Genomic DNA, 72089 nt, shown 5'->3' with positions numbered 1-72089 from the left:
AGAGCAAGGAAAAGGACGAGGAAGGAAGCGGGGAAAACAGAGGCAGTGAAGAGACGAAGGGAGGATACAGGAAGGAAGAAAACCAAGAAGAGGAAAAGAGAAAGATAGAGGGAAACTGGGAGAGCAGGCAGGGCGCAAAGGGAGGAAAGGAGACCGTAAAAGAGACAGTAGGAGAAAAGGAAGCAGATAAGATGGCGAGAGAAGAGGAGGAAAGATGAAAGCGATGGCTGGCAGAAGACGAGAAAAGGAGAAGTATAAGAAGGAAGAAAAGCCTGGTCTAGAAAGGGGTGGAAGGAGAAAATCTGGAGGAAAGATTAAGGCACATAACAACAATCTTAGATAAAGAGCTAGAAGTGAAAGTAGTAATAAAAGGAGCAACGGAAAGGGAAGGAGAGGGGGGGAAGGGTGATGGTGATAACAGAATTGGAGGAGGAAGACAACAAGAAGGAAATGGTGTGGATCTGGAACGGGATCTGGGACAGGTGGAGGGTGGAAGTGGATGAGGATCTAAACAAGGAGGAAAGAAGACTGAAATGGCTGATCAAGGAGAAGGCGAGAAAGGAAAACGAAGAATGAAGAAACGTATTATTTAATAGCAGAAGGATCTGGGTGGATGGAAGAGAGATGAAGTGGTGCGAGGAGAAGAAGAGGTGGGAAAGACTGACACTAAAGGAAAGGCTAGAAAGGGTTGTGAGTTAGGGAAGTACAGAGAGAAAGTGAGAGCGTGCGAGTACATCCAGGGATCACAGTTAAGTTTCCGTTGGTTTCTTCAGTGTATAGCTTGGATAGGTTATAGGCAAAAGTTGGGAGATAGTCAGTTGAAATTGCTCAAGACAAGAGACTGTTTAGCGTAAGATGGAGCTTTGGCGTTGTGTACACTGAGTCCCATCGAAGTTGTCGCAGTGAAGTTGGCAACACATTCACTAACACATTCACGCCGTGTCGGTGAGCCGATGGGCGAGATGCCGACGACGCGGCGTGAATGTGTTAGTGAATGTGTTGCCAACTTCACTGCGACAACTTCGATGGGACTCAGTGTACAAGCCTAGCAGAGGAATATATATATATATATATATAGTTTATTTAGTTTTATTTGGATTTCAATCCTTTTTTGAGCTTAATTACGTTATTTTTATTGTATATCATGTTATGTTTACGATTAGTTTTCAGTTTATATGCATAGAGGTTTATTTGTTATATAAAAGTCTAGAATTTTTTTTTTTTTGTTTGGTTAAGAACAATATAGAACAAAAGCCCAGACAAAGTATAGCTGGGTATTATACGTCTGTTGGTACTTAAATAGAATAGGATGCAATATTTTTTCTATGTTTTGTTTTAGTTTTAATCTTCAGATTCTCTCAATGTTACAATATCAGAGACTTCAGTTTTAATGTTAGGAGAGGTAGATAGCGGAAAAGGCAAAAATGCACAGGTTTGGTTTTGTGGAGAGTTAGTAATAGGTATATTGTTGTAAACACAAGATAAGTGCAGAAGATAAAAAACAAAGATTATATATTCTTTATATATTTTTTATAGACATATATTAAAAAGAGGCTGTAAGAAGGATTGTAGAGAGAAGGGGAAAAAAGTGTAACAAGTTCGGGTACGCTCCTGAGAAAAGCGCCACATAAACCCGCAAGGGGAATGGTTAAATAAATTCAATTATTACTACATCTACATTAGATACGTAATATACATTTAATACCGATATAATTATTACTATATCTACATTAGATATGCAATATAAATTTAATAACAGTATCATTATTACTATATCTACATTAGATATGTATTATACATTTAATAACAATGTCATTGTTTGTGTCACGTCCGGAAAATTTTGAAAATTTGTCCTCCTCACGTTCCCTTATCAAACCCTTTCGGGAGTTGTAGGAGTCTCCTCATGTAAGGGGCGTGAGGGGGGCGAATTACTACTTTATTTTTTCAATTTCCTCCTCAACTCTGTGCTTTCCCATCAAGCCTTCGTGTTGTAAGGGTCTCTTCATGTGGAATATGCACAGGGAAGGGTTTGTGTTTATAATTATTCTACTTTGTCTTTTCTATCCTTTAATTCATTCTACCATTTCTCGATTCTTTCCTTTAGTTTATTACCCCTCCTTGAAACTATCGTCGTGCTCACCTGCGTAGTAACAGATTCCGTCTTAGAAAAACTCGGTTTCGACCGGGGAGAGGTATCGTAAACAGCGTTCGCTGCGCAGTTAGCCAGTGCTTCGCATTGTAGAGGTTCCCTCAGGTTAACTGCGCAAAAGCGTAAAGATCAATTCATCTTTTAGATTTTCAATCAATACCCTCCCCTTTCTTCGCGTAGGCGCCAGTCGGTCCCTAACCCGATCATATGTGTGAATTGAATGCTGGAATGGTTGCACGAGATAGCAGAGAAATTTGAATATTTGATTGAATGTAAAGAGCGAGGAATGAGAACCCTCATAAGCGAGCGATAGTGTCGTCGAGGTACTCAAAGGCTCGATTTATTTACGTTTTGCAAAGTTTATTTATTTGTCTTCCTTTTTACAATGGTTACACAGTGAAATCGGACAGAGATTCGATGTTCGCTTGAGTTCTAAAACTAGAGTGGACTGACTGTGTTTTTCCTGTTCCCTTTTTATGTTAAGGTTTTGGAGGAAAAACTAAGGGTGGGGGTTTCTGGAATTTGGGATGGTGGTTCAGCCGTGAAGAAAGGAAATGGAAATCAAGATTAAATTAGCGAGGGACTGATGCAGGAAACATAAATAACGGAAAGGTAAAAAGGGCCTTGTAGGGAAGATCGGTTATCAGAGTGGGACGAGAAAATGGAAATGGGCCCGGATCCATAAATAAGAGAAAGGAAAATGGCAAGGATAGACGGACTGGACAGATTGGGATCGCAGTGTCGATAAGGCTGGGTCGACACCTCCCTTCCTATAGAAGACGTTTGTCTATGATCGAGACAAACGGTCTCTGAATCTTTGATCTAATGATACGGGTTCCCTTACTTGGGGCACAGCTGTATACGTTACATGGTGTGTCGGCGCATGATTATTAAAACTACATTGCGTATAACAGTTGCCTATAAGAGTCCTTAATACGTTAAATACGGCTTTGAAAAATCCTATCTTTACTAAAAAGACGAACAGTAAGCCTGTAAGTGCTGTATATCCTGCGTAAGAGAGGTATTCGAAGAATTTTTCTTTCCAGGTTTTTAGGCGCTGATGATGAAAGACCTTGTCGGATATGTCTTGCAGCTCTTCTAGTGTTCGACCGACTAATTGTAAATTTTCCGGATCTACGTGCGCTTCTCGTATCAGATTCAATGGAATATCGCTTTCTGATATATTAAGATCTGGCGTTTTTATGCGTGCAACCACTACCTGATGGTAATCGGTCTTGTTGTTATATATAATATTGTTAGGGTTTAATGTGGCCGAAAACGAGATTCCGCTACAATCGGGTGCTAGAGTTAGTATAAAATTTCGGCTAATTTCTGCATGCCTTGGTTTTTTATCAGAACAAAGTATATGCAGCGTCTCAGGCTTGGGGGCTACGCCAAGCCACTGATTTCCCGTTTGTAATTGTATCCATATCGTATTTTGGAGCTGCATATACCGAGTTTCACAATTTTCGGATTCGTGTTTCGTTAGGATATTGGTTAAACAGTTGTCTTGAAAGTTCGTCGAATAATCTGGCGCATATCTCTTAATAATTAATTGGTCATTGAGTTTCTTTGCTTTTGCTAGGTCACTCGTGGTTATTGGTACCAACGTAAGGCGCATCGGGTCTAGAAGAACGAGACGTTGCTGGGTATTTATAATGGAGTGGAATACCCATCCTTGAACTGGAAGGGATATTATCTTTACTAGATTAAGAATTTGTTCTTCTAGTAACGGAACCTTTATTTCTAGAAGTGCGCGTTTCCCGTTGAGCCCTACGTTTACTTCACATATGTCGATAAGAGCCATGTAAAATGTTTCTTTGAGAGGCACGGGGAAGTTGTCGACGTGCTCATGTTCCCTGAGTATTTTGAAAAGTTGTTCGGGTGTCAATATATAAGGCTTTATAATGCCATGTTTGGCGTCAAACATTAAATCTTCTATATTTCTAACTTGTTCGCGTATTTCACTAATGCTAGTTTCTAAGTCTAAAATTACTTCGTCGATTTGAATGTTCATCTCGTTTTCCTTCGAAAGGTCCCGAAGTCTATTGAACTGCGCGTTTATAGCTTCTACCTGAGTGTGTGTTTTATTGAACAGTTGAGGATTACACTAGTTTGGTTTCGTATATAATGTACGATCGTTTTTTGATCCGCATAAAGTTTATCGATTTCGTCGTTGTAATATTGGGCATCCGTCGCATCGAGTGTACCGAACAGAGCTTTGCTTACTTCGCCCACGAAATCGAAGATTCCACGCCGAGCACGCGAGGAGCTGCTATCTATTCCCGCAGTGTACAGAGCGTTGCGGAGCTCTCCCCGAATGTGGCTGAAGTCTCCTATTCGTTTAATTAATCTATTGCGCGAAGAGCATGTAAATTTGGTCCCTGTTATTTCTCGAATGCATAGCCCGCCTAGCACAGTTTGATAGAGGTTTTCGATAATCTTTAGATCGTCCTCGATGTGCGCAAAATCGTATCCGACGACTATTTTCCACTGTTCGTGATATAGTCTAACCCGACTTAAGTGTTCTAAAAATATAGTTTCCTGATTGCTAAGTGCGGCGATTGAATATTTTTCGTTTCCGCTTTGGGCCGTTGAGATTTTACTCGTGATCCATATCGTAGCCATGATCGTCATTAAGATTGGAGCAGACACGAAGCTCTGATTAGGTTTCATTATCTGTAATAGTCAACGAAGCTTGTTTGAAGAGTTTGACATTTGTTCTGTGATGGATAGTTGGTTTTCCATGTTCGTTTATTTTGACCGAATGACCGCCCGTTATTTCTAATACTTCAAATGGTCCTCGCCACCGTTCTCCCAAAGGTTTGGCGTTGTAATTCCGTATTAGGACTAGGTTACCCTTGGAAATCGGTTCGAGGTGTTCATAGGATGTGGAGGGTTGTTGTAGTTTAAGGTTGTCGAGGGTTTCAATAATTTTGTTTTCATGTTGGAGTTTTATGTCCTCCACTTGCTGTCTGAGAGTCAGGTGTTCGTCTTGTTCGTCAAAGATACTATTGGGTTCATAACCTACTTGTAACTCGAATGGGGTGTATCCCGTAGTCCGGTTAATTGTGCAATTATAACTGAGCATAGCTTTAGGAAGGATGAGATCCCAGGGGTTTTTCGCGGTTTGGTAACATCGAATGTATCCTTTTAGTATGACATGAGACCTTTCGTTTTTTCCGTTAGATTGTGGATGGTATACTGAGGTAAAAACGTGTCGCGATTTCATGGCATCGCAGAACTCGGTAAATTCCTGGGATGCGAATTCTTTAGCGTTATCCGTCAGTATCTCTTTGGGTTTGCCGAAAATTCGCAGCCATGAAGCCCAGGTGGCTTGTATAATGGCTGCAGTGGATTTATCTATTAATGGTTCGCACATGATATATCGCGTTAAGTAGTCCTGTATTACTAGTATATATTTGTTTCCCCGAGGGGTTTCGTCCAATGGTCCCACAATGTCTATGGAAATCTTGTCCGATGGTTTAGCTGGGATGTCAGTCATTTGAGGTATATATGTCTGTCGTTTGGTGTCTTTATGCCTTTGGCAGATTTCGCAATTTTCTACGTAGTTTTTCACGTCTCTCGTAATGTTAGGCCATTCGTGTTGCTTACGAATTTTTTGTAATGTTTTATCGTAAGCGTAATGTCCGCCGAAAAGGGAGTCATGTGCTAGCCTAATAATTTCTTCTTTATCTGAAGGAATCGGTTTAGAAACGTAGATTTCTATGTCACGATTTAAGTTTGAGAAGAGATAGGCGAGTTCGGAACTGTGATTTCGGTCCTGTATTATGTTAATTTTTGTGCCGTCTTTTAGAATTTTCGTCATAGTTTCTAGTTTGTATTTGTCAGTCTCGTGCGGTGATAAATACGTCTTGTCCTTTTCTGTTATCTCTGGTGGTGTTTCTGTATACACAATTGTCGGAGATTCTTTTGAGTGGCCCTGACAAATCTTTACCTGTGATTTTATCGGGGGGACTCCAGATCTTTCGGACGTGTTTGGATATCCTACTAAGCTCTTAATGAATTCTTCATCTTGTGAAGATATTTCAGGGTTGTTTGAATAATATGTGATGTATTTTTCGAGGTCGTTTAACGGGTCGTGTTCTATAATCCTAACCCTACCTCGCGAAAGCGCGTCTGCGTTGGTATTTAGTTTCCCTTGTTTATAGACAATATCGTAATCGTATTCTAGCAGCTTCAGTCGCCACCGCATTAGACGTGAATTCGGGTCTTTTATGTTCGTTAGCCAAACGAGTGGTTTATGATCCGTCACGATTGTGAATTTCCGTCCGTATAAGTATTGGTGAAAGTGTTTGGTTGCCCAAACGATTGCTAGAAGTTCCTTTTCTATCGTCGAATACCGAGTTTCCGCGTTGTTTAGCGTTCGTGAAGCGTACGCGGTAGGTTTATCCTTCCCTATTGGCCCTTGCGATAATACCGCGCCTAAAGCATAATTACTGGCGTCCGTGGTCAATACGAAGGGTTCGTCCCAGTTCGGGTATTGAAGAATGGGTTGAGTTGTTAACGCGTTACACAAGGTTTCGAAGGCTATTTGTTGCTCGTTAGTCCACCGAAATTCTGTATCCTTCGTTAACAATTGGTTCAGGGGTTTCGCGATCTTGGCAAAATCTTTTACGAATTTTCTGTAATATCCGCATAATCCTAAAAATTGTTTAATTTCTTTTGCGGTCTTAGGAACGGGGTAGTTTTTTACCTTATCGATGCGTTTAGGGTTGGGTTGTACACCATTAGCCGAGATAACGTGACCTAGATATTCTAATTCCGGTTTTAGGTACTCACACTTGTCGGGTTGAAGTCTTAAACCGCACTGCCTTAATCGTTCAAATAGAATATTTAAATTCTTGTTGTGCTCCTCTAACGTCCTACCGAAAACTATAATATCGTCGATGTATACAAAACAGTTATTACCGATTAGTCCGTGTAAGCCGCGATTCATCAATCTTTGAAACGTTGGCGGGGCATTTCTTAAGCCGAAGGGCATTCTAACGAATTCGAAATGTCCGTTGTTTGTTGAAAAGGCGGTTTTGTGAGTGTCATTTTCCTTAACCCCGATTTGGTGGAATCCCGATGCTAGGTCGAAGGCGGAATAGTATTTCGCATTGCCGAGTTTGTCTAATATTTCATCAATATTAGGAATTGGGTAAGAGTCTTTTATAGTTTTTTCGTTTAGTTTTCTGTAGTCTATTACTAGTCGCCATTTTTGTTTACCGGATGCGTCTGTCTTTTTGGGAACAATCCATAGTGGACTGTTGTATGGGCTGTCACTGTCTCTAATAATTCCGTTTTGTAGCATGTCTGTTACCTGTCGCTTAATTTCGTCCTGGTGTATCGGAGGATATCTGTATTGTTTGGTGTGTATCGGGATTTCGTCGGTAGTTTTGATTTCGTGTTCAAGGATGGAAGACTTAGGGAGTGGGTCACTGGGTAACATAAAAATATCATGAAAGTTTGAGATAATTTCCCATATTTGCTCCCTACCTTCGGTTAAGTGATTCAGACGGGTATTTTCTTTCAGTAAATCTATTCTTTCATGAGTTCTATTGCTGCTTTCTATATGAAAAACCAACTTTTCCTCGAAATCTTCTACAGATTCAATTTGATTTTTAAGGAAGTCTGAGAGGATAGGTTGACCAATTGCATCGATCTTCGTGATTGCTCCGACTCCCGATATAAAATTGACAAGTACCGTTTTGTTCTTGCAGTTATCTTTCGACGTGTTACAGCGCTTAACGATGTTGCCGATTTTGAAGGTACGGCATGAGAGGGAAAAATCATGATCAAATAGGAAATCCGCGCCTAATATTCCGTCTTGTAGGATTGGAGAATTATCATCTATGACTTGAAATTTGTTACATTTATCGTTAAATGGGACGAATATAGAATACAGGGTGTTCGTGGTATTATCTGTGATCCCTCTGAGGGTTATGGGTTCTCCCTTGTGGAGGTTTTTGTTTAAAATTTGTTTCTCTTTGATTATTGAAATTTCGCTACCTGTATCGATGAGGAACGTTGTCGGCTGGAATCCAGGCAGTTCTAGTCGAACAAACGGGGAGTGGTCCACACGATGTTCCTCTGCTGTGGCCGGTCTGGTGTTTCCGATGGTGACGGTGTGCCTGGAGGTAATGTGTTCGGCGGGACCCACCGAAAATTTCGCTGCTGACCGGTTTGGTTCCCTCGCTGTTCCCTCCAAGTTTTCGTTCTGCATTCGGCTTCTGTGTGACCTCGTCGTTTGCAGTAATTGCATACTTTTGTTTGCCACTCCGGTCTCCCAGGTTTATGCGCTGACTGATGTTGCTCCCGCTGCCCCTGGTGTTCTCTTGGTTGGATCCTGGCTTGATTCCATATTCGGGACTGCTGCTGCATGTACTGCAGTTCTGTATCGTACATACGCGCAGCTTCGAACGCTTGGTTCAGCGTCTCCAATTGTTGGCTGAATAGGTACTGCGAAATTTCTGGTCTTACGTTGCGACGGAAACACTGGATACCCTCCTCGTTACAGATAATTTCTTTAATATCGATGTACGTCTGGAGCCTCCTTTCGGAGTTTACGGCTGTCAATAGCTCATCTTGGATTTGCGAAAACCGGTGGATAAAATCGTTTATAGGTTCGTTTGGCCGTTGTTTGCAAGCATCCCGCTTAGTTTTCAGTGATGAGGTATCGACCGTTCTCCCGTAGATGAATCGGATTTTCTCGATCAATTTCGGGATTGTGGTTATGGTGTCCGGTCGAATGGTTAGAGCCGCACGTCCTTTCAACTTTTGCGATATGATGGCCAACAAGAGTAGGGAGTGTTGGTTTGGATTCAGCATAGATGATACTTTAATGAGCGTGTTAATAAAAATTTCCGTATTTGTTCTGTCGAAATCAGGGATTAACGGTAAGCATTGCTCATATTTTCCTATCGGAATTGGAGGCTGTGTTTCCTCACTTATCGGAGACGGACGAGCGTTAGCCGTCGCCTGTCCGGTTAATCCAGACTCTTCTAATGTTTTTAGTCGGTCACATACTTGTATCAATTTTTCGGCTAACATATTCATGTCGATTTGGACCCGCGTTGGGCTTTGTGGTCTTGACATGTCGTTTAGAGGAGCAGTCACGTAGCCTTGCAAAAGATCGGATAGCGTATCAGTGGATAAACTTACGTTCGTTTTGCTCGCTCTCCAATGGATCCAGTTGTTGTCCAGTTTGATCGACCTTTGGAGTTCTCGGGTTCGAAGTAGGATACCTCCGGAAATTTCCACTCGTGGAATAACTAGCACAACTAGTATACTTTCTTCCAGATAAGCCCGCAGGTGATATCCCGTACCGCTGCCACCAATTTATGTCGTCGAGGTACTCAAAGGCTCGATTTATTTACGTTTTGCAAAGTTTATTTATTTGTCTTCCTTTTTACAATGGTTACACAGTGAAATCGGACAGAGATTCGATGTTCGCTTGAGTTCTAAAACTAGAGTGGACTGACTGTGTTTTTCCTGTTCCCTTTTTATATTAAGGTTTTGGAGGAAAAACTAAGGGTGGGGGTTTCTGGAATTTGGGATGGTGGTCCAGCCGTGAAGAAAGGAAATGGAAATCAAGATTAAATTAGCGAGGGACTGATGCAGGAAACATAAATAACGGAAAGGTAAAAAGGGCCTTGTAGGGAAGATCGGTTATCAGAGTGGGACGAGAAAATGGAAAAGGGCCCGGATCCATAAATAAGAGAAAGGAAAATGGCAAGGATAGACGGACTGGACAGATTGGGATCGCAGTGTCGATAAGGCTGGGTCGACAATAGCAAGCGTTCGAGGATTGTTTAGAGGCGAAGGATCGAACGGGGCAATAAAAGTCATTGTATCGAATACCGAGACTTTGCCTGAAACTGAGACCGAACGGTAGATTTCGAATAGAAAGAACGTTCTTGAACAAATTTCGCTACAACCGTAATAACGAATATTCAAATAAGCAATATTTAATAATTGAAGACTGCTGGAATTACCAGTAAACCACCGTATGCTATTGTAATTTTCACAACTTGCGTTACCAGCGCAATTCGTATTGTTGTTCGGTTTCTTTGCGAACAAAATAATTATGAATAGAGCCGATTGTTAATTAGGAAATTCTAATTCATTAATCACACATAATAGTTCAATATTCATAATTTGTGTTCAAATTTAAATTATTAGATTGTTAATTATATCATTTTTTATATTTAACATTGAAATTATCGATGAAGATAGAATGTTCTGGAAATAGTACGGCGTAGAACCACCTAAAAGCCGTTAGACAGAGACAAAACATCAAGAGAGAGAAACAGCACGATTTAGTGGAATTCGGCTGGCATGCGCCTCAACTAATAGCGACGCACGTGACACTACCGTCACGAGCTATGATTTGTCGAGATGTCCCCAAGCAGGACATTGTCCTCGTGACGGGCCATTCCGGCTAGGATCGCGATCGATTTTGATCACTCTTCGTCGAGCAATCGTGTAAGTACATGACGGAAGCCCGTGCGTCAAAAGAAAGCGTTGTCGTAGTACTTTGGGAAATTTAGCTGCGCGGCAAGTCCTATTCGTAGGGAGAGTGTCGCGAGGGTGAAATTGCAAATACGCGGCAAAGACTCAGTGACGCGCACGTTAAATTTTCATACTCTTAAAATTCTATCTTTTCTCTTTTGTATTTTAATCCGTGTGATCGCGTACATTTTCGTATTAAACTCATCGCGTTAATTATTCAATTTCTCAAAGCGTATGAACGTCCTTGTAAACGTCTTATTTAATCGTTAATCGCAGTATATTCGGCCAATCACGCGTGCGACAAGAGCTATGTGAACCTGAGACCCGACATTTAAAAAATTAACTTTTTTTCGGAAAATGGTAGCATTTCGTTTGTAGTTGATTGTAGTAACAACAGTTTCGTTTGTAGTTGAATCGTTTAAAAGTGATAGGGTATTGTTTATACGCCCAAGAGCCAACTTCGTCAACTTTTAATATTGTTAAAATCCGTCCTTTCCATGTGATAGGGAATCGTTTGTAGTTGATTGTAGTGATTTCCGTTTCGTTTGCAGTTGAATAGTTTAAAAGTTATGAGCAATTGTTTATCCGCCTAAGGCAACTTCGTCAATTTTCAAGATTTATGAAATCGGTCTTTACCATGTGATTCAGAGTCGTTTGTAGTTGATTGTAGTGATATCCCTTTCGTTTGTAGTTAAACAGTTTAAAAGTTATAGCCGACTCTTTAAACGACCTAAAGGCAACTTCGTAAATTTTCGAGATTTTTGAAATCCGTCCTTTCCATCTGATTCATAATCGTTTGCATTTAATTGTGGTGATTCCCTTTTCGTTTGTAGTTGAATAGTTTAAAAGTTACATCCGATTGCTTGTACGCCCAAGAGGCAACTTCGTCAATTTTCAAGATTTTTGGAATCGGTCTTTGCCCTGTGATTCAGAGTCGTTTGTAGTTGATTGTAGTGATTTCCCTTTCGTTTATAGATGAATAGTTTAAAAGTTACAGGCGGTTGTTTATCCGCCTGTAACGACCTAGGAAAATACAACACCTTTTTTCATTACATTTATTTGTTATAATCAATATTTTTTTATAAATATTTCGTACAAAATGTTTTATTTTATTTTTAATGTATAATAATTTTGTAATAAATAGTTTTCATTTTTTGTCGATAACCGAGTTTGCTAAATTCGTCGATAAACGTATAGTCGATAAGTCAGACAGTAAAACAGATTATCGATAAATTATCGACGTCTGGCCCCAGATGCGACAGCACAACCCCAATGAACACACGGTGGGGTGAAATTCTAGAGCGGGGATGCTGGACCGTCATGTGATGGGAAATTCCAGCTACCCCAAGAAACTCTATGTGGAAAAAAAGCGCCGAGTCAGCAAAATCTGAGTATAAATAGAGGCGTTCCACACGGTTTTAAGCGCAGATCTTCTCTGACCACGGTCAGAAGCAGGCAATACTCTGAATAGTAGAGGAAAGCTTGCGCTGAGCTGTTTGGGCAGCAATAGAGCGCGAGTAGTAGCTTATTCCTTCTCTTCCATTGGTGGCGTGCAGTACTGCGGATCAGTGGACCTCCTACTCACGGTACGCAACGTGTTAAACAGGTGTTAAGCTAAGCCAACACTCAAGTGTAAAGAGCTAGCGAGGAGCCTAGCTCCTTGAGACGGCCTGCGTCTAACACAGCTCTGGTTATCCCAGAAACCGATTGCGACCCGTAGGAAAGGTTAACTTGAATCCAATAGTTTTGCACAAACCTCTGGAATTTAGTTTCCAAAGTTATTGGTGAAATTAAACAGAGTATTGACTGTGTATTGACAAATTGTAATTTCTTATTGTATTCCTATTTCTAGCCGTACTTATTGTAATATTAGCGATTTCATTTTTACATTATATTCAATTGATATTCACTTACCTTATATTCTTGAATAAACAAATTACCATTAGTTCTAGCCCATTAGTGTTTGGATTTCACTCCTTAACCGCTCACCACACGAACCTATAATCCCTAACACATAGAATACGAGTCGCCTTCTAAGGGAACCGCTCTCCCTACAAGTCAGTGCAGTGACGTACTCACTCTGGGTCGTTACACGCCTAAGAGGTAACTTTGTCAACTTTTAATATTTTTAAAATCCGTCCTTTCCATCTGATTCAGAATCGTTTGTATTTGAATGTGGTGATTCCCTTTTCGTTTGTAGTTGAATAGTTTAAAAGTTACAACCGATTGCTTGTACGCCCAAGAGGCAACTTCGTCAATTTTCAAGATTTTTGAAATCCGTCTTTTCCATGTGATAAGGAATCGTTCGTAGTTGTTTGTAGTGATTTCCCTTTCGTTTGTAGTTAAATAGTTAACAAGTTATAGGCGATTATTTGTATGGCTAAGACCCATGCTTTTTTGAGTTATAAAATTTGTACAAATTTAATTATATGGGTATTTATTTAATTGTGTTCGTATAAATTTTATAACAGAAAAAGGTATTTTACGTTGTCATATATCATGAAAAGCTTTCGTGCTGCGTAATGAATCTCTGGATTGTCGACCGTAGTGGAAATGTGACGAAATGAAATATATTTGGTCTTTTCTAATCTCGAAACAACAGCGAGAAGTATGCGCGAAGAAGAAGCGTACACCACATACGTTTGGGTACTGGAATAAAAAATAAACTGAAATAAAATAATTTGTAACAAAAATACAACCGAGTTCTAAATGCACTTGTTACGAGCCGGAGGGGGCGGCTGCGTAGCCGGGGCTTAATTTAGGTAAATGGTAATTGTTAATGGCTTGATCAGTGTTGTTATTAACACTGGGAGCCTAAGGAAGTAGACGTGGAGACGAACCTACGTATGGCTAACGTAGGGAGCTCCAGGAGGTTGGCTATGGTGGACGAACCTACGTATGGCTAACGTAGGGAGCCACAGGAAAGGTGTAGAGTGGAGGACGAACCTACGTATGGCTAACGTAGGGAGCCTCAGGAGAGTGATATGCGGACGAACCTACGTATGGCTAACGTAGGGAGCCGCAGGAAGCGTTAGTATTAGGTCTCGTAACTTGATTGATGTACCTCGAGCGGTAAAGGTACACCTTAGTGGGTTTCTGGACAGTAAATATAATTGTACAATAGTATGTAAATTAAACTAGTATGAGTTTACTCTCTATTCCGGACCTTACAATTGTTGTGTGTAATTGTCGCGGTATTCAATGAATTGAACTCTAGGTTGCACGTTTGAAATGAGTTGAATAAATAAAGTTTAGTTTCGATTCCGCGAAGCAAGAATCTAATCCTTCTCGGTTTTCACGAACACGAGCAAACGGGGGCGGATTACAACGATTATAATAATGCTTAACAGCCGACAACGTACTGTATAGTTACTGTGAGTGCTTGAAAGGGACTTGAATACCCGATCTCGCAGAGTTTCCTCGTTGCAGAGATTATCCGAAAAAGAACGTACTGACGTGTATCGAACTGATTCTAGACTTCAACTAGACCCGAGGTGCCCTTGTCGCCACCCTTTTTATACTCAAAAACTAGAGTAAAAAGGGTGGTGGGGACTGACTCTACGTGACCCATAGGACCGCGCCCTTGCTTTGCGTTGGTCTCGAATTTTCTAGAAGACGGTTGGTGTCGGGTGCACACATCCGATTCCATATAAGGAAATTTCTTGAGAAGGGTTTGTAACACCATATAAGGAAATTTCCAAGACGGATACGTAACATCTCCCCTCTAAGATGAAACATCGTTTGTTACGATGCTTTCACCATTCGGAGTCGGATGAGTACACCAAAATTGCCAAATGATTCTATTACTTTTGAACTGAATTATTGCGATGTGTGGTATGCGTGTATGTAATGGTGTATGTGTGGGGACTTAGCTTAGGGAGTCTTTGATTGATGGCCACCGTTGCTGGTTGATCGATCGTCTAAAGGGTTGCTGGTCCTTGGAGTGGCTGGTCCCATGTTGGTGGAGGGGTGCCTGGGCGCAGTTTCCTGCGTTTCCTCAGGCTGTCATCCGGCGTCCAGGTTGTGATGTTGTCATCGGTGATCTGTGCCAGGAGCAACCCATTCTCCCAGATGTAGGACACCGCAGGTTGTCGGTTCTCCTTTCCTCGTTGCGATGCCATTGAGGTTCCCTGGTCGATTGCCTTTGGGTCTCGTGTCTGGCTGGCACGTCCAAGGTTGAACTTGCCGCTGCCTGGCTGGAAAGGTCCCTGTGACCTTATAATGGACCCGGTGCGGTACTCCTTGAGCCAACTACCCATTTGTCCGGTTTGTATTGCGATCGTCCTTTGGGGTGTTTAAATTATCTGCTGCTATGTTGCGGGTTTCATTCAGTCTTGTGATTAGATGAGTGAGGTAAGTTCCATAAGTATCCAATTCTTCTCCTTCTGGAAAAGAACTTGGTTGTCGGGCTGGTTTTCCAAAGATCAGCTCGTGCGGGGTGAAATTGGTAGCTTCGTGAACTGACGTGTTGTAGGATAGCGTTGCGAAAGGTAGGTACAGGTCCCAGTCCTCGTATGAATCCATGTAATGTTTTAAGTATTCTATAAGTACGATATGACTTCTCTCCAGAGAACCATTGGTTTGTGGTCTGTAACCTGAAGTAGTAACTTGTTTAATTTTGAAAATTTCTGCCAAGTGCGTCATGACTTTTCCCATAAAGTTTGTTCCTCTATCCGTTAAAATTTCACGAGGTGTTCCGAAAATTGAAATGAAATGTCTCGCGAACGCATCAGCTATGGTTGTAGCTTTGATGTTTGGTAGTGCAACGGCTATGCAATATTTGGTCAAGTTATCCTGCATGGTTAAGATGTGGCGGTTTCCCCCAGAAGTCTCAGGGAGTGGTCCAACAGTGTCTAGAGCGATTTTATCAAACGCTTCCAATGGTGTGTCTGTGATTAGCATCGGTTGTCGAGTTTTCGCTCTTACTAACTTCTGTTCCTGACAGCTTTTGCATTTCCTGATGAACTCTTGAATATCATTTCTCATTCCTGACCATGAATATTTTGCTCTTATACGTTTGTAGGTTTTTGTTACTCCTTTATGTCCTCCTAATAAACTGCTATGGGCTTCCTCTATTATTTGTTTTCGGATGTTTTCAGATGGTAACCTTATTGTTCCCAGGCATAGGGTAATCTCTATGCTGGTATCTTTAAATACTTTATTAATCAGGGCTTGATATCTCTGAATGGTAGGTCGATCCTGCTTCCTGGTTATAGTCAGTCGAATATTTGTTGTCCTGGTTTCTCTGAGAGCGGTTCTCAAGTTTTGCAGTGCCGAAACGACGTCTTCTTCTTTGATTTCTTCCCAAAAATTCCGTGTAACAAAAACGGTAAAGATTTGAAATTCTTGCCTGGATGTGGTAATGACTTGTCCTTTCTTTGGATTATTGTTGCAGAGGTCCTCCTTTCCGAGATAGCCAACATCGACAAGCATTCTTCCTCCAGGATCAATTAGTTGGCAATCTGCGGATGTCAAGTGTGCGTAGTTTCCCTTTGTGGTGATGAGCGTTTCTTCGCAATTTATTATTTTACAGCGGCCGTGATCATCTTGTTCTTCTTCCGATGATGAGTCTTCTGGGTGTGATGATAATGAGTCCGCTGCTGATTCATAGCAGATGGGCAGAGTATTACTAAAGTGCATTGGAGTGCTTTCTTGAATTTGTGTACCCGGTGGAGTCTGCGGTCTGGCAGATTGTAGGGGTGGTTGTAAACCTTGGACATCTGGTCCGTCTGTTGGTGGTGTAGGAGGGTCAGGTAGTTCCACGACAGTAGACGCAGGCCTTATGGTAGTCTGACTGTTTTCCTCTTCGTCGAAAGATATTAAATCTTCAGTATTTTGTGGAGTCTCGGAAGTGGTTGGACTTGGTATGAAATGACCAGCGGTTTGAGTGGAATGCGCTATTGGCATAAATGGAGAGGTTAGGTTGATATCATCCCGTAGTTCCAACAGATTTTGTGAAGGGGTAGGTAATGGTGATTTTATGATTGGTGTGATCCTGTCGGTTGGATCTTGATGTATTTTCCTTCTTCTAATTGATCGGGGTTGAGGCGTGATTGTCTTTTCTCCCGATCTCGTCGCAATTCATGGATGCGTCGACCAATGGTATCCGGCTGAGGGTCCGGGTTTGGTATTGGCACTTTGAACTCCTTGTTGTAACCGTGCTCTTTCTCCAAGAGCACGTTTCCGTGGGATATAGATGGGGAGCGAAATAAAAAGGGTACACTCAGATTGTGTGAGAGGAAAAATGAACAAAAGATTTATTTCTTCCAGTCACAGTAAAATTTATGATGAGTTATTACATCGGAGCAATCTGATCGCCTATCGTTGTCGGTTAGCGACACGATGTGTATAAATAGACTCTAACGGCGCGACCGTCCTTGACATTCGAGGAGACGGATAATCATAGCTCGCACGCGGACGGAATTTTAACGGTTCTCGCAGAACTATACTTTGTATAACGCATTATTCAGCGTATGGGCACCTGACGTCGAGTTCCTTATTGACTCGAATATCTCTAGTGCAACGCGGGCACCGATTTTCTCACACTTCTCATGGCTCGCTCTCTCAGATTCTCTTACCTCGCGGATTCGTGAATCGGTTGGTCAGAGAAGCTGCGATCGGTTGCTCATGGGCATGGAGGTAATCTCGGAAGCGAGAGCAGAGCACGATGGTCGTAACTGCTGCTCTGCTTGCGGTGAGTGCGTCTGTTCGTGCGATTCTACAACGACCGAAATTGCGTGTGTTCGCATTGGAGGCTCGACGACAAGTGCTCGTTCCGCCCATCGGCAGGCACCTCGCTCAATGCTCTAGGCAGCGAAGGGGATCCTGCGCGTGCGCTCTCACCTTTTTGGAACGGTGGAAGGGCGGCGCCTTAGGCCCCTACATTATGTGCCGATTGATGGGACATTGATCGGTTACATTGTCTTCTCGTGGAATCAAAGGGAGACAGACTGTAGGAGGGTTCCGGGATAAAGCGTCTGCGTTTTTGTTTACTTTCCCAGGCTTGTGAATAACATCGTACTCGTACTCTAAGAGTCTTAATTTCCATTTTACTAGCCGTGAAGTGGGGTCTTTAACTGAATGTAACCAAACCAGCGGTCGATGATCCGTGACAAGTGTAAATCTTCGTCCGAAGACATATGGTCGGAAATACTGTACTGCGTATACCATGGCTAGACACTCCTTTTCCGTTGCTGAATAATTTCTTTCGGCTGGATTCAAACTTCGAGAAGCGTATGCAATTGGTAAGTCTCGTCCAATTTCCCCTTGGCTTAAAACTGCCCCAATCGCATGATCCGAAGCATCCGTCGTGATAACAAATGGTCGTTCAAAATCTGGATATTGTAATATTGGTTGTGTACAGAGTTCTTTACACAATAGTTCAAAACTCCCTTGTTGTTCTTCAGTCCATTGGAAAGGGGTTCCTTTTCCCAACAGCTGAACTAGTGGTTTTGCCTTTAGAGAGTAATCCTTGATGAATCGGCGATAGTATCCCGTCAGTCCCAGAAACTGTTGCACATTCTTCTGTGTTTTTGGAATCGGAAAGTTTTTTACGGCGTGAAGTTTCCTAGGATCTGGTTTAACCCCGTCAGCAGACAAAATGTGTCCCAGATAGGCAACCTCTTTGCGTAGGAATTCGCATTTATTAGTCTGTAGAGTAAGTCCATATTCCCTGAGGCGATCGAATAGTTTTTTGACTTTAATTTCGTGTTCACGCAGCGATGAAGAAAAAACAATCATATCATCTATGAACACAAGTACGTTTTCCAGGCCTGATGTTACCCGGTTCATGACGCGTTGGAATGTCGGTGGTGCGTTCTTCAGACCAAAAGGCATACGCCCAAACTCGAAATGTCCATGTGGGGTTGTAAACGCGGTCTTCTGTCTGTCCTTTGGGTTCATTTCAATCTCATGAAATCCATTTGCCAAATCAAATATTGAGAAGTATTTTGCTCCGCCTACCTTGTCTAGTATTTCTGGAATATTAGGTAATGGAAACTTGTCGCCTGTTGTTTTTTCGTTTAATGCACGAAAGTCGATTACCATTCGCCAACGTTTGTTACCATCGGCGTCCGGTTTCTTCGGTACAATCCATAAAGGAGAATTGTATGGTGAGGTGGATGGTCTAATAATACCCTGCGATAGCAGAGCTCCAACCTGTCGTTGTATCTCCTCCTGATGTACTGGTGGGTACCGATACTGTCTAGTATTAATCGGAATGTCGTCTGTTGTGTAAATGGAGTGATGAAAATTTGGAACCTTGCCCAGGTTATCTCCAGGTAGGAAGAATCTATCAGAAAATTTCCTGACAATTTTGAACACATGTTGTCGTTCTTCAGAGTTTAGATGATCGGTCCTTAAAAGATCTTGGATACGTGTAGTTCTGTCTTCCTTTGTTTCCTTTGCTAGATACGAAGGAATAGGATCGTCATCTGATGAGTCAAAAATCTCATACGGATGTATGCGTTGTGGTTCAATGTCGATTTCGATTTCGTCTTCTCCGGTGTTTGTGGCTAGGACATAGCAAATTCCATCATGATTGCAGACTGCTGCTTCTCCAATGTAGACCTGTTCAGGAGTCTTGATTCGTGCTAGGTACCCTTCCATAACCTCAGGATTTGCGACTGGAACTGCAATTTGGAGAGCTGTGCGTCCTGGTAATCTATGTTTAATTGGCAATACTGGATGCAGTTCCATCTCCTCAGCGTTACTGAAGAATATAGGTTTAATAGGTTGGTTACGAGTTACCAAGGTTTTATGGTAATAGGAAATTTCAGCCCCTTCCTGTAATAAAAAAGGGCTTCCTATGAGTCCATCAGCGGAAATAGGCAAGTCCTCTACTACGTAAAATTCCGTAGCAGATCCATTAATTTGCAAACTGGTAGTTCCCAAGGTTCGGATCGTAGATGATGCGAGCCCAGCGATTTTAAGACCTTCCTTCGATGTGATTCCGGCCTTTTCTCCTAGAGCATGAAGAACTACCAGATTTACAGAAGCTCCTCCATCAATTAGAAATTCTCCCGTTCCTTTTTCCAGTTCTGGAACCTTGATCCTGATGCGTGGGGTTGGTGCTTCCTTGATTCGTCTTCCTGCTTCTGGTCTGCAAATCGGACCATTTTCCGGCGATCTTCGTTGCGTACGCTCACCGCCTCGCCGTTTGGGTGAGCGTTGTTGGAGTTTAAAGGTTTCTTCAAAGGTGAGAAATTCCCTCGTGACTCCCTTCGATACTGGAATCGGGGTCCTTCGTCGGTTCTTGAGGCGACGTTCAATTTGTAACACAGCTTCGTACGCCTCTTCTAAAGTTTTAATCTTTTTGTCCAGAGCGGCGATTCTCCAGGCCACACGCTCCGGTAAACCCTCAAGGAAATTCTCCAAGATGTCCATTTCCATCTCCTTGATGAGCTGATCCACGTTGGTCGTGTACCTCTCGCGGATCGCGATACGAGATCCATGGGCAAGTTTGCTGGCTCTGTCGATGTACTTCCTTAGTGATTCGTCCTCACGGATTTTAAGGCGCGAAACCTCAGCTTGGAAATACGCCAAGTTCTTCCCAGGAGCGTATCGTTTTTTCAAATGTTGTAACAATTGAGTTACATTGTTGAATTGTTTATCTTGGATACTAATCCGCGCCGGACCGGTGAGTTTAGTCAACACGATACTCAGATACTCTATTTCCGACGTATCTGGTATTAACGCGAGCCCGTTTTCTACACTCTGAGCGAAAACCGACAAAGCTGGATTCTCGCCATCGAAAGTGGGTATCGGCGCGGTAGCGAATTGAATACAATTACGCTGTGTTAACAAGGCCATAGAATTAGCCATTGTTAAGATAAGATTCGCGACTTCGTCAGCCGAAAGCCTGGTTTCTGGCATTTTAACGCGAAAATCCTATAGAACAATTATAATACAAGTCCAGTTGTATCCACGGTATCCTTACGCTGTCACCAGTTTTGTTACGAGCCGGAGGGGGCGGCTGCGTAGCCGGGGCTTAATTTAGGTAAATGGTAATTGTTAATGGCTTGACCAGTGTTGTTATTAACACTGGGAGCCTAAGGAAGTAGACGTGGAGACGAACCTACGTATGGCTAACGTAGGGAGCTCCAGGAGGTTGGCTATGGTGGACGAACCTACGTATGGCTAACGTAGGGAGCCACAGGAAAGGTGTAGAGTGGAGGACGAACCTACGTATGGCTAACGTAGGGAGCCTCAGGAGAGTGATATGCGGACGAACCTACGTATGGCTAACGTAGGGAGCCGCAGGAAGCGTTAGTATTAGGTCTCGTAACTTGATTGATGTACCTCGAGCGGTAAAGGTACACCTTAGTGGGTTTCTGGACAGTAAATATAATTGTACAATAGTATGTAAATTAAACTAGTATGAGTTTATTCTCTATTCCGGACCTTACAATTGTTGTGTGTAATTGTCGCGGTATTCAATGAATTGAACTCTAGGTTGCACGTTTGAAATGAGTTGAATAAATAAAGTTTAGTTTCGATTCCGCGAAGCAAGAATCTAATCCTTCTCGGTTTTCACGAACACGAGCAAACGGGGGCGGATTACAACGATTATAATAATGCTTAACAGCCGACAACGTACTGTATAGTTACTGTGAGTGCTTGAAAGGGACTTGAATACCCGATCTCGCAGAGTTTCCTCGTTGCAGAGATTATCCGAAAAAGAACGTACTGACGTGTATCGAACTGATTCTAGACTTCAACTAGACCCGAGGTGCCCTTGTCGCCACCCTTTTTATACTCAAAAACTAGAGTAAAAAGGGTGGTGGGGACTGACTCTACATGACCCGTAGGACCGCGCCCTTGCTTTGCGTTGGTCTCGAATTTTCTAGAAGACGGTTGGTGTCGGGTGCACACATCCGATTCCATATAAGGAAATTTCTTGAGAAGGGTTTGTAACACCATATAAGGAAATTTCCAAGACGGATACGTAACACACTAAATAATATGACATACTTTCTACTTCCTAATGTAATAATTTCTAGTTCATTTATACCAACATTCCAGAACTGTTAATAGTAAAACCTATTTAATTGTTAAATAGTATACTAAATACATTTCAATCTTTTCGGAGGCGGTGCAAAATTAAAAATAGTCGAATAAATGATGCTGCCAATAACGATTTGATCGCGGTATGGCGAACTTGGTAACACTGTCCAACAAATTTTAACTTTTTTTTTGTGTTCCGATCTCCACTAGGTGATTCTTATAGTGCTTTGCACGCTAATTACAAATCTGCAAACCGTTTTGCTCCTATACGTACAGTTTTTGAGAAATTTGATTTTGAAAAAAAAAAACATATTTTTCAGATTTATACAAATTTTCTGACGTAATTATAAAAGATATTGAAATTCTATTTACACTGAAAGATTCTGTAGACTTTCCTGAATACAACGATACCTATCTTTAATACATTATAAATGTTTAAGTATATTTAAACGATCATTGAACGCGGATGGACACCGAATTGGCACCAATTTTTTAGGATATTTTTCAATTTATCTGAAAAAGTAGAGGTCCAGCGTAAAATCAAATTATACCACGCGATAGAGCAGATTTTTATCTTGAAAAACTACCCAGAGAAAGTTGCAGCATCTATTTTTTTATCAAGCTAGAAAGCGTAATAGCTTCGCGGGACACGAAGTACCGACAGTGGCGCTCCGTGTCAGGACTTAAAGCAACAGCATTTGGCGGGACGCTGAGGAATCGTCCTGACGCGGAGCGCCACTGTTGGTACTTCGTCTCCCGCAAAGCTATTTCGCTTTCTGGCTTAATAAAAAAATCGATATTGCAACTTTCTTCAGGTGGGTTGTCAAGATAAAAATCTGCTCTATCGCGTGGTATAATTCGATTTTACGCTGGACCTCTACTTTTTCAGATAAATTGAAAAATATCTTAAAAAATTGGTGCCAATTCGGTGTCCATCCGCGTTCAATGATCGTTTAAATATACTTAAACATTTATAATGTATTAAAGATAGGTATCGTTGTATTCAGAAAAGCCTACAGAATCTTTCAGTGTAAATAGAATTTCAATATCTTTTATAATTACGTCAGAAAATTTGTTTAAATCTAAAAAATTAGTTCTTTTTTCAAAATCAAATTTCTCAGAAACTGTACGTATAGGAGCAAAACGGTTTGCAGATTTGTAATCAGCGTGCAAAGCACTATAAGAATCACCTAGTGGAGATCGGAACACAAATTCACTGTTGGACAGTGTAATTAATAATTATTTTATATTTTATACTTTTTAGTTGATTTTGTTAATGTAGCAACAGGTTTTATTAATAATTGTCACGTAATTGAAAAACGAAATAGAAATTATTTTATACTTTTTAGTGCATCTCGAAGTTGGTTGTATTTTGTTGATAGGAATTATTTTATTTCACACTTTTTAGAGGGATGAGCGGAATTGGTAGGATATCGTGTAACGTCTCGATTTCTCTCTGTCACTGAGTCCTCGGCGTTGCTTATCAGAACTGTTAGCTAGGTGGAGGTTCTCACTTACCTTTCCCTGGTTAGCAGACGTATTGGTGATGAGTTGTCCAGATGTTGGAATGGTAGGGTAGATGGTTGTAGTGAAGATCACGCACTTACAAATCACAAGTATGTTTATTCACTAATTTTACAGTCTTGGCTAGTGTTTACAACTACCGGAGTCTTCCTCTGTCGATGTTCTGGGCTTCTTAGCAGAGTCGAACGGTACTTCGCGTATTGTTCGCGGATTTAAACGAGTACTTGAGTCGGATGAACTGCGCGCGGCGATGGCTTACGAACGGATCGTAATTTTAATCTGGAGACGAAGAGCCGGACTTAGATTCGGACTTGAGTTGAAGACTAAGACTCAGGCTAAGACTCGTTACTGAAGACTCGCGAATGTATTTGGTTACGTTATTTTATAATAGTGTAATGAGGGTACGAGGTTGATTTGCTAACTCTGGTGAGCTACATTAATTTGGGTTGTCAGCATTTTGTAACCGTACATATAAGACGATTACATACTCTCCGCAAACTCCTACTTTGCCGACACGGATAGACCGAAAGGTAGCGCGGATAGAACACCCCCACCGCGATAACATAGGAGTGCGCAAGCGCCGCTCCCCACCAAGTGGGGACCCACCGAAGGACCTCAGTGTCGATCCATCGATCGTCGCTCTGATTTGAACGGCCGAGCCGACTAGATCAATAAATATAAAGATAACCTTGCGCTTCGGTGATCAGAGTCACGCGTATAATTTCAAACATTCTTAATAAATTCCATTTGCAATTAATGAACCTTTGCTCATATTCAATTAAAGTATCTAGGGGATACTCTTCCAAGTTATCGTATACCAAAGGTCAGAAACGAGACTCGCCATCCTCAGAGAGGCAACTCTTCCATCTGCATTCTTTGGCAATCTAGATCAAGCACAGCCAGTACTGTCAACCGACTTCCAGGCTCAACACCTTCAAGTCAGTTGTGCAGTTACTCCTACGCTCAGGCGAGCAAGCTCTCGCAACTTGGAAGATCGCGTCGTTCAAATTAAAATAAATTTTTATTCAAAAACCGTCTTTGCGTCTGCAGATTCAATTGCAGTGACGCCGGAACCTACACAATTAAAGTGTACCTTCCATCCATGCACTGTCAATTTGGGTTGCAATGATATGGCCCGTTTTGAGCATTGACTTTATAGCCCATAAAACGCAATAGTCAATATCTCAAAACTTCCTGTATCATACGTCGGGTGGACGTAGCACAAAGACGACGTTTCGTGACCCGGAAAATCAAGTCACCGGTAAATACATAAATAAAAACTCTCACCTTCAGTGTAACAGACGGGCGCAACCGATAACGGTCGCGCGTCTTTCAATATATATATTATTGTTTCAAATTTTGCAAGCGATTCGAGTAAAGTCCTTCGGTGGGTGTATTTAAGAGTCAAAGTAAACGTACATAGATTTAATTATTGTAACGACCCAGAGTGAGTACGTTACTGCACCGACTTGTAGGGAGAGCGGTTCCCTTAGAAGGCGACTCGTAACCAATGTGTTAGGGATTATAGGTTCGTGTGGTGTGCGGTTAAGAAGTGAAATCCAAACACTAATGTGCTAGAACTAATGGAAGTTTGTTTATTCAAAAATATGAGGTAAGTGAATATTAATTGAAATATAATATAAAATGAAATCGCTAGTATTACAATAAGTGCGGCTAGAATAAGAATACAATAAGAAATTATAATAAAATCCGCCCTAGATTGGGAATACAGTGAAAAATATATAATTAGTAGTTAATATACGAGAATAGAAATTAATAATTAGTAATTAGTAATAAATGATAATTAATAATAATTGATAATAGCGCGGAGCTGACTATAGGTACAGCTAACACTCTAAATAAAGACCAACTACGCTAAGTACTGGAAATTATTATCAAAAAGCAACTTGTACGGTACTTTCAGATATGAGCAGACTTTGACTACAGGTCGCAATCGGTTTCTGGACTGGCCAGAGCTGTGTTAAATACAGGCCGTTTCAAGGAGCTCCGCTCCTCGCTAGCTCTTTATACTTGAGTATGGCTTAGCAAAAACACCTGGTTAACACGTTGCGCACCATGAGTAGTTTGTCTGCAAATCCGTAGTATTTGTACTTGTCACTGAAAGGAATTTAGTTTAGCATCGGCTACTCTGTCGCTGTATTCCTACCTAAGTGGTTCAGCGCTGAGCAGCCGTAGTTTTTCCTCTAATGTTAGAGTGGTAGCTGCCCTCGACCTAAGTCGAAGTCGAGCTGAGTATGGTCGAAACCAAACTGACTTTTCTTCGCGCTGCACGCCTCTATTTATACTCAGACTTTGCTGACTTAGCGCTTTTTTCCAATATAGAATTCTTGGGGTAGCTGGGATTTTCCCATCACGTGACGGTCGAGCATCCCTACTCCTTAATTTACGCGGCCTCCCTACTCTGGGACTTTACCCCACCGCGAGATCATCGGCGTTGCTGGCGCACACGCGGTCGTACGTCGATAATTTATCGATGATCTGTTTTACCGTCTAAACGTTTATCGACTTATTTAAATTTTACGACTGATTTTTACATTGGGGAAGCGCTGGGACGTTACATTATTGTAAACATAACTGCATTAGTACAATACTAAGAACCTCGCAATCTCGCCAAAACTCAGAGAGAAAGTATAATTTATATTATTAATATTTAAAAGAATTGAACATATTGCCTATTAGTTAATTAAGATCAAATTCTACCAGTTATCAAGGCTTAATCATTTGGATAATCACTGTTCCTCATCCATCGGCCTTTGGAAAAATCCAAACTCGATCTCCACCTTGGGATCTCGTTTGACTATAAGTAAATTCAAAAAAAAAGAATAAGGGTACAATTTTCATAATATGCCGGCCTAAATAAACTGCTCACTCAGAATTGAGAAACGATGAATTTGGATCGTGAAAAGGCTTCTCAGAAATGCGTCACAGTACGTGACACCTGGCCGCCTAGATTGTTGCATATCGGTACGATATCAACAAATAAATTCGAAGGAAGAGAGAAAAAAAATTAATTCTTGAGCAATTTTGTTATCCAAATTCATAGTTTGTATTTTCATGAGTTAGGTGAATTTTACAATTTTGAGATGAGTGTAAGTACAGAAAATTTTACAATTTTTTTGAGGTGAGTGTAAGTACAAAAAGGTTTTCTTTTGTTAGTTGGTTACGCTGAGTATTCTTTGCTAGTGCTTATTCTAGATGGTGTGTTATAAAGAGTAAATGGTTTTTAGGTGACCATTTACTTCCCTCCCCGCTGGGAACGGAGCTGTAGGGATATTTAACGAAGTTACATTGAGTGATCGTGTAGACTAACACTTCTGCGCTTCTTTTCTTAAAAAAAAAAGGAGTCTAGAGTGAAGCTGGTGTTTATTTTTTCCTATTGTGAAAGGCATGTGCTGAGGCAGCGAGTGTTTTGGATGCGCTGACCTCGGGTGTTGTGCAGTGATCTGCCGGTTCAGTGTCCTGAAGTTGATTGAACTTTTGTGCATTTGGTGGGGTTTTTCGGTATATAATTCCTGTTGATCGGATGGTATCTTCACTTCGAATGATTTGTTCTGCTTGCCATTTCTGTCTTATCGTTGCATTATAAGTCAGTATGTCGTACATACCATTCCCTGTGTTTTTGGAGTTGTCAAAGCCTAGGAAGGAGGTGTTCGCATCCTGGGTAAGTAGTCTTTTATTTTATTTATTCATTATTGTTGTTAATAATTTTTTTTTTTCACGTTGTCTTATGTTATTTTCTTTGTCTCTTTTATCAGCGTACTGATGGCTGCTTCATTTGATGCCCTTCTATGATCAACCTGGCGTATAAGCGTACAGTACGAGAATATCGCCGCAACTTTCGGCGGTATCTTGAAGAATTGTACGAGTGGGATGAAGACCAGATGTTGGACATCGCCCCTCTTTTTGTTGAAAAAAATTGATTTGAGTTTTTAAATAAAAGAATTTTTTTATTTTAATTCTAATCCATGCATTGTTATTTAGTTGACCCTTCCTTTTGTTTCTAATAAATTTTCTTTTTATTTGAATTTGTGTATACTTATTTGTACATATTTCCTTGCGCTTCCTCTTGCATTGCGTTCCCTCTTGCGTTGCGTTTACTTAGTTCTCGAATGTGATACTGCTAGTTGGTTTTTCGTTGTCGGTTTTGGTTGTGGTGGTTTGATTGCAGGTGGTCGTAGTGGGATAGGTGGTGATATCCCCCATCTTAGGTTGTTTGGTTCTATCTTGATTTCACTCAATTCGATGTCTTCGTTTGCAGTATGTCGTCTACCTCTTGGGAGGTAGATGTTTTTATTGTTCTTTAGCGTCACCAATAAATACATACTTGAGCTGAAAATAGCTGCCAATAGGTGTAGAGACCATCCATATAGTGTATGTAGTGTGTATCCCCTTATGACTGTGTCGATTATTAGTTTGTAAATGTGGATGATTATGAGAATCATTATTACTGCAGAACTAGTAGAGCCAAACCTGATGAATTTTTCTATGAACTTATTCCATGTATTTTCTGCAATATGGGATAGCGTGTTTTCTGTAAAAAGATTATTTATTAGTCCTCCTTGTACGTTTTCTTCTCCTAGCATGCCCCTCGCTATTATATTCAGCAAGGCTGATTTTTCTAGGGGGAACATGATGTGCTGTTGCAGTTCCTGGAGGTCTTCCTGGGAATAAATTCCGCTTGCTGCTAATGAATTTATTTCTTTGTACTCCCAGGAAATATTCGTATTTGGCTTTAGGATTTCTGGGTTCTGTACTCTCCATGGTGTGGGTGTTAATGCTATCCAATTGCTGTTCAATTTGTAGTACTGTGGGATAATTGTGTTGCATTCTATCTGAGTTTCATAAATTAAAAATAAAAATTATAGAATATTACACATCTGTTTATTTATTATTCCCTTCGTAGCGGATTTCCGGCGAATAATCGCGACGGACGGACCCGCGGGCGAGAAAGACAAAACCGATGCCGTTCCGTGCGACAAAACACGGTCCCTCTCGCCACGCCATCGGTATCGTCATCTTGCTTTCTCACTCGCACTCGTACGCATTACGCCGTCCGCGCGATCAGCTGTCACCGGCGAGCATTGGCTGCCGATTATTTGTTTTCTATTTATAGACGCGTTTAGAATTACTGTAAGAGTTAGTCATCACCTTCTTGAAATTATTAATGACCTGTAGTTTTCATTCCTATAAGTTTGATGGTCGCGTACGTTATGTGTATTATTTCGTAAAATATTGCGAAATATGCAAGTTTTATAATTCATTTCTGTGGCGTATCTGTAATTGCATTATTAAAAAAACATGATTATAAATATGAATAAAAAAGTTTTATGGTTGCACTTTCTCGGCTAGAGCTGATTCATTGTGCTGATGATTAGAATTGTCACAGATGTGAACATTGCGTTGTGTACGTTGCGGCAACTATGCCTTACTTGTGGCTATATTCGCGTGGCCGTTGGTGGTGTCAAATTAGAATTTACATTTATCGACTGATTTGTGTTTTTATCGACCCTGATGATAACGTGGTCAAATATACCATCAATGCCTCTGACGGAAAGTCATTGAACTATTCTTATGTCTATTTTACGTTTGATGCGTGCAAATCGTAGAATCGATTTTACGTCTTCCAGAAATGATAAATTGTGAAAAATCGAATTTCAGTGATATTGTGCTAGTTTAAAGAAAGTCGGTCTGGTGTGCTATCGGTGAAAAAACCATTAAATCGTCCAATATTGGCTAAAATGAAGCCGAACGCACCATTCGACAGCCATGTTGTTTGCTTACAACAGCGTCTGTCTCAATCTTACAATTTCGAAAATACGATTTTTCTCAACGTATGGTGTTTATTAGCGTTCAAGCGGACCAGACCGACCTGTACCGAAGTCTACCCGTGTGTGCTGTACTCGCCAAAATTTTATTTATGCAATTATCAAGACGAAAAATCGATTCTACGAAATTGAATGTCTCTCTCGCCCATGGCGTATACGTGCATGCTTTCCGTTGATTGTGTGAGTGCACGCATACAGGTCATGGCACAAGGAGTCTGTGCCCTTAATATGTGTGTTTTAGGTGTTAGGAATCGTGTTTGATTCCCAGAGGTGACTGGTAACTGAGTGTAGCACTTGTCCGTGTGAAGTAGTTGTACTTTTGGCATGTATTTTATGATATGTACCAGCTTTCCTGCAATCCTAGCGATGTATCCTGGTTTTTCCATTAGATTGTACGCAAATTCGTCGGGTGAAATAGATGCTATTGATAGGGAATTGTAGATAGTCTTTCTTTCCAGTTTGCATTTTTCGCTTAGAATATTTAGGTATAAGTTCTGTATTTGAGCCCTGAAGTGTTTTTCTACGTATACAAATTTTGAGTTTGTGTATGTGAGAATGCCTAAGTCTAATGTTTCTTTCTTTGCTCGTACCTCGTTGTCGAATAATACATTGTTTTGTGTTCTTTCATATATGATTAGTCTAGGGTGTTCTGTTTTTGTTAGTATTCTGTTACAAGTTTTTATGTCTCTGTTTGTGCTTCGCGCTTCAACTTAATGCAAACGCGAGCTAGTTTGGGTGTGGATCAGTGGAACCACTCGTACAAAAAAATAACCGAACAACAGATGAAGGATTAATATATTGTTTATTAAACGGACAAGTATTTTCCCTTGTATCAATTTTAAAAACACCTTGTGAACAGTAACGAGGTCTCCGAATTGTACTTGTTTAGAGCTGACAACTAAAAGCTAACATACAAGAAGAAGCGTTCACGAAGAAAAATTTTGAGTGTCTGGTGGAGATCGTCATGTCGCAGGGGTGGACAAGCGAATTCGCTAGAGTCGCAAATTTTGATTGGTTACAGAAAATTCAAGGAAGTGGTGAAGAACCGCCCTTGCCAAACGCTCGTCCTCAGGTCAAGTCTGACCTGAGGCAAGAAATATGATGTCGCCTGTCCACCTAACGGTTTGACAACAATAAAACCATAAAGCCAGCAGGACCTCGAAAAACATGGTAAACTGAGGAAAGTTTTGGGCGATGATTACATATGGCAAACAGCTGCAGAAGGCAACTATTGCTTGTCTGAAAAAATTAAGAATATACCTGATGGCCCCATGACCATTGCGCCGCAACATGCCGCCCCCCTTGAACGGCTACGTTCAATACAGAAAAAATCACCCTTTCATGGTATATTGAATTGATATCTAAATATAGTGTACGCAAATGTAACGTCCCGGAAATATTCGCGAGCACGCTACTGCACCGACGCGTAGGGAGAGCGATTCCCTAAGAGAAGGCGACTCGTATTTTTATATATTGTGACCCTTTCGGGGGTTCACTCTATACAACAAAAAGAAAGGGGACGTCGCAAAATACAAAATTCGTTGTTGGGCGCCAGCCACTTCTTGTGGCAACCGAAATCAAAAAGGGAAAAGGGTACGGGGTGTTTACAATGGGAGGGGTTTCCGGGCACTTTCGTCCGTACACTTTCGCGGGGGAGTGCGCGAGGAGGAAATAGTGGAGGGCAGGAAGGGGCAGGGTCGGGATGGGTTTTCGCGGGGTCTCTGTACGTTACGCGTAGTTTAAATGATAACAGGGGTCGAAACGAGAAAGGGTACGTTGCGAGCTCAAACAGTATAATCTTAAAATTGGAAGGGCTTACCCAAAACGCCTCACTCACACACAGTACTCTCAAATCGCTCTGTCTCAAAATCACTTTAGTACTCTCGCTAACGCTCGCTATCTCTCTACAAAATCTCTATACTCTCTATATTGCTAGCCTAAGGCTCATTAACGGCTCGTCGTCGCCGCTGCGGCGACGAGACCGTCGCGGGATGCTTTTGGGAGGGGATGGGGTTTGGAAGGGGGGCCTTTTTCGGCACGGGATGGATCGATGATCGATTTTCGATACACCGGTGGTCGGGATCGATGGGGCTGACGGACTTCCTTCGGTGACGGGTGGGCTGAGGTCTTCGGGCTCGGCGACAGATGGCCCCGGGTGGACGTTTGCGTCAATTTGGGCCGCATCATCTCATGCTTCTGGGAGATTCCTTGGGAGTCCCACGTTGCTCCGATTATTGGAGGGGTGAGTCTGTCGCCGGCCTCGAAGCTCCTGGTGAGGGTAGTCCTCGGTGTGTGTCAGTCCGTCGCCTCCATCGGTCCGACAGCGGTGGGCAGGGAAAAAGGGGTAAGGTGAGGGGAGGGTTAGAGGTTATCGCTAGGTGGGTATCTGAGTGGGGGAAGCGCAGCGATTGTAACGGGGGGGGCACGGGTGTCACCACGTTACAATATATATATAATAATAATAAAGGAAGGGATTCTAGGTTTAGGTGGCACGCGGTAAAGGAGTAAAATCCAACGTTAATTCCTTTCTCAAATAATATGTGAATTTATTCAAGAAATTATGTGTTGTTTGTTTATAATATGATAATAATAAAAAGGTAAGTAATATAAAAAGATAATATTGAATGTAATTAAATAATGAATGAATTGATGTAATTAATTATTGAATTTAAATAATGAATTGAGTTAATGTAATTAATTAACAAATGTTGCGCCCTGTTTTGAAATACAAAAAGAAAATAATAGTATTAGTAAGGTACAATGAGTACGCCCTGGATTGAAAAATACAAAGAAAATAACAATCGTGTTTGTGCTAAAATTGAAATACAATAAAAGAAAATTAGATTATTAGTTACAAAAGTAATTCAACCTAAAATAAAAATACAGAGAAAAATAAGTTGATTAGTAAACGCGGCTCTAGATACGATTATCAAATTTTAGATCTATAACTTGAATTTATAATTTAATATAATTTAAATAAAATTTAATGTAGTTTAATGAATGATTTGTCGGGAAATTGGCCAAGATCCGTTCTGACGCTGTAGGAGCTAGCTCGTTCGGCCGCAGTTCGGTTTCTGGGCAACTTAGCCGTCACTGAACAGGCCGCATCCAAGGAGCTTCTGCTTTCGCTCGCTCGTTAGGCTTGGTAGCGAACACTCCAAAACGGTATCGTCGCTCTAGAGCCAGTGTACTGATAGGCCGCATCCAAGGAGCTTCGGCTTTCGCTCGCTCGTTAAGCTTGGTTGCGAACCTGACACGTAGGAGAACCGCTGCGAACCGGTAGTTGAGCGCTCCGGGTCTGACGCGGAACCTTTGCCGCCTTGCCGACAAAAGAATCTAGGGTTACTGAATTCTATATAAATCGGACCATAGACCCGTGTCGGACTACGATCAGAATCGAAGTGAAAAATCTTTGCGCGGCACGCTCGTATTTATACTGGAGAACTGCTGACGTAGCAGTTTTTTCTACCTGTACTTTCGATACCGGAAGTGTTTGGACTTTGACCTGCGCGTACGTGACTCCGTGCGTATCGCTATCTCTGTCTACGCGCTGTTGCTGTCTCTTTCTATACCGCGCTTATTTCTATCTCTTTCTATGCGCTATTGCTGTCTCCATCTTTTTATTCCGCGCGCTGTGTCGATCTTTTATCGACGCGGTAGAATTATCGACGCAACAATTATCGATGTATATTTTGAAGTATATAAAATTTTTTGTTAAATATAAATATTAATAAATATAAGATTCTTTTTAGTTATTAAGTATGAATATAATTATTTAAATCAAAATAGTACAATAATAAAAAAATGAACTGTTACAAATTTTAATTATAAAAAAAACAAAAAAATGAATAAATATTTTAATAAATACTAATTATTAAATTCTTCTTGTTTATTCTTCTTCCTGCTGGATGTTACACAAACATATACCGAACAAACGAACACAAATATACATAGAGTAATCTTTGTTTTAGATCTAACAATAAAAAATATATATATAATAAAGAGAACTAATATCTACATGAGTTTCAATTAATTGTAATGGAAAAAATAAAAAAGAAAGGAATCGTCCAAACTTACATTCACGAAGCATAAGAAAAAAAAAAAAAAAAAAAAAATATTAAAACAGTACACTTATCATATTATATCTTGTAAAACAAAAACCCAAAAAAAATATAAGAATTATCTTTAACTTCAACATAATTAGTAGAATAACCTAAAAAAAAATATTGACACGAGATTTTCAGTTCATAACAGGTAACGGACACAAACGCGTGGTACGTCGTTTATAAGTACCACCTGTCGTCTTCACGGTGACAACTCTGACAATTCCGTCGTCACCTGGATCCGACCCAATGTCGATTTCAAGGATGGTACATTGTCCTCCTTGAGTATCACCAGATCTCCAATTTTTGGTTGTTCTCCGGGCGACCTCCATTTGCTGCGTGTGCTCAGTTGGTTGATGTATTCCTTGTGCCAGCGTGTCCAAAAATGTTGCTTGACCTTTTGTATATGTTGCCAAACAGACAATCTATTGCTAGGAACTTGCTGAAAATCAATCTCTGGCACGCTCATTAACGAATCGCCTATTAAAAGATGTGCAGGAGTAAGGGCGATAGTGTCGTTCGGATCAGAGAAAATCGGAGTCAATGGGCGTGAGTTTAATATTGCTTCAATCTCAATCATGTACGTATTTAATTGTTCGTATGTAAATAATTGATTGCCGACTGTTCGAATCAAATGATGCTTAAAAGACTTAACTAATGCCTCCCATAGACCTCCAAAATGTGGTGATCGTGGAGGGGAAAAATGCCAGGAAATACCTTCAGACTCCAAATAACTCATGATATTCTCATTATCCCTTGTAGAATTTAATGTTAGGTAGTAGAACAAAATATTCAACGAGGGTTGCTGCGTAACAAAGGCCCAAAAAGCAGGTAACCAGGCGCACGGTCCAGGAGTGTAGCTAGTTCGCGACCCTAACAATGGACTTTCCAAAAATTTTATTACACCAGCAGCATCAGGGAAAACTACCTGATGCCTAACGGTACTCCACGCGGAGTGTCGCCAAAATTCATCCTAGGAAGAATTAACCAATAGAATTTGCACGAATACACACCCCCTCTCCCAAACAACCAGCCAATCAGCACTGTCCGAAGAAGAAATAACCACTATATAAGCTATGTAAAACAAACCCCGACAGAACAACTCTCAAAACATTATAGTGGAGACATTCTTAGAACAACTCGCAACACTCTCCAAAGGTCATCAAATAAAGCAGAAATATAGTAATCACATCAAGTGCATTCATTTTACAGTCCACTTATCGTTCACAAACTGAACTCCACAGCAACGTTCAATCGTCGCAAAATATTGTTGACGCTGCGTTGCACATACATTTTTGGTCCTTCGAGCCGGATACTGGTTCCGGCTTAGTAACATACTTTTCGTCATTCGGATATTTGTTCCGATTTGGTGACCCGAACTATTGACTTTGAATAGTAGATCGGTGTTGTGAGTCTGAACTCATAGTTCTGATTTGCGGTGCCAAGTTGTGGTGGCATATACAAAAATACATCGTGCTCCATTGCGGGAGACCCTGAACGAGAATCACTGGTGGAAGCTGACCTGGAAGCTGGTCCAGAGAGCAGTTCTACAGCAACCAGGGAATCTACGACGTGTCCAAGCGGACAGTGGCAGCCAGGCAGGTCTGAAGACATCACTTGGATAACATTCGACTACGGTGATCGACCGTCAAGTCAGGGAAGCTGAGGATAGCATCTCCATCCCAGCAGTAACAGAAAGGTGTTGCAGAAACGGCAACACTCGAAGACAACAGCAGCCAGATACAGCATCGCTGCAAATTTCGTGTCGGTAAGTGCTAACGAGTCACTTTCCTTTCATCTATTTCATACGTTCAGTTTGCTTTGATCTCAATCGATATGGCAGAAACAAGCGATATTAAGCTGTTGAAAAGACAACGCGCTAACGTTAAGGCTCAGGTTACGCGCATATTATCATACTTAGAGGAACATGCTGACACATCTATCACGACATTAGAAACACGACAGTCTAAATTAGAACAAATGTTTAATTCATTTTCGGAATTACAAACAGCCATAGAGGTTAGGGACGAAGCTTCTGACCCTTCGTTAGAATGGGAATCATTTGAAGAACAATATTACAGGGCCGCGGAAATGATTAACGATAGGTTAAAAGACTTGCGCGGTATCAATGGACCCGTTCCTACGAATAGAATATTAGTAGATTTGCCGAGCACGGTTAAGCAAACTAGTTCACTTTTAAGAAAAATCGAGATCAAACCTTTCGACGGTAACCCAATAGAATGGCATAGTTTTCATGACACTTTTAAGTCCTTAGTACACGATAACGAGGAGTTAATCGGTGTGCAAAAATTTCATCTTTTGAAAAATGCTCTACGCGGAGAGGCTTCCGCAGTAATTGAATCCTTGAACGCGACAGAAGGAAATTATTTGGTGGCTTGGGATTTGTTAGGAAAGCGATGTAATAAGCCGAGGAAAATTATTAATGCCCATTTGAAGCTTTTGTTCGATTTGCCGGAAGTTACTCGCGACACACCGTCAAGCCTTAGACAGTTAGCAGAGCAAGCTCAAGTGCACGTTAACGCGTTGAAAGCCGTAAATCAACCCACCGAGCACTGGGATACGATTTTGATACATATAGTTTCGAGCAAATTAGATAAGAATACTCGCCGCTCGTGGGAGCGTACTTTAGAAGACGAAGAAATTCCTCGATTTCAGCTATTATTAGATTTCATTAATAAGCATGCACGCGGGGACGATCTGGGAATAGAGACTTCGAATCCATTCAAAACACAGGGTATTCAGGATAGAACGCGCTCGAAAACACAAGTTCGTAGTCAATCATATGTAGCAACAGATGAACGGAAACAATCTTGTGTCGTTTGTAAGGGAGAACACCCAATTTACACATGCTCTAAGTTTTCACAATTATCGATTCGCGATCGTTTAAATACCGTGAGGCAAACAAAACTATGTTTAAATTGTCTACGTCCAAATCATACGGTTATCCATTGTCGATTAGGGAATTGTCGCAAATGCGAAAAGAAACATCATACATTACTGCATTTTCCGACTGAAACTCAAGCCGTGACGAACCATAAACAATCTTCACTCACCCCTTCAACGTCCTCAGATACAGTCAAAACAGCTTTAACCGTTTCATACGATTCAGAAATATTACTTGGCACAGCGCAAGTCACGATTTTAGACAAGTACAATAAGGAGCACGCATGTCGCGGACTGCTCGATAGTGGTTCACAAACACATTTTATTACACATAGACTCGCGGAATTATTACAATTAGAGAAACACAAAATAGATCTTTCGTTTTCCGGTTTAGGGCAGCTTAATACACACGCAAAGTACGTAGTTAAGACAGGTATAAGATCAAAGACTAGTGGATTTAGAGCTCAGGTAACATTCATTGCTTTACCATCGATTACGGGTAGACTACCGTTAAGACAGATCGACCTTAGTAATTTAGAACTACCAAGGCACATAGAATTAGCTGATCCAGAATTCCATATACCTGGGGAAATAGATGCACTCATTGGCAATGCACTGTTTTATGAGTTGTTAGAGACTGGTCAAATTAAACTCAGCAGATCGTCGGTCATATTACAAAATACACAGGTAGGATGGATTGTTACCGGAGAAGTAGACAATAGAAGGCGGAATAATTCTTGCAAGGCAAATAGATTTTGTCATATAGCCATGTCTCTTGAAAGTCAAGTCAGTCGTTTCTGGGCGATGGAAGAAATTCCTGAGCAAAAATTCTTGTCCGCGGAGGAAAGGGAATGCGAAACCCATTTTGCAGAAAACACAACGCGTGACGAGCAAGGGCGATATATAGTAAAGTTACCGTTCAATGATAAACGCAGTCTTCTCGGTGATTCAAAGGCAATGGCCTTCAAACGTTTCTACAATTTAGAGCGCAAATTGCAAATGAATATTGAATTGAAAAATCAGTATTCAGATTTTTTAAAGGAATATTCAAAATTAGGGCACATGACGGAGGTAAAAGATGATAATAATCTAGGATATTACCTGCCGCACCATGCAGTCGTAAAGGAATCAAGTACGACCACAAAGGTTAGAGTAGTGTTCGATGCTTCAGCAAAAACCAGTTCCGGACTATCTTTAAATGACACGTTATTAATTGGGCCTACGATACAAGACACATTGTTTTCCATACTCATTCGTTTTCGCCAACATACATTTGTTATTATAGCAGACGTTGAAAAAATGTTTAGGCAAATTATAGTGCATCCCGATGATAGAGATTACCAAAAGATTTTATGGCGAGATTCAATGAACGACGCGATTAAAACATTTAAACTGAACACAGTCACGTACGGTACCGCGCCTGCACCATTTTTGGCTACGCGTTCACTTAAACAATTAACTCTAGATGAGGCACAAAATTTTCCCATAGCGTCAGAGATATTTTTAAAGGATTTTTATGTTGACGACTTGCTTACCGGAGCAGATAGTTTTGAAGCCGCGCTAGAAATTAAAAACCAATGTATCGGGTTAGCTAAGGCAGGAGGTTTCCATTTGCGACAATGGGCCTCCAATGACACGAGATTGATCGCGGAGTTACAATCAAATACTCAAAGAGCATCATTGTGCCTAGATCCAACAGAAGCTAGGAAAACACTAGGAATTTATTGGAATACAACAGACGATAAAATTAGTTATACCTTTAAACAAATGCCGACAGAGCATTCTCGCATGACCAAGAGAGTGCTTCTGTCACAGATCGCGCAACTATTTGACCCCCTTGGTTTGCTCGGGCCAGTAATTATAAAGGCAAAGATAGTCATGCAACAATTGTGGAAGTCGGCGATTGACTGGGATGATCTCGTTCCTCAGTTAATAAAACAAGCCTGGTTAGAAATAAAAGATGAATTGCATCTTTTAAATAATTTTGCTGTACCTCGTCTAATTGCTTTACACGAAGCAATAGCCTTAGAATTACACGGATTTAGTGATGCCAGTGAGAAAGCATATGGTGCATGTTTATACATTCGGTCCACTAACAAGCTTGGACAACATGCCGTGCACTTATTATGTGCCAAATCAAGGGTTGCTCCTTTAAAAGTTGTATCGCTACCGCGTCTCGAACTTTGCGCGGCCAGGCTCCTTGTACAATTATACAAGGAAATCAGAAAGGCACTGTATCAAGTAGATTTTAAACAAATTAGATTTTGGTCTGACTCAACCATTACACTTCACTGGATCAAAACCTCTCCCCACTTGCTCAAGACGTTTGTCGCGAATAGAGTCAGTCAGATACAAGCAGAAGTACATTCCGACATTTGGTTTCATGTTGCTACAGCGGATAACCCCGCAGATTTCGTTTCGCGAGGACAACTTCCTGCACAGCTCATGCAAAATAATTTGTGGAAATTTGGACCACATTGGTTATCTTTGAATCAATCGTTTTGGCCAGTTAGCAATATCGAAACAATAGAAATTCCGGAAAAAAGACGACCTGTGACTCTAACTACATACCTAAGCCAAGATTTACTGAGAAGATACTCGTCGATTGATTATTTAAATAGAATCGTAGCTTACATTTTTCGCTTCTATTACAATATAAAATGTAAAAACAAGAAAACCTCAGGTTCATTAGTAATTTCGGAAATTCAAGAGGCACACCTTCGCATCATTAGGTTGGTTCAATTAGAAAGTTTCCCAACAGAATTAAATAATTTAGAAAACGGCAAGAGTGTCAATAGGAAGAGTAGGTTAAGCAATTTAAATCCATTTATTGACGACAAAGGTCTTATTAGGGTCGGTAGCAGGCTGAAACATGCTCAGCTCAGGTATAATTTGAAGTACCCCATAGTTCTGCCGCATAAACACCACATCACGGAACTAATAATTAGACAGGTACACATAAATCAATTCCATTCCGGCATACAGGCTACGTTACACACAATAAGACACAAATATTGGCCGCTAGCCGGCAAAAGTATAGTAAAACAAGTAATACACAATTGCATTCGCTGTAGTAGATACAACCCCAAGACACCACAATATATAATGGGGGATTTACCCAAAAATCGAGTCACACAAATGCGTCCATTCGAAACCGTAGGAGTCGATTATTGCGGACCTTTCCTCATAAAAGAAAAGAAGTTTAGAAACCAGAAAAAATTGAAATGTTATGTCGTGGTTTTTGTCTGTTTCGCAACAAAGGCCACACATTTAGAACTAGCTACCGATTTAACCACGGAATCGTGTCTAGGAGCGCTTAAAAGATTCCTCGCGAGAAGAGGAAAACCACGCCACATATACTCAGATAACGGCACTAATTTCATAGGCGCCAAGAATGAAATCATGCAAGCTCAGACGTTTCTACTTTCCAATGAATACAAAGATAAGTTTCAGCAGTTCCTAACACAAGAAAACATTGAATGGCATTTTTCTCCTCCCCGTTCTCCACACTTTGGTGGTCTATGGGAGGCTGCCGTTAAAGCATTTAAGAAACATTTACATAAGACAGTAGGCGATGCCATATTCACGTACGAGCAATTTTACACGTTAATCGTTGAGATCGAAGCAATACTCAATTCACGCCCTTTAACACCCTTATCCTCTGATCCCAACGATTTCCTTGCCTTATCGCCTAGCCATTTCCTTATAGGGGATTTGTTGGCATGCTTACCTGAACACGATTTAGCTGATATTCAAACTAACAAGTTGTCACTTTGGCAACACATCCAAAAAATAAAACAACATTTTTGGAAAAGGTGGCAGACAGAATATTTACAGGAGCTGCATACTAGAAGCAAATGGCACACTGGAAATAGCACAGGAATCAAGGAGGGCATCCTCGTGACAATCAGAGATGCCAATTCTCCACCACTGCAATGGCAGCTCGGACGAGTAGTCGCTGTTCACCCTGGAGAAGATAACATAGTCCGTGTAGTCACTGTTCGAACTCCACACGGCATTTACAAGCGCGCATTGAAGAATTTGGTACCGCTGCCTATTGAACCAGCTTAGTCTTCAATGAAACCTTAATATTTAAGAATAAACACACAAACATATACACTTACGCACATACCCTTGTATATAATACACAAAACCTTTGTATAGTTACACATATGACTTATTTGGAGATACATATAGCTTCTCATATTTGTTAGATTGCAGTATATTACACAGGCGTATTTCGATTATATAGTTACATAGATTCTTTAGTCAGAATATCATAACGCCTACCAGGTATATAGTTTAGTTCCTTATTCGCCCTTTCGAACGTAGCCGTTCAAGGCGGGCGGCATTTTAGGTAGTAGAACAAAATATTCAACGAGGGTTGCTGCGTAACAAAGGCCCAAAAAGCAGGTAACCAGGCGCACGGTCCAGGAGTGTAGCTAGTTTGCGACCCTAACAATGGACTTTCCAAAAATTTTATTACACCAGCAGCATCAGGGAAAACTACCTGATGCCTAACGGTACTCCACGCGGAGTGTCGCCAAAATTCATCCTAGGAAGAATTAACCATTTAAAAAGTTTTGAATTTGATGTAATTCATTTCTTGCTCCGATAAAATTAGTTGCGTTATCAGAATAAATATGTCGAGATTTATCTCGACGTGCAAAAAATCGTTTTAAACTGGCGAGGAACGCCTCTGTTGTTAAATCGCTAACAAGTTCCAAGTGTGCAGCCTTTGTGACGAAACAAACAAATACGGCAACGTATACCTTAATCTTAGAGCGATTTCGAAATTTTCGTTCCTTTATAAATAAAGGGCCACAGAAATCTATCCCGACAATCTTGAATGGCCTAGATTCTATGAGTCGAGTTTCTGGTAAATTACCCATAATATAACTTATATTTGAGGGTCGCGCTCGGACGCAGGTAACGCATTTTCGGATCAAGTTCCGCGTAGTATTTTTACAATCAATAGGCCAATACTTCTGACGAATCGCATTTAAAGTGGACTGCAAACCACCATGAAATGTTTGACTATGATAATGTTGAATGATCAATTTTGTAACATGATGTGCACGGGGAACAAGAATAGGATGTGTTCGCGTCGCGCAATTGCATACTTGCTCGAGCGGTTGTTTTTAAATTTGGCGCTGTGCGAGGGTCTGCGGTTGGACGATGTCACGCAACCCTGCGCAGGCGCGGGCGGCGTGTCGGTGGTGGTGGCGGGGTATGGCCCGGGATCGGGCCCGCGCATTGAACCGTGATCGGTCAATTTGTGCGGGTGTTTTCCCAGAGTTTTTCTGAGTTTTCCCAAATCTTTTAAAGAGTGAATTGTGTTTTGGATCTTGGACTGGTGGTGTTCGTTGACGTGCGCTGTGGCTGTCGGGCGTGGGTCCTTTTGTTGAAGCAACTAGGTGCTGTCATTTTATCTGCACGGCCGGGCGATCTTGTGGGTGGTTCAGACGGCTAACTGTGCGCACAGTTCTGCGATCGGTTGATTCTGCCCACCTGGCTAGCCGTGCAGTTAGTGGTGCGTTTTTTACGGCCACTTTGTCCTCTTTGCCGGGACGTTACCTGTGATCAGGGTTTGTAGTTTTTTGGTAAGGACCACGACGATTTGTTGCGACGTCGGCGAGACACCATCCGATACGATTGGTAAGAGAGCTCTCGATTGTGCGAAGTTATAGTACGGCTTGAATGATTATGCAAGTGCATGTTAGTTTTAATTTCTAGTTTTATTTCACGTTTTAGATTATTAGATTTTGTTGTATCCTTTTATGTATATATTCTTTTAGTATAATTTGTTTGCTGGGACCAGGCTTTTTCCCCACTTTTGACTGGGGTTTTTTACAGCCGGTACCCGTAGAGTAGAGTCAGTTAGGGTTTTGAATTATTAAAGTTATTTTTTTGTTTTAATTATATATCAGTTGTTTTATTTATTTACCGGTGACGCCAATTCCACCTCATGTCCTTCCTCATTTTATTGTAACTCCGAATAGTCGGAACATATTTTTTTGGTGCTCCGGGTGAGGAATGAGGTGATTGTGCAGAACCGAAGTTAGCTGATTTGCCAGTTTTGAGATCAAATACAGTAAATAAAACTAGAGATTGACTTTTTAGGCTGACTGTTAAGAGACAGCGTTATCCCGTTGCATGGGCGATTCTTTGTTCGCGCGTTCTTTCCTGTAGGGGCGAGTAACGTAAACATAGACTTTTGGTCGCGTCGCCACGAGTTCAAGTGGGCCCTCGGCGTCACGTTTCTTCGAACTTTGCGGTCCGTTTCGACTGCAGAGACGTGGGAAATTTTTATTTTTGTTTGAGAATAACGTCAGGGCTATAGTGATTTATTGTTTGTTTTAATTATAGTAGAGCGATACAAATATTATATTGTTATATTTTCTTTATTCTTGTTTGGTAATTGGTTTATTGAATTTAATTTTGTTATTAGCTTATTTTATTAGTTTTGATTCGCGGTTTAGATTAATTAAGTAATTTCGAGATTTTTGATTAATATGGCGCCTACCGCTTTGAAAAGGCTCATTACGGTGCAGTACACGCGATTAGCAGAAATCGAGTTGTCGAGCTCTCGATTAAGAGACAAAGATCGCAGCACTTTTAATCGAAATATTATAGCTTCGCGAATCGAGTCCCTACAGGAAATCTGGAAGGATGTGCGTAGCGCGCATGCTGATATTTCAATTCGTGATGAGGCGGAGGGCGACGCGTATCTTACGGATAATGTGATTGGCCGCTTGCAATCGACATACGAAGATACGCTTGATTTTTTGTTGACTGTACAAGCGGAATTGGAGGCTGCAGAGCAGCCTACCTTGCCGACCGGGCCACCGAACGCTAGCTCTTCTTTAACACTCGAGCACCGCGCGGCTAAACTTCCCAAATTAGATTTGCCCACGTTTTCCGGTCAATACGAGGACTGGGAAAATTTCTGTGATTTGTTCACTAGCTTAGTACACAATGCACCCGGCTTGGCTGATGCAAGCAGGTTGCAATATTTAAAAACTTGTTTAAAGGGGGCGGCTGCGGATCTCGTTAAAGATGTGACGACTACGAACGCGAATTATTCGGCGACGTGGCAAGCTTTGAAGGCGCGTTTTCACAATCCGCGTTTGATTGTATACAAACATTTAAGGGCACTTTTGGATATGCCATATTTGAAAAAAGAATCCGCAACAGAGTTGCGTTCATTTGCTGACGAAGCTCAGCGTATAGTACGGGCGTTAACAAATTTGCAAATGCCAGTAGGGCATTGGGATATTTGGTTTGTTTATATCCTAGCGGCTCGTCTGGACTCCGATTCTCAAAAAGCGTGGGAGACGGAATTAAGTGTTAGGGATCGTCGTATGGTTTTAGATAGCGTCGCGGAATTGGGGGACGTAAACCCTTTAGATCGATTTCCGAAATTCGCGGATTTATCCGAGTTTTTAGAAAAACGCGTTCAGGCGCTCAGTATGGTCGCTTCAAATAGTATTAAACCGGAAAAAGGGCCTTCAGCTATACCTAAGACTGTACTGGGCTCGCGACGGGTATTCCATGCTGTTTCGTCTCAACCTTCAGTTGATGGGAAACCGAAGTGTCCCTTGTGTACTGGCGCGCACTGGTTAGCCAAGTGCTATAAATTCCAGGCCAAGAGACCTTTCGACCGCCGTAGAGAGGTACGCCGGTTACAACTCTGTTACAATTGTTTTGGCCGTCATAGGGTGTCCGACTGTCGTTCGTCTTTCCGTTGCACGCAATGCAAGGAAAGGCACCATAGTATGATTCATTTGGTACAGGCCAGCGGTTCTCAGTCAAAGGAAAAAGATTCGGTTGAGTCACAGGGTTCAAACGACGGGAAACCCTCTACGTCCTCGGGTGTTAATGTGCACACTGCACGTGTTCTTTCGCGTAGGTATACGGTGCTGTTAGCAACTGCTCAGTTAACGTTGGAAGGGCCACACGGGGCGCAGACCCGTGTGCGGGCTTTGCTAGATCAGGGATCTCAAGGTTCGTTTATATCCGAATCAGTTGCTAACCTTCTAGGTTTACGAAAGCGTCGCGTTGATGTTCCGTTAATGGGTCTCGGTGCGAAATCTGCCGGCACTGCCTGTCTGGCTACGAGTTTTAAAATATGTTCGTTAGTTGACCCGTTGTTTCAACTCGAAACGGAAGCGTTGATCCTGCCGAAACTCACGTCGCAGCTTCCGGCTCGACACATCATGGAGTTGGATCTCGGGTCGTTCGCGGGGTTGTCTTTGGCGGACCCACAATTTTATATTCCGGGATCGGTCGACGTTATTTTTGGTGCAGACATTTATGGTCAATTGTTGCGTTCGGGACTGCGTAGTTTTCCTCCCTCGTCCCTGATTGCGCAGGAGACGGTCCTTGGTTGGATTGTCTCCGGCCCTGTACGTTCGGACGGTTCACGGCGGGCGGTCCACCATTTAGCCGCGCCACTTCACATGTTGCATTGTACCGCGGAGCATGACCTAGACGAGTCGCTACAGCGGTTTTGGAACCTCGAAGATTTACCAGCGGCCACGTCGCTGAAACCATTAGACGAAGCGTGCGAAAGATTGTTTCGAGAGTCACACGGTCGTAATGCAGACGGTCGGTTTATTGTACGTCTTCCGTTAAAATCTGAACCGCCAGCGGTTGGTCCGGAAACCAGACGTATGGCTATCGGCTCTCTTGCGCATATGTATCGCCGGTTTGATCGCGATTCTAGACTTGCATCGGCATACCGCGAATTTATGTCCGTTTATGAAAGTTTAGGACATATGGAGCGTGTTCCCGCGTCGGAGCTTGTTAATTCGCGTGCATGGTACCTTCCACATCATGCGGTCGTGCAATCGACGCCGTCAAAGTGGAAGATTAGAGTAGTTTTTGATGCGTCGCGAAAGACTCGCGAAGGTCAATGTTTAAATGATTTTCTTTTGCCGGGACCTGCTCTTCAGCGTGATCTCTCGTTGATCTTATTAAATTGGCGACGGTATCGTTTTGTGTTTACGGCGGACGTTGTTAAAATGTTTAGGCAAATTTGCGTCGCGCGCGTTGATCAAGATTTGCAAAGGATAGTATGGGCTCCTAGCTCGTCGGAGACGCCGGTGGAATACCGGTTGACAACCGTGACTTATGGGACGGCGTGTGCTCCCTATCTCGCGATTCGTACGCTTCTACAATTAGCGGAGGATGAAAAATCGCGCTTCCCTCTCGGTGCCCAGTGTTTAATATACAACATGTATGTGGACGATACGTTTTCGGGCGCGGACGAGCTCGCCGTCGCGGTGCGCACCCGACGGGAGCTCATTGACCTTTTAAAATCGGCGGGCGTTGAGTTAGATAAATGGGCCGCGAATCATGCTGATTTGCTGCCGGGCAATACACAGCAATCTGGGACGGAAGACTCAAAATCAATAGGTATCGATGAGTCTGTCAAAACTTTAGGGGTTCAGTGGAATCCAGATCGGGATGAATTTCGTTTCACTACGTTAGATTTGGAAGGCTTAACCGGAGCAGTGACCAAGCGGTCTGTTCTCTCTAATATTGCGCGCTTGTTTGATCCGCTGGGGTGGTTGGCTCCGATTACGATAACCGCCAAGATTTTGATGCAGGATCTTTGGATTCTAAAGATTGGATGGGACTCTGTTCTACCACTAGATGTGCAGGATAGATGGCGTGATTATTGTAGCTCCCTTTCAATTTTGCCTGCCTTGTCAATTAGTCGATGGTTGGGAGCCTCTTGCGACTCGGGTTCGCAGATTCATGGGTTCTCAGACGCCTCATCTCGTGCTTATGCTGCAGCAATCTATATTAGAATTCATGAGGGAAATGGTCGGTTTCGAGTTTCTCTGCTATCCGCGAAAAGTAAAGTTGCTCCTGTGAAAACAGTGAGCATTCCTAATTTAGAGTTGTGTGGGGCCGTATTACTTGTCAAGCTTCTTTGCCATGTTCGTAAACTAGATTTTTTACAGAATTTGCCTGTTTTTACTTGGTCTGACAGTCAAATTGTTTTGACTTGGCTTCGCAAACATCCATGCCATTGGAAAACTTTTGTGGCGAACCGTGTATCGTTCATCCAGACCGAGTTGCCGGGTGCTATATGGGCGCATGTGCCCACGAATGAGAATCCCGCAGATTTGGCTACACGTGGTAGTAAGCCTGTAGACTTGATACATGCAAACCTGTGGTGGCATGGGCCTGATTGGCTTGCGATGCCCCAGGAGCACTGGCCGAAAGCGCCGCTAGCTCCGCAGGTCTTGCATGTTGAAGCGACTCCGAGTGATCCGGAGATTTTGTGTAGATTTTCTACGTTGACTCGGTTAACTCGTGTTGTGGCTTTTTGTTTACGTCCATTGGTTAGTTTGCGAAGGCGCAAGGACAATCTTTCTAAATTACCTGATTTTTTGACCACATCAGAATTGTCTGCAGCACGAATTTCAATAGTTAAGTTGGCACAGGCGCATGCTTTTGATTCAGAAATTAAATTGTTACAGATGGGGAAAAGTTTACCGAAGCGTAACCCTTTGCTTAGTTTAAATCCGTTTGTGGACAAGATGGACGGTGTTCTGCGCGTTGGGGGTCGTCTAGTAAATTCGAGTTTGTCTCACGATCGCAAGCATCCACCTATTTTACCGCGTCGTTCTCCACTTAGTCGTTTGTTTGTTCGGCACGCGCATCGTTCCTGTCTTCACGGTGGACCTACACTCACGATGAATACGGTTTTACAATATGCATGGATTCTCGGTAGGACCCGTCTGGTCAAAACGGAGATTCGACAATGTGTCACTTGTCAACGCGTCAAGCCACGTTTGGCCTGGCAAATGATGGGCAATCTGCCTGCCACGCGGATTACACCAGCTCGACCGTTTTCTTCCGCCGGTTTAGATTATGCTGGACCTTTTCAGGTTCGCACTGCTAAGGGTCGGGGTTATAAATGTTATAAGGGTTATATTGCACTTTTTGTTTGTTTCACGACACGAGCAATCCACCTTGAAGTAGTGAGCGATCTCACGACTCGGATGTTTCTTGCCGCGTATCGGCGTTTCGCAGGACGTCGAGGGGTCTGCCGGAACCTTTATAGTGATAATGCTACCACGTTCCAAGTTGCGGATAAAGAGTTGCGGGCCATGTTTATAGCGGCTTCGGATTTTTATAAGAGTGTAGCCGCCACTTTCGCGAATGACGGAACGACTTGGACGTTCATCCCTCCGAATTCTCCCCACTACGGAGGTTTATGGGAAGCGGGGGTAAAATCGGTTAAACATCACTTGAAACGGGCGATCGGTGATCGACCTTTAACCTTTGAGGAGTTTTCAACTGTTTTAGTAGAAATTGAGGCGTGCCTCAATTCGCGGCCTCTTTGCCCTTTGAACGCGGATATTGAAGATCTGCAGGCTTTGACACCTGCGCATTTTCTCGGTGTAGCTTCAGGGTTAGTTCCAGACGAATCACCCCCCGACGTGTCAGAGAATCGTCTTGAACGGTTTCAATTGCTTCAATCGATTAGAAACAATTTTTGGAAGAAATGGTCGGAGGAATACCTGCAGCATCTGCAAGAGCGTTCAAAATGGCGAGGACCAACGGAAAATTTCGCGGTCGGTCAACTGGTTCTCGTGCGGGACGACCGGTATCCTCCTTCGAAATGGCCTCTCGGGCGCGTTACTGGAGTCCACTTTGGACCGGATGGTTTAGTGAGAGTAGTCACGGTACGAACGGCTACTTCTTGTTTAAAGCGGCATGTTGCGCGATTATGCCCGTTATGGTTAGAGCGGAGTCCATCCAAGCCTGCGGCGGATAATACAATAATTTGAGCGCGAGTTAAAGGTTCGTCCGGTGGACGAAGGCGGGCGGAATGTTCGCGTCGCGCGATTGCATACTTGCTCGAGCGGTTGTTTTTAAATTTGGCGCTGTGCGAGGGTCTGCGGTTGGACGATGTCACGCAACCCTGCGCAGGCGCGGGCGGCGTGTCGGTGGTGGTGGCGGGGTATGGCCCGGGATCGGGCCCGCGCATTGAACCGTGATCGGTCAATTTGTGCGGGTGTTTTCCCAGAGTTTTTCTGAGTTTTCCCAAATCTTTTAAAGAGTGAATTGTGTTTTGGATCTTGGACTGGTGGTGTTCGTTGACGTGCGCTGTGGCTGTCGGGCGTGGGTGCTTTTGTTGAAGCAACTAGGTGCTGTCATTTTATCTGCACGGCCGGGCGATCTTGTGGGTGGTTCAGACGGCTAACTGTGCGCACAGTTCTGCGATCGGTTGATTCTGCCCACCTGGCTAGCCGTGCAGTTAGTGGTGCGTTTTTTACGGCCACTTTGTCCTCTTTGCCGGGACGTTACCTGTGATCAGGGTTTGTAGTTTTTTGGTAAGGACCACGACGATTTGTTGCGACGTCGGCGAGACACCATCCGATACGATTGGTAAGAGAGCTCTCGATTGTGCGAAGTTATAGTACGGCTTGAATGATTATGCAAGTGCATGTTAGTTTTAATTTCTAGTTTTATTTCACGTTTTAGATTATTAGATTTTGTTGTATCCTTTTATGTATATATTCTTTTAGTATAATTTGTTTGCTGGGACCAGGCTTTTTCCCCACTTTTGACTGGGGTTTTTTACAGCCGGTACCCGTAGAGTAGAGTCAGTTAGGGTTTTGAATTATTAAAGTTATTTTTTTGTTTTAATTATATATCAGTTGTTTTATTTATTTACCGGTGACGCCAATTCCACCTCATGTCCTTCCTCATTTTATTGTAACTCCGAATAGTCGGAACAGGATGTTTCTGTTGAAAATCCAAATTTGCATGTTTTAATCTACCACCTACTCTTAATAGACCAGTAGAGTCTATAAATGGATTTAAACATAAAACCGTGCTGCTCCTGTCAAGAGCCTTATTTGAAATTAAGCAGTCCATTTCCTTGTTGAAATGTTGGACCTGAATGCAATTGATGATACGATCATGTGCTTTCTTTAATTCATCTACGGTTAAAAAATTCCTTTGATGACACCGCGTTGAACTAATTTCAAAAAATCGAAAGCAATATGCTATTACTCGTTTTAATTTGTTGCAAGATGAAATACGTTCAAATATTGTAACCGATCGATTATGCCACCGATACGTCACATAGTGTAGGGGCCCGTAGAGCCGGCCCCACTATCAGGTCATGGTACGAATCGCGCAAGCGTAAGATTCCCCTTCGCTGCCTAGAGCACCGAGCGAGGTGCCTGCCGATCCGCGGAACGGACACTTGTCGTCGAGACTCCAATGCGATCAGACGCATCTTCGGCTTTTGTAGAATCACTCGAACACACGCACTCACCGCAAGCTGAGCAGCAGCTACGAAAATCGTGCTCTGTTCTCGCTTCCGAGATCGCCTCCACGCCCATGAGCAACCGACCTCAGCTTCTCTAACCTACCGATTTCATATGAATTCGCAAGAGAAGAGAACCTGGGCGAGCGAGCCATGCGACATGTGAGAAAGTCGGTGCCCGCGTTCTAATAGAGACTTCCAAGTAGAAAAAGAACTCGATGGCAGGTATCCATGCGCCGAGCAAAGCGTTAGACAAAGCATACTTCTGCGGGAAGCCGTTAAATTCCGTTTCGCGTGCGAATCATGTTTGTCCCTCGCCTCGAACGTCAAGGACGGTCGCGTCTTTAAAACTATTTGTACACAGCGTGCCGCTAACCGACGATCATGGGCGTTAGAAGAACGTTTCGATGTAATGGCGCACCGCGATCTTCGTCGTAACAAGGAAAATAAAATTATTGTTCAATTTTCCTCTCTCGCAATCTGAGTGTATCCTCTTTATTTTGTTCCCCATTTCTATCCCACGGAAACGTGCTCTTGGAGAAAGAGCATGGTTACAATATGCTATCGTCGCGTGTAGTTTTAAGAACGACAACTTTGCGTAATTCCGAAGTAACGATCGGAAGATGTTCTAATAGAGGCCATGTGTCTTCTGTTTGTTAGAGCCATATAGGTCCGTTTAACCATAATTGATTTTTCAAGAACTCGGCAGGTGTTTGACCTCGTGATATGGCATCGGCCGGGTTGAATCGGTCCACAATTTGATTTTTGTAAAATGGAGCCGTATCGACTCTTTGACTTTATGATATAATTTTGACAACAACACAGCTGCACAAAGCTCCAGCCGCGGAATCGACACAGATTTTATAGGTGCGACTCGCGATTTAGAAACCAACAAACGAATCAGAACTTCTCCGCACGAATTACACGATCGACTATAAATACATGCGCCATATGCTCTTTCACTGGCATCACAAAACCCGTGAAGTTGGATATCTTACGCAAAATGAGAACTTATATTTCGTGGTACCTCAAATTGTGTCAGTAGAGGCAGTTGATTTTGAAATTCATTCCATGCGAAATGAATAGATTGCGGCACTGACTCATCCCACGTTATACGAGCCTTCCAAAGATCCTGCATAATAATTTTGGCCCTTGAAATAACGGACCCCAACAAACCTAGAGGATCGAACAATTGAGCAACCTTTGATAAAATGAATCTTTTAGTAACGTGAAATTGTGTATTGTCAATATTTACGCTGTACGTGATCGTGTCATTTAACGAATTCCAAAAAATTCCCAGCGTTTTCACCACTGTATTTGAATTCAACAGATGCGACTTCTCGAAACATCGATCTGACAAATCATCTAGCAATTTAGGATTATTCGACGACCACTGGCGTAAATGGAAAGTACCTAGTGCCGTAAGACGGATTAATTGTTCACGAAGTTCAATCGTTTTTTCAAACGTTTGTGCTCCCGTAAGAAGATCGTCTACATAAAAATCGTTTAAAAGCGCTTCTGATGCTAACGGAAATTGTTCGCCTTCATCTTTAGCTAATTGTTGTAACGATCGAATTGCGAGAAACGGCGCGGAAGCAGTACCGTAAGTTACAGTGTCTAATCTGTATACCCGTAATGGTTGTTCATGAGATTCTCGCCAGATAATTTTTTGATATACCGCATCGTTCTGATGCACTCGAACTTGTCGATACATCTTTTCAACATCTGCAGTGAGTACATAATTATATGAGCGAAATCGGACTATCAACGTAAAAATATCATCTTGTATTGTAGGTCCTACTAATAACGTGTCATTGAGTGACAAACCGTTACTTGTTTTCGCGGAGGCGTCGAAAACAACTCTTAATTTTGTTGTAGTACTTGATTGTTTGAGCACTGCATGGTGAGGTAAATAGTATCCTTGCTCAATGCAATTTGTTTCGGAAATATCAGTCATATGATCTAACGTTTGATATTCCTCTAAAAATTTCGCGTATTCAGCCTTTAACGTAGCATCTCTATCTAAACGTTTTTCTAAAGAATAAAATCGTCTTAATGCAAAACTATATGACTCTCCTAATTCGGATATTTTGTTATTGAAAGGCAACCTGACGATATATCGTCCAGATGCATCACGTCGAATGTGCTGCTTAAAATGAGCTTCACACAATTGTTCTTCTTCTGACAAATGTTTACTAACAAAGCACTTTTCAATTTCCCAAAACTTTAATAATTGATCGTCTATTGATGTAGTGGAAACGTGACATTTCGGAGCTTTTACCGGCGATGAATTAATCGAACGTGCAATTATCCAACCTAATACAGTTTTTTGCAACGTCAATGACGAAGATGCCAACCGAATCTAACCTACACACAATAATTTGTAGAATACTTCTGCCCCTAATAAAACGTCTATTTTAGCTGGAATTTGATATTCTGGATCAGCTAATGGGATGTTGCGAGGTATTTCAGTGTGTGAATGGTCAACTCGTTGAGAGGGCAAGAATGAAGAAATTTGTGGTATTGCATAAAATGTTAAATTAGAACTGTAGTTGGAATTTCTCGACCTAATATTTGTGTTTATAAAATATTTTATGCGAGTTGATAAATTATCAAAACCAGACAATGGAATGTCTACCTTTGTTTTGTGTAGATTTAATCGAGATGCAAGCTCTTCTGTAATAAGATTAATTTGTGACGCAGAATCGAGTAAAACCCTGCACGACTGATATTTTCCTTGACAATCACGAATTGAAATAAGTGCTGTCGACAATAAAACCTCGGACGGTACGCGTGCGGTCAGTGATACCGGTGAAGATTCCGAATTATTTGAAGTAGACGACACTACAGCAGTCTTTGAAGTAGACGGTACTACTGCCGATGAATCCTTATTTGGGTCCAAATCACGATGTAATAAAGTATTGTGTTTGCTATGACACTTTTTGCACTTACTAAAATAGCAATTATTATACGCGTGACCCTGTCGTAGACAATTGATGCACACTTTAGCTGATAGTGCGGCTTGAATTCTATCCTCCACAGAAAGTTTCAAAAATTGATCACACGTTTGTATATAATGATACTTTTTGCAATATGCACACACGATTTTTGATTGTGTTGCTACGTAATTTTGACGCTTTTCTGAACGTTTCGGAAACTGACGATTGATGGATGGAGTTTGTGTTTTTGTGATCTCGCGTGAATTTATGTTCGTTATTGCATCATCGCGAGCAAATTTTGATAAAAATTCTAAAAATTCCATCAAAGTCGGCATGGCATCATCATTCAGACTACGGTCCCAATGACGATGCGTTTCTTTGTCTAATTTCGTTGTAATTATGTATATTAAAATTTCGTTCCACGACTCTATTAGTACCTTTAATGCCTTTAACACGTTGGTGTGTTTTTCCGTGGCCGTGATTAAGGATCGTAGTGCCACGGGACATTCTTTTGACATAGTTGGTAATTCAAATAAAGTTTTCAAATGCATTTGTATGATTTTGCGCGGTTGATTACATCGTTTTTCTAACAATGCCCATGCGACTAGGTAATTTTCGTGCGACGCGTTTAGGGTATCGATGACGCTAGCTATTTCTCCGCGTAACGACCGTTTCAGGTAATGAAACCTTTGAACGCCTAGTATCTTCTCGTTGTCGTGTACCATAGATTTGAATGAATCATAGAAACTTTGCCATTCAAGGAGATTTCTATTAAAAATAGGTAACTCTATACGAGGTAGCCTTGTATTTCCATTTACCTGACCCTTATTAGACTTGGAATTTACGCTCGCGCACCTGTCACGTGTAGATAATAATCGTTCAATCAATTCCGCGCCCGCATAGGATGAATCCTCGAATTCAACTAGATTTGACTCGTACTCGCCTGTTTCGTCAACCGCTTCCAACTTGAAATGTGTCTCCTGAAACGCGTTATACAACTCTTCGAGTTTTGTTTTCCGCGTTGAGTTGTTTGAGACTTAATCGAAGCGCATTGCCTTTTCAAAACTTTCACTTGTTCGGCCATAATTGAGCAATATACAAAAATAGGATTTTTGACACTGTTAAAGAAGGAATGTAAAATAGGCGATTCAAGAGCTTACCGAGAGATGACTTGCCAGCCAGTCCTGTTATAAGCACAGTGTCGTGGATGAATTTGTTGGTTGTTGTTGCCTTCGGGATGAAGCGCCGATGAAAGTTTTGAAGATGACCCTCGGAATGATGTATTCAGGATCAGATGTAGCTCAGTGTTCCGGAATGAGGATAATATTAAATTGTTGAATCAGGCGTTGATCAACTACACGTGGATTAAAACTTGATGTCCGTTTTGAAGCTTCAAATGGATTAAATGTCCAACGTTGTAAAAGTCCTCTTCCTCACAGACTGTATTTTTGTTGTCGATTGTTCCGTCACGATGAGGTGTGGCTGGATGCTCCAGGAATGAGGTGAATATTGATTTGTTGTAAAAAAATCCTTTTCCTCAGAAACCGAATCCTCGTTATCTGTTGCTTTGTTGCACAGTGGATGTATCTTGTCACTGATATCCGGGCCGAAGGACCAAAAAGAATGTTTGTGCTTCACGCTTCAACTTAATGCAAACGCGAGCTAGTTTGGGTGTGGATCAGTGGAACCACTCGTACAAAAAAATAACCGAACAACTGATGAAGGATTAATATATTGTTTATTAAACGGACAAGTATTTTTCCTTGTATCAATTTTAAAAACACCTCGTGAACAGTAACGAGGTCTCCGAATTGTACTTGTCGAGAGCTGACAACTAAAAGCTAACATACAAGAAGAAGCGTTCACGAAGAAAAATTTTGAGTGTCTGGTGGGGATCGTCATGTCGCAGGGATGGACAAGCGAATTCGCTAGAGTCGCAAATTTTGATTGGTTACAGAAAATTCAAGGAAGTGGTGAAGAACCGCCCTTGCCAAACGCTCGTCCTCAGGTCAAGTCTGACCTGAGGCAAGAAATATGACGTCGCCTGTCCACCTAACGGTTTGACAACAATAAAACCATAAAGCCAGCAGGACCTTGAAATACATGGTAAACTGAGGAAAGTTTTGGGCGATGATTACATATGGCAAACAGCTGCAGAAGGCAACTATTGTTTGTCTGAAAAAATTAAGAATATACCTGATGGTCCCATGACCATTGCGCCGCAACAGTCTCCTTTCGCTGCTAGTGCGAAGTAGATGTCGGTCGTTTCGATTGTGTACAATGTTTCGCGGTTATTTGATGTTATTTTCGTTACTGGACCTCGGTATAATACGTGGTATTTGGTTTTAAGACAATCTTCTCTTGGTAATGCTAACTAGAAGGTGTGTCCTCCTTCCATGTCGATACAATGCTCGTCCGAAAATTTACAACCTGTTCCCGATGTTAAGCGTAATTTATCGTTATTAAAACTAACCTGCGCGTTATACTCTATTAACGTGATTTTTATTAGACCCTGTACGTATACCTTGTTCCATGTTCCGTAGTTATCGGAATAGGACGCTCCTGTACATGAGCTTTCTATTGCGTTTCCCGTGAGGCTTACTCCTACAGATTTTGTTGAATTTACTTTTAGATTTGCGATTGTGTGAAAGTTATCGTATTTAAATATTCCGGTGTTGTGTATCGATTTACAATTTTCGTGGCTTATGTCGAGAAGATATTCTTGTATTGCGTTTTCTACCGGTACTAGATGACTGAACATTCCGCATCGAAAAACTATGCGTTGGATTTCTATTTTACATTGTATAACGGGGACTGTTCTGAATTCTGCTAATTGTAGTAGCCGTATTGTTGTGTTAACGTTAACATCTGCGTGATGAAAGTCGCATTCCCCGGTGTCCAGTAAAGAGTACGTTGACACGATCGGGTTGGTTGCGCCACAATCAAACCCGATTATTGCTTGGCTAATTTGGAATGTGCTGATACAGATTAATAGAATTAACTTCATTGTTGGCTCTGTTCCTAGAAAGAAGGTTTACGTTATTTCCTGTGTTGTTCGATGCTTAATTTGTTCGCATGAACTGTTTTTGGCTTTCCTTTATAGTTAATTGTTATATTATTGTTATCTCCTGTTTTCAATATTTCGTATGGCCCTGAATACCAATCTTTTTCTAATTTCCCTGGTTTGGGTTCTTTTAGCAGCCATACTTTGTCTCCGATTTTAAATTCTATCGGTTTAATGAATCTATCGTAATATGCTTTTGATTTAGTCTTTAAATCTATTAAATTTTCGCGTTCCATGCTGGCTATATCTCTCATGTTCCTTAGTAAATTTTCCAAATAGCCGTTAAGAGTAGGTAGTTGTTCTGATTTCTTTAGGGGTTCGGTAGAAGGTAGTCTAGCTGGATAAGCGAAAACCAGTTCATATGGTGTGAATTTGTGACTGAAATGAATGCTTGTATTATAATTGAATTGTGCCAGTTCTAGGAGTTTGTTTTGAAGCTCCGAATTTTCCGTCGAAACGGTCGAGGAATTGAGACGAGCTTCTGAATAACGCTGCTCGTTGGAGCGTGAAAAAAAGTTCGACGCGATCGCGGATCGGTATTTAATCCGTTTTTCGGGGAATCCCTTTAAACGATGCACACAGGGATCGTAGACGGTTTTAATCCGCAACGGAATTCGGTAAAAGAAACGTTTCGTAATAAGCCCGTGTTTACTTTTGTCACAGTGCCGACTAAGAGAGAGCGAGGATTCCCGGAATCGATATATTTATATCTTTCGTCGTCTCGCCTCGTCCCCCTACAGGTGCCGAGCTACTCGATCCACCCGGGGGAACCTGTGAGGGAAGGACGAGTGGCGGGGAACCGCGAACCTCGCTCGCCCGTCGGATATGATTTATTTTATAAACGATTAATAATATAGATACAAACAAATATTGTACAGTAAATAGAATAAAATAATTAGTTGTAATATAATGTAAATTTAAACAAAACTAATGTAGGAGGAAATATAATTAATAAAGTGAGCAAATCTCAAACAGAGTTCATCCCATTCACATTTTTTTGTTGAGAAATTCTTTAAATATTCGCAAAGTGGATGATGTTCTCTTTCTAATGATCCGTTTGATTGAGGTGAAAAAGATGTTGTTTCGATTTTTGAGAATTTAAATCTTTTTGCAACTTGTTTCATGACTTTACTAGTGAAATTTGTTCCTCTGTCGGTGAGTACTACTTTAGGTGAGCTAAAAATGCATATAAATTTTTTTACAAAAGCATCCGCGACTGATTCTGCTGTTTGGTCTTTTAGAGGTACTGCTATTAGAAATTTTGATAGTTAAACTTGTACGGTTAAAATGTATTTATTATTGTTGTGAGGAGTACGAGGCCGCGAAACCGCGGGCCCCACCGGCGCGCGCTAGTACCAGCGCCGCCGACAGGTGGCGATCGCGCGCACCGCGAACTCGCGAGGCGAACGGCCTCGCGAGCATTGATATGCCAGGCCGCGACGCGACAGCCGGCAGATCTACTCTCCGAAGCGAGTCTCCGACAAGCGATAACGAAAGTACGATCAGCTTCATCTTGATTCCGATTACTCCACCAGCAGCGTTCGGCAGGACGGGTTGTCTTTACGGCCGTCCTCCGATACTGTCCGCTGTCTTCCTTGGCCACGGCCGAGAGTTCTCTCTCGGCGGCTTCCCGACTGTCGGACCGGGCGTACACGTGTCTACGGCGTCCACCGGATCACGGTCTTCTTACTGCCTGAGTACAGGACGGGATGTGTCTACGGTCGTCCGCCCATGAAGGCATCTAAAGACCCTTCCTGAACATCCCCACTACCTCCGCCGCTCCGAAACGCAGCGAACCGACGGCCAACATCCCGTCTCGCGACCGCGACCGTGCCGCGCCGTAACCGTCTCGCGACCGTAGATGTAAGTTACCGTAGATTTAAGTACCGCGCCGTAACCGTCTCGCGACCGTAGATGTAAGTTACCGTAGATCTAAGTACCGCGTCGTAACCGTCTCGCGACCGTAGCCGTTAAGTTCATTAGATTGATAGGACCCCAGGGCCATAGCCTTAAGTTAGACTTGTAATTATTAAGTGAACATATCTATTATTTTTCACCCACAACCAACCGACTTATTTATTCGTTCGCCTGAACCCCGGACTTATCAGCTGAGCCAGCAAACCCCCGACGATAACCCGTCACATTGTTTTTTGTAACGTTAAGTGGATCGACAATGTCCATTGCGATTTTATCAAAAGTTTTTATTGGTGTATCTGTTATGACCATTGGTTGTCTAGTTTTAACTCTTTTTAATTTGTTTCTTTGGCACTCTTCGCATTTTTTTATTCTATTTCGAATGTCTTGTTTTAGGTTTTCCCAAAAAAATTCGTCTTTTATTCTGTTATATGTTCTGTTTACCCCTAAATGACCTCCTAGTTTTGTAGCGTGGAATTGGTCGAATATTTTATCTCTATTGTAACCGTGCTCTTCCCTTAAGAGGAGGTTACCGGTATGTTAGAAAAGGGAGAGAAATAAAGAGGAAACACTCAGATTTAGAGAGAGGAAGATTGAGCAATAGATTTTATTCTACTTGAATACGAGGTAGATCGCGGTACATTTTCCAGTCGCGTAGCGTCTTTCCAACGGTCGCGATCGTTCTTACTGCGATCTATATATAAAAACTCTAACGGCGCGATCGTCTTTGACGTCTAAGGCGAAAACTAAATATGACTTGAACGCGAAGCGCAACGTATCGCTTTCTCGCACAAACACGCTTCACACAACGCTATGAACGACGCATGGAAACCTGCCGTCGAGCTCTCTTTTCTATTTGAAATACCTATTTGAACGCGGGCATCGATTTCCTCACACGTCTCATGGCTCGCTCTCTCAGATTCTCTTCTCTTGCGAATTCATAGGAATTCGGTTGATGGGAGAAGCTGATATCGGTTGCTCATGGACGTGGAAGCAATCTCGGAAGCGAGACCAGAGCACGATATTTCGTAGCTGCTGATTTGCTTGCGGTGAGTGCGTGTACTCGAGTGATTCTACAAGAGCTGAAAGTGCGTCTGATCGCATTGGAGTTTCGACGACAAGTGCTCGTTCCGCGGATCGGCAGGCACCTCGCTCAGTGCTCTAGGCAGCGAAGGGGAATCTTACGCTTACGCGATTCGTACCATGACATGATAGTGGGGCCGGCCCTACGGGCCCCTCACTATGTGACGTATCGGTGGCCTAATCGATCGGTTACAATGTTTTCAGGTTTTACGTATTCGATATTGTTTAAGCAAACTATTATTTTAATGTCGGTTTTATTGAAACTGTTTTTTACTATTTTGTCTATTTCGTTCCAGTTTATATTTAGTATTTTAATGTCTTTTGAAATGCTGAAGATTTTTATGTTTTTCCGTATAAGTAAATCTTTTAATATATTAAATAGTTTTATCAAGTTTTGTTTTATTATTTCCGATGATGCTGCTATGTTTAGACATAAAATAAAGAATTTTTTATTATTTATTTCTATTATTTCAACTTCATTTTCGGATAGGTTGGGGTTTATTTATATATTTTTGGTTTTCATTAATTCGTTGGTGGTTTTATCCAAAGGTATGCCCTGTTGAGTAATTATGTGCACGGTGTTCTTCTATATTGTCTTTTTTTGTTTTATCTTCCTGTTTCTTGCGTTTAGTCGTTCTTCCCTTATTGTTACTATTTGAAGTTGTCTCTTGATCTAACGGTTCTTGGATCTTTTTCCTTGGTCTACCCCTTTCTCTTTTGATTTTGATATGATTATCGTTTGAGGCTTCTACTTTATCTTTATTTGGAATTTTTGCAGGTGTCGAGTTTTTACTGATTTCTTTCTTTCCCTGTGCTCTTGTTGTAACGGAAATGTGTACGTTGTCTACTGGATTCCTTGATAGTGCATCGGCATTTATATTTTGCTTATCCGGTTTATAGACTATATCATATTCATAATCTGATAGCTTTAATCTCCATTTTTGCACTCTGGTGTTATTGTCAGCTGTTTTTAGCCAGAGTAATGGTTTATGATCTGTAACTATCGTGAATTTGTTTCCATAAATGTAGTTTCGAAATGTTTTTATCGCGAACATTATTGCTAAAGCTTCTTTTTCGTAGGTGTCATATTTGGTTTTGGCTTCCTGTAATACTCGTGATGCGTATGCAATTGGTCTATCTTTTCCGATTTCTCCTTGTGATAGTACTGCACCTAGGGCGTATTTAGATGCGTCTGTCGTGATAACGTATGGTTCGTCGAATTTTAGGTACTGTAGTATAGGTGCGTTGCATAATATTTTTTTGAGTTTTATGAAAGCTTTTTGTTATTCTGTGTTCCAGGAAAATTTGTTGTGTTTTTGTAATAGGATCGTTAAAGGTTTTGCGATTTTTGCGAAGTTATGTATGAATCGTCTGTAGTAGCCTACGAGTCCTAAGAATTCTCTTATGTTCTTGATGTTCTTAGGAATTGGGAATTTTTGTACGACTTCTGTTTTTGCTGGGTCGGGTTTTATACCTTTCCCACTTACAAGGAACCATACCGAACTGTCCGTCTCAGATTTGAATGAAATTCAGTGGATATATTAAGCAGGTGAAAATAAGAGACACGTATTATTTTATAGTGGCCCAATCGTAAGTTAAAGGGGTAAAAGCACCCCTTGAAGTTTCAGCAGAAAAATGGTATCTCGAAAACTATCACAGATATAAGAAAATTTCTTAAGGAAAAGATTCATGGTTTCTTGAGGTAAAACAAAAGGTGGTGACAGATTTTGTAAAAAGTGCTTTGTTTATAACAAAAAAATTTATTGTTACATTATTTTAAGAGATACAAAAATTTACATTATGACAAAACAGAATCGACATTTTTTTCTAAATTCATTGATATATAATATGATAGATTTGCCTCTTACAGTTTTGTAAATTTTCATATAATACGCAGAACGCTATGTTGAAAGCTGTCTTATGTATGTCTCTTGGGTTCATCTTGATTTGGTGGGAGCCTGATTTTAAATCTATTACGTGATATAGTTTTGCCTGTCCTAATTGGTCGAAAATTTCAGTTATATTTGGAAGTAGATATGGGTCTGGAATCGTTTTTTCATTTAATTTCCTGTAGTCTATTACCAGTCTCCATCTTTTCTTTCCCTCGGCTGTTTTCTTCTTCTTGACTACCCAAGTTGGAGCGTTAAAGGCACTTTTTGAATGTCCGACAAAACCGTTTGCAATTAGTTTTTCTGTTTCCTGTACTGCAGTTTCTTTTAATCTATGTGGTAAAGGGATTTGTTTTACGTATACAGGTTTTTCGTCTGTTAGATTAATTTCGTGTTGTTCTGTATTATAAGATTCTATTTTATCTCCTTCTACCCAAAATATGTCGTTATTGTCCTCAATTAATTTCTTCATTATGTTTCCTTCTGATTGATTTCCTAATCGAATTTTTTTTAATAGTCTGTCTTGTCGATTTTCCGTTTCCTTACTTTCCGTCGCAATACTATTTTCCTTATTTCCTATAAAACTGATTGTTCCTACCTCTAATAGTTCACTTTCGTTTATTTCTGGTAGGTTTTCTGTTTCCTGAAATCCTTCTAGTATATCCTCTACATCGTATGAGGCATAGTTATATTTGTTTCCTAAGAGTTCGGTTTCGTTTTTGAATTTGATGCTTATATTTTCATCTACTTTTGTTAGAAATGTTATATAGTCGTATGAATCTATTTCGCACTTTTCTTCGTGATTGTCGAGTACTGTATTTATACTGTTTATTATCTGTCCTACGTATTTGTTAGCCGTTTCTAAATGTTCTTCGAGATTTGGTGACGTCGTCTGTTCCGTATTTATTATTACGTTGCATGGTTCGTTATTTAATTTGTCCACTATGTTTAATAAATGTAATATATCGTTATTGAAGCTATCATCTGAGTTTTCTGTCATATTATCTGGTTGCAGAAGGTCTTGGTTTGCACTGTCTTTGTCGCTCGAATTTTCGCTGATTCCTGTTTATTGCAATGTTTCTGAGTCAGTATGTACGGGTGTAAATGTGTCATTAGCGTGCGTCGTGCCCTGAAATATTTTGTTGAGAAAGCATTTCTGCTCATCTGTTAATTCCGATTTAACTGTTTCAACTGTTTGTGAAGATAATCTTTGGTTTGTATTCGCTTCTCCTGACCTTAATTCAAATTTTTCGTTATTTATTTCCACGTATCCTTCGTCTAGTCTTAATTTTTGTTCGAGGAGTACTTTTATTTCTAATATTCCGTCATAAGGTATTGAAAAGTCCTGTGGTGCTACGTGGGAATCGAAATAACGGTAGTTTATAGGTATTCTTACTGCTCCTAAGGTTTGTAATGGTTTGTCTGTAATGCCTGAAAGTAATATTTTCCTATCTTCTAGTATTGCGTTTGCTGGGATCTAATCCTTTTTTATGATATTTAATTGTGCACCGCTATCAATAAGTAGGTTACATTCTCCCCTCTTGTGTAAAGGTTTTCTATTGTGATGTATTGCAGTAGATTTTCCAGTTTCAGTGAATACATTGCCATTCTTGTTGATATTTTTTCCTCGTTTATGTTTCGGTTGTCAGGTAATTTTGTTTCGAGAGGTTTTTCCTGTTCCGATTTGTTAGCCTTGGGGTTGTCGTTAGTTTTGTACGCTTCGAGCGGCTTACTGTTGTTTCTTGCTGTGCGCTCTCTCTCGAAGAATCTATTCGTTTCCCGATCTGTGCTGTTGACGATTTTGATTTCTGTAGCATTCTTCGGTTGTGTGGCTCGTGCTTTTACATAGGTTACAGACTTTTCCGGCACTGCTCTCTAAATTTTTGAGTTTTCTACATGAGCTTATTTAGTGTCCCGGTTCTTCACAGTAGGGACAGATGTCTCTTTTTTGTCCGCGTATTTCAATGGTTTTCAGTTTTCTACATTCTTTTATTGTGTAATTTTGAGTTCTACAATACTCGCAAAATTTTCGTGGGTCGCTTGTATGTTTCGGATTGTCCCTATTGCCATTACTATTTTCAAAGTAGTTACCTTCACTGTGATTGTATCTTCTGTGGTAGTTACTCCTGTATGAATCGTTTGATTTTTGTTGAGATTTCCTTGGCTCGTGGCAGTCTCCTGCCGAGTGTCTTAGATGACTACAAAGTTGGCATTTAATTTGGTTTGTTCTGGTTTGGAAAACTCTTGCCCCTTCGCAATTTTCCGTGTTGTGACCTTCTTCCTTACAAATTGTACACATGATTAATTGGAAACCGCTGGTTTTATTTGTTGGGCAGTTTTTTGCTGTGTGGTCCAATTCGTTGCACAGTTGGCACATAGGTGTTGGACAATCTTTTGTTGTGTGATACCTACTATTACAGATTTCGCAAAATTCTGTAATTTTTTGGAATTTCGTGCAGGTATTTGGGTCGTGACCGGTTCCTTTGCATTTCCAACATGTCTCATATTCGATTATAAATGGGCATTCGCTGACTGTGTGCCCCTTTACTTAGCAGTATTGGCAGTGCCTTCCATTTAATTTGTTCATCTTACATGCATCTGTTGAATGTTCTGGAGCGTTGCAATGTTTGCAGATGAGTTCTATTTTCTTATTGGCCAGTTTGCAGTTATACGATATGTGATCTTTGCTTTTGCAATATACGCATGCCACGTTGTTGCAAAATAATGCTTCATGATTTAGATCTTGGCATATTTGACACATGTATATTGCTGAGTTTGCATCGTGTTTTCCGAGATTGCATAGTATGTTAGCCGGGTTGTTTCTCAATATATCCTGCTTCTCTAACTTTGTTTCTACTTCGATGGCTTTCTGTATAAGGGCGTCTAGATCGTTTTTTTGTTTTACTTCTAACCTGATTTCTTGCTTTAGTCCGTTTTTAAAGCTTCTTTCTGCATCGATTTTTATGGTTTTGTCGAATTCTTGTATAGCTTGCTGAGTTATACCTGCTTCCGTTTTCTTTAGTTCTTTGATCTGGATTACTAGTTCCTGTAGTATGTTCCCATAGCCGCGCACTGTCTCGTCTGGTTTTTGCATTAGTTCCGTTAATTTTCCATATAGGGTGTGTATATTTTCGGTAGACGGAAATAGTATTCTTATTGCTTTGATAAAATCATTTACGCTATTTATGGGTGAATTTATTAATGCTTTATATACTTCTCCTTGTAGTTTTATTTTAACAACTGGAATTAGGCCTGGTTCGTCTGCGGGTGTTATGAGGTTTTTTCATGCTTTAATTTTTCTATGTATTCTGTGACTGACATATTTTTCCCATCGAATTCGGGTACTAGATTTGCTACGTATTTTAAGGGTAATCTTAGAGGTGGGGCTTGATTTTGTTGTTCCATAGTTTTGGTTTTCGGGCTTTCCCAATTGAGTGTTAGGTCTCCTTTGCTATTTTCTTCGTCTGGGGTTCCTATTAGACTTGGTTGTTCAGTAATCCCTTCGATTTCTAGTAGGGATATGTCGTGCTTAAAACTGTTGTTTATTGTCTCGTTTGCCGTTTCGTTTTTATTTCTGTTGTCTTGGAGTGATGGTGATGCAAAAACTTCTGTTTGCTTCCTATTATCAGTTTGATTGGTGTTTATTGTTATGTTCCTTATTCTGGGTATTGCACCCAAATTTGTATTCGCGTTTGACGTTTCGGCTATGGCTTCTGGTGTGAAATTGAATGTTCTCTGTTCAGTTGATGAACGGGGTGTTTTGCGACTTTGTAAGAAGGCTGATGAGTAGTTACGGTTCTCTACGATATTTTTAAGTTCAGAATTTTCTTGAGTCCTGTTTCTTGTTAATCTGTTTTCGTCTGTAGTGTTTTTGTTATTCGTTGGTTTACAATTTTTATTATTCATTTGAACATTTTATTATTTGTAATTTGTTTAGAGAATAGATGAGTTTGCTTTTATGTTTAAGTGATTTTTATGTATGCTTTGTAGCAGTATTTCAATTAATGTTGTGTTTAAAATTGGTTTGAAAGTAAATGATTTGAATTGTTGCAGGCAAAGATTTATATTCTGGAGTTATCTACCCTATTTTACTCGTTAGTCGTTAGTCTGTTGGCGTTCAATTCGTATCGGAACCACTGTAACGTCGCGAGTTCTCTCTCTCACTGAGTCCTCGGCGTTGCTTATCAGAACTGTTAGCTAGGTGGAGGTTCTCACTTACCTTTCCCTGGCTAGCAGACGTATTGGTGATGAGTTGTCCAGATGTTGGAATGGTAGGGTAGATGGTTGTAATGTAGATCACGCACTTACAAATCACAAGTATGTTTATTCACTAATTTTACAGTCTTGGCTAGTGTTTACAACTACCGGAGTCTTGCTCTGTCGAAGTTCTGGGCTTCGTAGCGTTCGCAGAGTCGAACGGTACTTCGCGTATTGTTCGCGGATTTAAACGAGTACTTGAGTCGGATGAACTGCGCGTGGCGCCACAGTGGTGCAAAATCCTCAAAACGTGGCAAAAACTCGATGTTCATGGAAACGGTATTTAAAAAAATTGATGTAGCAATATTACAATACATCAATCGTAGATTACAATATAAGTTATAAAAACAAAATGGCATTAAAAACAATTGCGTCATATGTTATTATAGAAAAATGTTCCTTTCCAGTTTTTGTTGTTTTTGTTTTTAATCCTTGAAGTTTTTAAATATTATCGCATGGATACTATTTAATGCGATAAATGCTTTACTCTAAATGATTAAAATAAAGAAAAATTTGGAAATTTGGACATTGATTATAATTTTTTGTTTATAATTAAGGTCCTTCAAGTCCCACCTAAATTTCTTTTTTCAGTTAAAAATAGACATAAATATGAACATTATAATCCAAAAAAAGTTTGCGACTTTTTGCGACCTTCGTCACAGTGGTGCTTTAAGCGGCAATATACGCGAGACCCCGAGCAACCGTCCTGACGCGGAGCACCACTGTCGATACTTCGTCTCCTGCGAATCTAATTCGCTTCCTGGCTTGATACAAAAATCAAGGTTGCAATTTTCTCCGGGTGGTTTTCCAGGATAACAATCTGCTCTATCGCGTGGTATAATTCGATTTTACGCTGGACTTCTATTTTGTCAGATAAATTGAAAAATATCCTAAAAATTGGTGCCAAATCGGGGTCCCTCCGCGTTCAATGATCGTTTAAACATACATAAACGTTTATAATGTATTAAAGATAGTTATCGTTGTACTCAGGAAAGTCTACAAAATCTGTTAGTGTAAATAGATTTTCAATATCTTTTACAATTACGTCAGAAAATTTGTTTAAATCTGAAAAATATGTTTTTATTCAAAATCAAATTTCTGAAAAACTGTACGTATAGGAGCAAAACAGTTTGCAGATTCGTAATCAGCGTACAAAACACTATAAGAGTCACTTGATGAGGATCGGAACACAAATTCACTGTTGGACAGTGTTATTAGTGATTACGGGCAATGAACTTATTCCAGCGGAATATATGTATAATGTATTGACAAAATATCGACTCTAGGAAATTCCAAGCGGAAAGGGACCGAGACCTCCTCGGCCGCCCAGGAAGCCACCGTCGAGCCTGCAAAACGAAACCGTTTAATTGCTCTATGGTCCCTTCGACTCGACAGCCTGAACGACCGAAGACACTGTCCAGAAACACTCGTTTCCCACGCGGAACTCCCATTGTCGTCACAATACCATGTTTTGAAGACGGACTAAAAAGTATAAAATAATTTTTCCTAGCTCCATTCAGATTACTAACCCCATAGATAGTCCTGAAAATTTGTGACTGTAAATTTTTAATAGCTATAAAAATACTTGGAAGATTTAAAACGAAAAACGTGGGGCGCAAGATAATAGTAAAGAGTGTAGACAGTAGCTTCCGTTGAGAAAACTCACACAACAGTTGATATCATTTGCAGTGCAATGAAATTGTTAGTGACTTAGGTGAACTATTCATACATCAATAGTTATCTATTGCATGCACCCCACGTTTTTCGTTTTAAATCTTACAAGTATTTTTATAGCTATTCAAAATTCACAATCACAAATTTTCTGGACTATCTGTATGAGGTTAGAAATTTGTATGGGACTAGGAAAAATTATTTTATACTTTCTAGTCCGTCTTAAAAACGTGGTATATTAACGCTTTAGTGGTCGCACGTCTACGCAGCGAAACTCTGCCAGGGGCCGGCAATACTTTTAATGAATTAATTAAAAAAAAACTTTATATAAATTCATGAAATAATTCAACATATGCGAACACGCACATTTTAAATAAAAAATACAATACAAACAAACACAAATAATTAAATACTTGTACTTATAATTACAAAAAAATAAAAAAGAAAGAAATAAATCGCCGATTCATAAACAAAACATCCGTGACTGTTAGAATTCGTCGCGTTCGAGTATCACTTACCGCTGGATCCGAGTCCGATGACAGACATAGGGTTCCGACATCGACACCTTCGATACTCTTGAAAAGCAGGTCAAAGCCCCAAATGTATTGATCCTGCCACGTGCCAATTATATGTATTATGTTATCCGTCTATAACGTTTACAGAAATCATCACCCAGCCAATAACACTGCGCAATAGCCAAATGATTTCGTAACCGCCACTATGACATTGTTATAGATTTTTGCAAGCTGGATACCAATCTGAAATCCGTTTCTCAAAAACTACGACCTAGAGAGAAATAGATTTCAGATTCGTATCCAGCTTGCAAAAATCTATCAGAATTTCATAGTGGCGGTTACGAAATTAAAAAAAAGTCAGAATTCGTTGTACAGTGTAACACATGTTGTGTGAGCGTTCTCTAAAGTGTTAAACATTCTTTTTTTATTTAAATAATTATTTGCTATGAAACTTTTATCAACAGATTTGTGATATTTTTTTGATTAAAATAAGCCAAAACTCGACGTTAATCGGATTAGTTTTGTTATTAATCAATTTAAATTGATCAAGTCAATCATTGGGCTCTAGAAAATTGGTGGTAGGGCAATGTCACACAATTTTATCGGCCGGCGCAGAGAAAAGGAGACATCCTTCGCACACAACGCCAATCTCTTTATCTTACACGAGCCTAGTCAGTAGATGTAACTCCTTCGACCAATAATACGTTGGGGCTGCAAGCCGTGTGAGGAAAGGCGAGGCACGACTAATGAGACGTACATTTTTTTCGAAAGCCAAGTTACGAACAGCGAACAGCAGTCAATTGGAATTCATACTTTGCGACGCTCTCTTCAACCGAATATCAGTATACATATTCCGTTGAAGAGTGCATAATACGTACAATTGCCACGAAATAAGCAAGTGGCTCGGGACCGAACCGTTGCTTATTTCGAACGTCATCCATTCATCGTGTACGCCGATTTCGAATGCATGCTTAAGAAGGTTAACAGTAACATCAATCAAGGACACTGCAATGCATACCAGCAGCACGAAGCATACAGTGTGGGATATTATTTTCACTGTTCGTACAACGCAGCGGTGTGCGAGTATCGCGCGTATCGGGGTCCTGACTGTGCTGAATGGTTCGTGAATGAATTTGAGAACCTTGTAAGAAAAATTGCATCATTATTTAATACGATTGTGCCCATGACAAATTTGACGGGTGATAAAAGAGAAAATTATATGAATGCAACGCATTGTTATATTTGCGAAAAACCGTTCGACATCGACGAAACAAAAGTTCGAGATCGTTGCCATTTCACTGGTCGTTACCGAGGACCTGCTCATCAAGGATGTAATTTAAATTATAAAAATAAACGTTTTATACCAGTAGTGTTTCATAACTTATCGGGATACGATGCCCATTTTGTAATAAAAGAATTGGTAACGATTATCGAAGGCTCGACATCAGTCTTGCCAATTACAAAAGAAAAATATATTTCATTTTCAACGAATCTAAAACGTTACAAAATTTCGCTTCGATTTATAGATTCATTCAAATTTTTAAATTCAAGTTTAGATAAATTGAGTTTGTATTTAGGGAAAGACGATATGACGATTTTACGGTCACAATTTAATTTTTTGAACGAGATAAGATTCGATTTGCTTACACGAAAAGGCATCTTTCCATACGATTATGTTACCGACTACATGAAACTGAACGAGACGACATTGCCGACATGTGACAAATTTTATAATCAACTAAGCGACTGTGCCGTTTCACAGCAGGATTATGACCACGTGATAAAAGTCTGGCGCAGTTTTAATATAAAAACACTTGGCGAATATAGCGATTTATATCTAAAAACAGACGTTTTATTATTGGCTGACATTTTTGAAAATGGTAAATATTTAGAATAAGGGAGCCACCTCCGATTTCGATTACCTTGAAATATGTTGTCAAAGTAGTCATTCTGAACAACTTTATCCTATACATATAATAGTCGGACTCTTTTAGTTTTCGAGATATTTGAGAAAATAGTTATCTTAAGGCTACATAAATTTTCGACAGCATTTTGCGTTCAATAGAGTGCCTTGTGTGTATATATACATATATCTTGTTTATGTTTCTTACTAAAGTCATTGATTCAATGTCCAAGGTTATCAGTGAACTTGACATTTAGCATTAGACTGTATTAAGCTTATACCGACATACTAAGGAAAAAGTCCGGGACCGGTGAAATATCTCGAAAACAAAGCATTTTAGGAAAAAATATTTGATACATAAGTTGTAGAGTTTCAATAGATGCATCAAACGGTGGTACATATTTGACCTTTTGCGTAAGTATGGAGGAGCTATCAAGGTCAAGCTATCAAAGTCAATTCGAACATCTGCTATAATGATTACCAAATAAGTGCACATGCACACACACAATGAGGTATCAACCCGACCGTACAACCTCGACACGGTACACCATGATTACTACTAATGCCGACGCTACTTGAATTTTATCGACTCATATCTCGAAAAGTACTCAACCGAAAGAAGCCCATGAAAGTGTTTTGAAAAGCTCTCGATGTCAGCTACAAGAATATTAAATAAAAAGTGGGTGTTTCCATTTAAAATTTTTAACTTGACTTGGATAGCTCCTCCATACTTACGCTCAAGGTCAAGTACGTACCACCGTTTGATGCATCTATTGAAACCCTACAATTTATGTATCAAATATTTTTTCCTAAAATATCTTGTTTTTGAGATATTTCACCGGACCCGGACTTTTTCCTCACCCTGTATACTATCCGTTCATTAATCCCCACATGTGTTTTCGAAGTACTTAAGTTTGTCCCAAAGGGGTTTGAGATTATTGTCGCCGTGGGGGTGGGAGTGTTTGGGGGGCGAAGTCATCCAAAACAGTAGAGGGGATCCTAGTTGTAATTTATTCACTCTTGGAAATATTGACAGTAAAGCGCGTTATTCTCTCAAATATCTCGAAAACTAAAAGAGTTCGACTATTATATATATAGGAAAAAGTTGTTCAGAATGACGACCTTGACAACATATTTCAAGGTGATCGAAATCGGAGGTGGCTCCCTTATTCTAAATATTTACCGCAGATCAATACTTTCGGAACATTTGGTTGCAATAGAGATGCGAAAGTTGGAAATTAAATTTAGAAAACCCATTTATGCTGGTATGTTTATTCTGGATATATCAAAAACATGCTTGTACGAATTCCATCATGATTATGTTTGGCCGAAATTTAAACATCTTTGTAAAATATTATATACAGATACACACAGTCTTATATACGAATTGGAATGTGATGACATATACGATGTAATGAAACGCGATATACATCGGTTTGACGCGAGCAACTATACCGAGGACAATGTTTACAGTATGCCACGAGTAAATAAAAAAGTACCGGGATTAATGAAGGATGAAAATAATGGGTATATGACTGAGTTTGTAACTGTTTCTTTTTGCTTATTCTACTTCGCGGGTTGGTTACTGGGTTGCGGAGAATTTGGAGGTTGTCTGACAAGAAACGGAGATGGTTGGCTGGTAAAATCTACTTATATATTCTGATTATCAATGATGCAACTCGGGTAGTACGTAAGATGTTATAACTGCGATATTCTTTTAATTTACAAAACGCGGTACGCCACTCCTGGACCGCTATCTACCTCTTGTGAATGCGATGATTTTATCTTTACAAAACGCGGTACGCCACTCCTGGCTCGTCGTTTTTTCTAATCCTTCCAGCTCCTATTACATGTTACATATCGTGTCTGCTAGAGTCGATGTCAAAACGATAGGAGGTCTTGCCCTTGCGGGATAGAGGCCCATATCGCTGTTACACACTAAGCACCAGACGAGCAGTGATGTCCAGGAAACGTCCAGAAGCACGTTAGTGGTCTCTTAGAAGTTTCCGGAATCAGTAATTCGTGTGGGGCCGTGTTCGTCTCCCACACACCCAAATCCTGAACTATATTGTAAATTAGGAGTTGAAAGAATCAACTAGATGACTTGTTTCGTTAGGCGAGAAATGTTACGAATTGAATTAACTGGGCACTATCCCTTAGAACGACTAGGAGGGTTCGGCAGAGCACAGTATTGTGATCTTGACGTTATCTCCGTCACTAATGGATAGTAACTGTTACTTTAATAATATATTAATATTTAAAAAGAGACTATTTTGAATTTACAAAATTCCAAGCATGTTTCATATACGCCACAAACCCAGGAGTCACAAACTGAGTCGCGGCACTGCTTCACGGAATTTATTTCACTGGTGTTGATGTGAACGGAAATAAATGTAACTGAGAATTTGGATGAAATTAATTCTGTAAATTGACTACTACGACGAAACCTTGGTTATTCGCGAACGGGTATCCCTTGAAGCAGTGCCGCGGCTCAGCTTGTGCACGCGACTCCTCGGTTTGTGGCCCATACACGAAGATAGTAGATCGGCAGTTTGACGATTGTACTAAGTCGGTTTGACTCGTCTTCGTCTATCGTTTCTCGCCCAACGGACCCTCGTATTTCACGTGTTAACGCTAGCGCGTTCGAACGTAGCGTGCCTGATCATCGATCCCGCATCGACCTCCTTCGATCGATCCTAGGTAGGGATCGATACCGCGTGGGGATCGATGCGCACGCATCTCGGGCGAGTGGGAATCGTTGTCGTTTAAGGGGTATGCCCCTACTGACCCGACTGTATATGTATGTAACATAATGTATGGTTACAAGTTTGTCGGACTTCGGTCGAAAATGTATGCTTTGCGCGTAGAGGGCAAACGGGACACAAAAAAAGTGAAGGGTGTCAAAAGTAACGTAATTAGGAAAACTATTTCCTTCGATGATTATATATGTTGCTTGTATGATCGTTTAGAAGTGCTTCGTGAACAGAGATGTATTCGTTCAAAATTGCACAATGTATATTCTATATGTGAAGAAAAGAAGGTGCTTAGTCCTTACGATGATAAACGATTCATAATTCCACAATCCACAAGAACATTGCCTTGGGGACATTATAAAATAAATAATTATTCGTAAAAACATAATTTATTCTTTGCTCTACGAGTAAAATATTATTAATTTCCAAGTATCTTTATAAGCCTGTAGGGTTTCGAGTTCATGCAAACCTTGCAATTTCATGAGAGAGAGACCGGAGTTCTTACTCATTTCAGGTCTTAGAGTTTGGAGGGAGATGTTTTCTCAGTGCTTAATAAACCGACGCGTGTTCGTTTTTGTTATGTATTTATATAGCGCGCGGCTAGCGTTCCATCTGGCGAGCAGCGCGTAAGTAAATTAGCGAGACGCAATTGTTTCTCTCCGTCTCCGAGCATTCGTGTAATGGCGACAGACAATAAAAACCTAGTGTTAATAAGTAGACGCATTTGTGATTGACCAAGTCCCCGTCTCGG

The 72089-nt window shown here is 41.0% G+C and overlaps 3 protein-coding genes across 3 annotated transcripts; 2 read left to right on the top strand and 1 right to left on the bottom strand.

The window, feature by feature from the left end:
* The first annotated feature begins 34979 nt into the window (after nucleotides 1–34979).
* On the top strand, nucleotides 34980–40118 carry LOC114881374. The gene has a single exon (XM_029198139.2). The coding sequence runs from the start codon at nucleotides 34980–34982 to the stop codon at nucleotides 40116–40118; it is 5139 nt and encodes a 1712-aa protein (XP_029053972.2).
* A 2444-nt stretch (nucleotides 40119–42562) lies between these two features.
* LOC123988560 lies at nucleotides 42563–51535 on the top strand. Its single transcript, XM_046289094.1, has 3 exons — nucleotides 42563–44720; nucleotides 51145–51253; nucleotides 51454–51535. The coding sequence occupies exons 1-3, from the start codon at nucleotides 42563–42565 to the stop codon at nucleotides 51533–51535; spliced, it is 2349 nt and encodes a 782-aa protein (XP_046145050.1).
* A 10610-nt stretch (nucleotides 51536–62145) lies between these two features.
* Nucleotides 62146–62616, bottom strand: LOC123988555 (CCHC-type zinc finger nucleic acid binding protein-like). Its single transcript, XM_046289085.1, has one exon. The coding sequence runs from the start codon at nucleotides 62614–62616 to the stop codon at nucleotides 62146–62148; it is 471 nt and encodes a 156-aa protein (XP_046145041.1).
* Between the last annotated feature and the right edge of the window lie 9473 nt (nucleotides 62617–72089).

Source organism: Osmia bicornis, chromosome 2 (genome assembly GCF_907164935.1).
Source record: "Osmia bicornis bicornis chromosome 2, iOsmBic2.1, whole genome shotgun sequence".
Classification (NCBI taxonomy): domain Eukaryota; kingdom Metazoa; phylum Arthropoda; class Insecta; order Hymenoptera; family Megachilidae; genus Osmia; species Osmia bicornis.
This window is presented reverse-complemented; position numbering and strand designations above follow the sequence as displayed.

Coding starts and splice junctions, on each gene's coding strand:
- LOC114881374 (XM_029198139.2), top strand. CDS start 34,980: ATGGCAGAAACAAGCGATATTAAGCTGTTGAAAAGACAACGCGCTAAC.
- LOC123988560 (XM_046289094.1), top strand. CDS start 42,563: ATGGCGCCTACCGCTTTGAAAAGGCTCATTACGGTGCAGTACACGCGA. Junction 44,721..51,144: donor GGTTGGTCCGGAAACCAGAC/GTATGGCTATCG, acceptor CTTGTATTGTAG/GTCCTACTAATAACGTGTCA. Junction 51,254..51,453: donor GATTGTTTGAGCACTGCATG/GTGAGGTAAATA, acceptor TGTTATTGAAAG/GCAACCTGACGATATATCGT.
- LOC123988555 (XM_046289085.1), bottom strand. CDS start 62,616: ATGTGCCAACTGTGCAACGAATTGGACCACACAGCAAAAAACTGCCCA.